The following is a 71,267-nucleotide window of genomic DNA, read 5'->3' on the forward strand; positions in this document are numbered from 1 at the left end:
AATGATGGCATTTGTTTGTTTTTCTCTGACAGATTATGGGCTTTGCAATGGCGAACAAGTCTCTGATGGGATATCTAACATCAATCCGACGTGTTCTACTATGAATTGTAGATTTGTATTTGATAGATTTGTTTTGAAATGATGGTAGATTTATTATTCAATTGATGGTATGTCTATATTGAATATGTACAAATGATAATTAGATTTTAAATGATGATATCTTTGTTTTAGAATTATAGTTGTCATAAAATATTGACTCAAACATTTCATCTTTTTACCATATTTTCTAGTAATGTTATTATTCAATTCAAATTATTTTCTTTACTTTCACTATGATGTCTATCCTAAGTGAATGGAATTTTAACCAAAACACATGACTAAAGTCATTTGACATTGTGATGTTCAAGGGTTTATGTGAATAGAGTTAAATGTAACAAAATATTCACAAATAAAAATCAAAAAATTATAAGTTAAGAGATGGTTATTACAGACATAAACAAAGAAGGACATAAGATAAATATTTAAGTGAACTAATAGAACATATATGTTCTATTGAACATATATGTTCAAGGAATTTTACTTGAATTTAAATCTACCACAAAACAAACATATCTACCACAAAAGCGAAAAATCTACCAACTAGATATAACTCTACCATAAAACGGATATATCTACCATCACGTATTGATAACTTTTTCACATAAATTTACTGCCAAAGGACATAAGTCTACCAACTCATAAATTAAATCTACCTCATTGTCAATAAATCTACCGACAAAGTCAACTATGCGAGAAAGTCAACGCTTTCTTTAATAAGTCTACCAACGCGTTCGACAAGTCTGCCATTCATAACAACAAATCTACCGAAACATAATAAATCTACCTCTCATTATTAAAACTCTACCAAGATAAGTCTACCAACATTTGTAAAATCTACTAACTCTCGAATAAATCTACCATCGACCTAATAATTCTACCGACAAAATTTTTGTGTTGACCAAAATTTGATAAGTCTACCATCAAAGTCTGGTAGACTTATCAAATTTTTAGCGTTATTTTCTGTCTACGTGGCATTAAAAAAATAATGACATTTTCGTAATTAGTTTTTTTTTAACAAAGGCGAAAAAAATGTTTTGAGTATGCTAGGTTAGTTTTGTAAAAAAAAATAAAAATGCGCCAAACAAGTAATATAGATACTTTCTAAGATTAGTACAGTAATCATCCCTTCTCAATAGTTAAACTCTGTTTAGATGTCACATTAGCTGGTGAGGTTTGTTTGATACTCCTTCTTAACTGTATTTTTTGTATTTTTTTTTTGTCCTTATAAAATACTACCAAGTTGCCAACACAAAAAAAAAAAACAATTTTTTGTTTTAAAACAAATCAAACGTTGGGTGTCTATGGCGAATTTCCTCTTTTCTTCATGCTGCTGTTGTTGAAATCGCATTCGAATTCCGAATCAATTTGAATTGTAAGATTTTCATTCGCTACACTCTAATCACTGAATTTTTTTGTTCTTCTTCCCAATTTCGAATATCCGATCGCCTTTAAACTGGGAATAATATTTCTTCTTCGACGCTACCTGCTCATTCCTGCGCCGTCGATATCGAAATTAGGGTTTTTTCTTTTTTTTTTCTTTTGTCTCGCCTAGTGGGTAATTTGGGTTTGTGATAAGAAAAATGGTGTCATCGTTCATACGTGAAGGGTTTTGTATAGAATGTTAATTTCAATGAATATATGCGGAAAGCTTATAACTTTCGCCAAAAGGTTTGATCTTACCTCAAAATATGATCTTTAGTGTATTTCAGCGAATTCAATTGGAGAAAATTTCTCCCTTTTTTGCAGAAGGTTAGAGTTGATATTGACTTTGCATTGAATGTTAATTTCAATGGATATATGGGGAAAGTTAATCACTTTCGCCAAAAACTTTGATCTTTACCTCAAAATATGACCCTAATATATTTCCGGCGAATTTGATTGAAGAAAGTTTTTCTCTTTTTTCGCAGAAGCTTGGAGTTGATATTGACTTTATTGGTGGTGCATGAAGCTATTTCTTATAAGTTAATAGAAATTGGGAAAGATTTGGGATCAATATATATATATTTACTATAAGGTGGAGCTACGAAATGTTGCGTTTGAGTAGTATTGGATTCGATATCTCAAGAAGTTTCATTCATCTTGCTGAGTGGCATCCTTTGGAATAACGAAGCTTCTCGGGCTTTGAAGCCCTCTTTTTTGCAGAGTAAGATTTGTGGTTGCTTTTAGTTTTAATCTTTAGGGAAGTAGATTTTCTCTCGAATCAGGTTTGTGATTATGGCTTCAATGTTTCTTACAGGTTTTCGGAATTCCTAGCTTTTCAACATACTAGAGATTTCATTTTTGTTTTGGAGTAGATAATGTTTCGTGATAGCTTCTCATTTGCCCAAGCGATGGGTTGCTTTGGGTGCTTTGGTTGCTCTGAGAGATCAAGACAATCACTAAAACCATACGATGATGATGATACGTATTCCAATGATGGTGATGTAACCAGCTATGCTGGAGGAGATGAAGAAGAAGAAGAAATAGATGAAGAAGAAGAAGAGAAAGTAGTAGAGCAGCAGAGCCGTTCCAAACGTTCTGAGGAAATTTTGAAATATAAACTACAAAATGGACTAATCTGCAGGCGGTTTCTAGTGAAGGAAACTAATAAACTTATACGGGGAGAGGTATGCGACATTTTTCCCATGTCCCCAAAGAAACTTAAATCCTCCTTTATATGGTATAGTGTGTGAATACCGAATATATTTCGTATTTGGTTTCCAGGATGAAGATGGAAACAAGACAGTTAATGAGTTTGTTCGTCAGCGTAAAATTGGATCTGGAAGCTATGGGAAAGTAGTAAGTGTGAAAAAACGTCTTTTCAAAGCTTATATATGTTCTTTTAGGCGAATGCTAAACACTTATATCTTGGCTTTCTTAAACTTATTTCCTTATGGATAGGTAGTAAATAAAGAAACTAGTTTCCTATGCATGGATAAAAGTGAACAAAAATGGGTTATAGAATCCATAACGTTGTTGTTTGTATGTATAACAGGTTCTATATCAAAGCACTGTCGATGGAAAGGATTATGCTATTAAGGTATACTCACCACTTGTGAGCTTAACTTTGTATTGCTGGTCTTCTGTGACACTGTTCACTGAAGATCACCACGACACAGATTATAGAAATATTTCTTTAGTTGATCACATAATGCAACTAAATTTTTTGGACATGTGGTGATTATATATTTGGATTTCCAGGCTTTTCACAAATCACATTTGTTAAGGCTACGGGTTGCACCTTCAGAAACTGCTATGGGAGATGTTCTTCGTGAGGTATCTCATATATTTCTTTTTATTTATCTTAACAACACCCAACTTGGAGGTAATTTCCCATGTTGCCTTTTTTCAGATTCATGCCAAAAAGACTTGTGTAACGGGTTCCATGTTTTTGTATCTCATCATTATAGGTTATGATAATGAAAATCCTGGAGCATCCTAATATAGTTAACCTCATTGAGGTTATTGATGACCCTGAGACTGATCATTTTTACATGGGTATGTCTTTCCCCTCTTTTGTTTGTCACTTCAATTCTTTCTCTTTAGGGGAAATTTCTTTCATCTGATTCTGTGTTGTTGCGTCTTGTCTATAGTTCTTGAATATGTTGATGGGAAATGGGCTTATGATGCTTCTGGACCACCGGGTGCTCTCGGAGAGAATACTGCTAGAAAGTACTTGCGGGATGTAGTTGCTGGCCTCATGTACCTTCATTCTCATGTACGATCTTCACTCTCTAACGCTTCTTCATCCAACACTTTCGTTTTATCCGATAAGAGACATGATTATCGCCTTGTTTACAGAATGTAATTCACGGCGACATTAAACCGGACAATTTGCTGGTTACTAGTACCGGGACAGTGAAGATAGGAGATTTCAGTGTAAGCCAAGTATTCAAGGTACTGAGAATCCCATCTTTGGTCTTTGTCAAACATCAGCATTAGTATCTTCAAATCTGTAAACATGATACGTTATGGTGCAGGATGATGATGATCAACTACGTAGATCTCCTGGGACTCCTGTCTTCACTGCCCCAGAATGTTGTTTAGGTATAACATACAGTGGCAGAGCTGCAGACACATGGGCAGTGGGAGTTACTTTGCATTGTATGATATTAGGACAGTACCCGTTTCTTGGTGATACACTTCAGGATACTTATGACAAGGTTTCCTTCTCTCTCTCTCTGCTGCTTTTGTTTACAGATTTTGAATAAAGCAAGCTGTCTTAAATCTTGTTTTCTTACGAATAATGCAAGATTGTTCACAACCCGTTGATAATACCGGAAGGACTGAATCCTCAGCTCAAGGACTTGATCACAGGTCTACTTTGCAAAGGTGAGTTCTTATCAGTTTGCTATGAGTTTGAAGTTGAAATAAAAGTTAGGCCTTTTTGTGAATAACGTGGCTCAAAGCTGCTCACTTGTGTTAGACCCAAACAAGAGGATGACGTTGAAAGCTGTGGCGGAGCATCCATGGGTCACTGGAGAAGATGGGGTTGTCCCGGAGTACTTTTGTTGGTGCAAACGCAAAGCTCAAGAAGAAGAAGCACATAATGGGATTGAAATGGTAGCTGAGATTGCAGATTCTTAACCAAAGACCAGTTTACGTGAAAACTTGGCAAACATATCGTTTTGTCTGTTCAAATCCCTTTAGGCGGGTCGAAGCGATTGCGTTTATGTTGTATGTAAGAGAGTTCCTTAGAGAGACTTCTCTTGATTGTTATTTGTTTTTCCTCTTTTGTTGTTTTTACTTTTCTTTCTTTTTGGTTATATTTTTTTTTTCTATATATAAAGATAACCTGTTTGCCTGTTTGGGTCATTGGGTGGAAAACAACAATATGACGTTTATTATAAATCTCTTTTGGGATGGGCTAAATTTTAGAGTACATGGACTAGTAGTTAAATTTTATCATATAATAGTAGTTTGACAAATTTTATCATATTAATAGTAGTTTGATATGATTTTTATTTGATTGTTTGAAAATATAATAATAGTTTGGATTCATTTGTTTTTTATTTTTGAGTATATTTGTTTGTTAGATTTTCTTACATTTTAATGTTGGAAGATATGATCGTAAAAACAATATAGAATAGAAGAGAGTAAATAAAAATATAGTAGTATCCAAATAATCTTATTTTATATATAAAAGTTGTTCAACTTTCTCCATATAATTGACACATTAATATTGAAGAGGTTGACACCTGTCTTTAAATTTTAATTAATAAAATTTAGTATTAAATTTTAAAACACTTAAAGAATATGAAAAGTTTGTTTTATTAACTGACTCTTAATTAAAATTTATATTAATGTTAAACAACAATTTATGTTATAACTAATTAAAAATATTGATAGATATATATTTAATTTTTATATAATTGTAGATTACTTAATAATATTTAGATTACTTAATAATATTCAAGATGTATTTTAAATTAATTTTTTAAATTATTTATAATAAAATACTGACCAGTAACAAATGAAATGATGATTATATTAATTTTATTTTTTTAATTAATTGATTATCAATTAATATTTCTGTAAATGTTAAACAAAAATTTATGTTATAACTAATTAAAAACATTGAATGATATTTATTAATCTTAATATAATTTTAAATTATTAAATAATATTCAATATGTATTAATATTTTATAATTTTTTAGAATAAAATATTAACAAGTAAGTAAGTAACAAGTGATGATTATATTAATTTTTATAAAAATATAAAAAAAGTTTGAAAATTTTGAAAAGAAAAATCTGCACGTAATGTGCGGGTATTCACCTAGTTTAGTTTAAATAGTTTTAAGACCTTTTGATCATTGTTCTATGTATTTTAGACCTAATTTTTTGAAGGTTTGTATGAATTTATTCGATTTGATCATTGTTTTATGTGTTTTAAACATTACAAATACCATCATTCCATTAGTTAGATACATATATATATATATATATTTTTTTTTTTTTTTTAATTTTTTTGTTAGACTTTTTAAAAAAAATTTTTTTTTGTTTTGAAACGACATTCCATTAATTTTTAAAAGTTTCCATTTTTTGTTTCTTTTAACATTTTTGTTAGAATTTTTTTTTAAATTTCAGAAATATAAGAAATGGTAAACACTCAGAATTAAGAAATATAGATTCTATTTTTTTTATAAAAAAAACATTTTTGTTAATTTTTTTAAAATTTTGGTTATATACAATTTTAAAAACGGTTTGATTGACTATGCAATTAAACATTAAACCATATTTAGACCAGTTTTTTTAAAAGTTTTTTTTACACATAATCAGATAATGACACGTTTTTAAAATTTTAAAATGACACATAAATTGCAAAATAGGGTTAAACGGTCTGTTTATAGCCGAAATTCATTTTTGAGCTGACATGTAAGCGAAAAGCTCTGAAACTCGTTGTAAAACATTTTTTAAAATTTTTTTCTAAATTTCAGTTTTATATAATTTCAAAAACGACATTCTATAGCTTTTTAAAGAGATTCTATTTTTTGTTTCTTTTAACATTCTAAATTTTGGAAACATAATAAATAATAAACACTAAGAGATATCATATTTTATTTTAAAAAAAAAACTTTTTTTTAATTTTTTCTAAATTTTGGTCTTATGTAATTTTAAAAACGGTTTGGTTAACTATGAAATTAAGCATTAAACCATATCAATTTAAACTGGTTCGTTTTAAGGTTTTTTTTACACATCATCAATAAGGAACCAATTAAAAATGGCACGTAATTGCTTTTTGCAGCCGAAACTTATGTTGGAGCTGACACGTAAGCGAAGAACTGTGAAACTTGTTATGAGTGCGATACGTAAGCAAATCTCTACGCAAATAAGTATATAGATTTGTAAAATATCATGGATTTTGAACTAATGTGAAGGACCAAGGAGTCTTTGTGCCATTGTTGATCTGTAAGTTTTACATGTATTTCATTAGAATTAAATATTTGTCTACGAGACAAAGCTGGAGCGGGTTTCTTTGTAGTGAATTGCTCTTAAGTTTTTCAATCTCTGTGAATCTTTTTGAATTTAGGTCTATTGATTATGAATTATCGCTTAGGTGTTCAAAAATTTAGGTTACTAGTTTGATTTGCGGTGTGGCAAAGATATTTTCTCTGTCATTTTCATAATTGAGTAGCATTTCACCGGATTTAAAAAAAAAAGTCTCTTCATTTAGGGTTTAGTTTTTTTTTTTGGGTAGTAGTAGTTAGGTGTTAGTTTTTTTAATTTCTTGTTAGTTTTTTTAATTTCTTCGGCAGATAATTTCACTAGATTTTTCACATTTTCCTTAACAATTGATCTATTTCATCAATAGACTTAATTTTATAGACTTGTATTAATGGTTGCATGATTTTTGTGTTGTTTCTCTAAAATAATTTTATTTTCCGCCGGCTTTTATTTCAAAAAACTATTATTTTCCTCGATTTTTATTTTCGAAAAAATTTTGTTTTTTACCGATTTGGGTTCTAAATGTCAATTAACAAAAAATTACGTTTTTTACTTAAAGATGATACAAAGAAAAAACAATCAAACAAAAAAAGTGATTTTTAAATAAATTATTTTATTGCGCAAGATTATTTATACTATTTCACAGTTACATATTCCACAAAATTGAAACCAATGAGAGCGATGGTATGTTTAAAATTTCTAATAATAAAATAAAAATCTCAAGCTAATGTGAGAGGTCTAGAAAGACGAAAAATGACCAAAATCTAACTGAACTAAATTTTGTGGGCTAAAAAACAAAATTGTACTAAAATACGGGGCTAATTCCCATCTGAATGATATAAACATTTGAATTACCTATCTTTAACTTATAACATCATGCCAAAACCTATCTTGACAATCTAACTGTTAGTCAACACTCACAGAATGTTGAAATGACCGACATGTCACTATTCCAATGTGGCAACAGTAAAAAAAAACGTCATCTTTTAACTATTTTTAGGATAATTCTCACATAAATAAAACGGCGTCGTTTTGATTTAATTGGGGGAAATAAAAATCCCAAATCGATTTAGGGTTCTTGACTTGTCTTCTTCGTCGATAATGGTTTTAAAGGGAGCTCTAATGGAATGTCAAAGAAGAGGGTTCCCTAAGAGATGTAGGTGCAGAGAAGCTGTCCTTATGAAGACGTCTGGTATTGCTAAAAATCCTGGAAGGCTGTTTCATGCGTGCCCATATGGAAATGAAGGAGTAAGTATACTCATTTTCGGAGCATTGATATATGTTTGGATGGAGTGTTTGTTGTCCATTGAGTTATGTTTGTATATGTGATAGGATAATTGGTATCATACGTTCAAATGGACTGATACATGTATGGTTAAAGAGCTTGAGGACTTGATAGACAAAGTCGGGAACATTGAAGAAACTTCAATGACATTGCAGAAGGGCTTTAATGTTTGTGAGTCTGAGATTGACACATTGGCTATGGAGACGTGTATGTGTGAGGCTGTGGTTGAAAAAGAGGTGGGAGATCTCACATTGGAGCTCTGTAGCTTGAATAATCTTGTCTGATTTTGCTTTTGTGATGTGGTTGGTCTAGTGTGAGATGTGGATGTTCTATTTGCTTTTTCCTTTGTGATCTTGTTGTAATGTGAGTCTACATAAGTGTTTGAGATAAGCTACTAGTGTCTTAGTCTTTCAATCTAATGTTTATGTTTGGAATAATGTTTTGTGTCGTAAATTTGTTGTTAAAACTGAATGATTAGAAAATGGATTTTGATCAAGCAAAATACGGATCAAACACAACATAGAAGCAAGAGTATCTAAAGCTTCATACAAGCAAAATTTTCTGAGCATAAGGGTTACAAAAAACAGTTGCAAAACAAGGGGCTAAACTTAAAAAAAAATCATATCATAACATCAAACAAAATTCAGTTTAAACCATGACAAAAAACAGAGAAACAAAGTCATGATTTAGGTTCTAATCAGCTGCCTCTTATGCTCCATCCTTTGTGCTCCACAACATCATCATTTCTTCCATCTTCCCAACACAAAAAAAATAACAAGGTTGCTAATACTATTCTATACTGTATTAGTATTCACTTAAACGATGGCCCCTTAAACGATCACACAACTTATCTAGTCTTGAGTTGGTTGAGTTAGAGTTGGTCCTTCTCCAAATGATAGAGTCATTTACTCGTATCCATCTTGTTCTGTCTCTGTAGCCTCATTTCCATCTTCTCCCTGGCTCTTCTTTCTGGCATTTGATCTCTTACTTGCTTTTTTGCCATTATCCACTACCATATTCTGACATTTTGTTACATTATGGCTATCTTCACCACAACAACCACAATGCATGATCTTTTTCTCTCTAGATGCTTTCTTCTTTAATGGAGACTCATGCCTTGCCTTCTTCCTTTTCGGCTTTGGCTTTCTTCCAACTTTGTTCTCAATTTTTTCAACTAAACTTGGTGGTGGCAGCACCTTTGATTTTGATTTTTCCTCAAATAACAGACCGTTGAGAGGATTGATAGAATTGATTAACAGACTATAGATTTGTTGCTGCCAGGAATTCAGAAACCAATGGAAGATGGGATCCTCATGATTCAGTTTCCTTTCAGCGATGACACGTAGGGCATGATGGCAAGGAAGACCACTCATGTCTCATCTACTACACGCACATGCCCTTAGTCTCATGTTAACACTTTAACTTACACCAGACTCACACACCTCATCTCTTGCATTTTTTCTGGGAATCATCACACAATACTTGAGTTTCTTCTACTCAGCCTCTATCCACTGTAATGCCATTACCATGAATCTTCTTTGATGATTCACTGCTTCCTTCATCCTCTTTGGCTTTGGCTTTCTTCCAATTTTGTTCTCACTTTTTTCAACTAAACTTGGTGGTGGCAGCACCTTTGATCTTGCTTTTCCTCAAAATAACAGACCGTTGATAGGATTGATATGATTGATTAATAGACTATAGATTTGTTGCTGCCAGGAATTCAAAAACCTATGGGAGATGGGATCCTCATGATTCAGTTTCCTTTCAATGATGACACGTAGACGGCAATGAATACCACTCATGTCCCATCTACTACACGCACATGCCCTTAGTCTCATGTTAACACTTTAGTTTACACCAGATTCATACACTTCATTTCTTGCATTTTCTCTGGGAATCATCACACAATACTTGAGTTTCTTCTACTCAGCCTCTATCCATTGTACTGCCCTAATCATGAATCTTCTTTGATGATTCACTGCTTCCTTCATCCTCTGGTCTATATGAACCATAGTCTTCATGAGGACAGCTTCTTCACACCTACATCTTTTAGGGGACCCTCTTCTTTGACATTCTATTAGAGCTTCCTTTAAAACCACTATCGAAGAGACAAATTCGTGAACCCTAAATTGATTTGGAACTTTTATTTTTATCCAAATCAAAACGACATTGTTTTGTTTAGGTGAAAATTGTTCTAAAAATAGTTAAAACGATGATGTTTTTTGTACAGTTACCACATCAAAATTGACATATTGGCTACATCAGCATTCTGTGAGTATTAACTAACGGTCAAATGGTCAGAATAGATTTTGACACGATGTTAAAAGTTTAGATAGATAATTCAAATATTTATATTATCGAGTTTTTGGTCCAAGAAAATTTAGTTCAACTAGATTTTGATACTTTTCTTATGTACAGTAAATTACCCAAATTTTGGCATCACTAGATGAATACCCGCGTGTACACGCGGGTGTTTTGTTTGTTTTATATACATTTTAAATTTCTATTTTTCAACAAAATTAACCTATTTTATTTTTGATAAAGAAAATATTATCCAAATTTGTAAAAATATAGTCATTAAATGTGATTTTTTTGTTTTAATATAATTTATTAATAGACATTTTTTTATAAGTTTAATCTAATTTTTTGTATTTGGTAATATGAATATCATATGAACTCGTAAAAATGTAGTCATTATTTTTTGTAGATGTAATATTTTTTATTTTTGCACCTAACCAAATATATCTTCATTATTATTTTTCTCAACCTGTCTTTTTGTTTGTTAGTTAATTTTTAATGATAAAAATATGTATTTTGTAAGACAAATTTAATATCTTTGCCAAATCGTATTTTGCTTTCTGCCCGAGGACTTCAAGTCTCAACTCTTTGTCCTGGTGGTAGGGTTGTCATCGGTGGATATGCCTTTATACAAAGAAAATGGATCAATGTCTATGTAAACAAAACCAGAATGAATTCAATACAAGGAATATAATACAGTTTTTAAAAACCAATAAATCAAAGAGGAGGCGAAGAATAAAAAATTTTACCTATTGACTTGTGGAATTTTGAGTCGATATTAGAAAGCATTGGAGATTGTTTGAGATTCTATCTTTCCAATTTCCAAAATAAAATTAATTTGCAGTTTATTATGAACCATAAATTGATATGTACTTCTCTTTCGGTTTTTGTGTTCAATTAAAAACCAAATTAGTATAATTTAATTGTTTAATTTTCTCATAATTTTTTTTAATCTAATGTGTCAAAAAAATGAATGCTGATATGTCAATCTTGTGAAACTCAACTGAGTTTTTATATAATAGATTCGTTTTCCCAAATAAATGACCAAGTGCAATAACTCTATAATAAAATGCATTAATACTTTCCAAATTATTAAATCAGAAATATAATTGTAGTTTCGAACTAACTACAAATAATAAGATTTCGGTAATCAATCAGCCACGAAAACAACTGCAAAAAATCATACGGACTTTTTTCAAACAAATATATCAATAAATGTTTTTCGAAATTCGAAAAGTAACAAAAAAAATTAAATCAAGCTATATCCTCGCCGGATCTCTCTCTCTTTACAGCATCTCTCTGGCGGCGTAACCGTACCGAGATCTGCGAATATTCTCCTGCCGTCTCTTGTACACAAATCCGGCCAATCCAACCACACAAACCGCCGCGATCGTTCCAAACGCGACCCCAGCCTTCTTCCCGCCGCTCATTCCACCGCCTCCCGATGATTTTTCCTCTTCGACACCGGTAATATCGCTGTGGTTCAAATCGCTAGCTTCTTGCGACGGAGACGGAGATGGAGAAGATGAAGGAGACGCATGATCATCCGGCAACGGCGGAGATAGCGATGGAGAATCTGACGGAGAAGGAGATGGAGATGGGGAGTGTTCTGTTTCTGGTTGCGGAAGAGAAGAGTATGCGATCGGAGACTCTGCTGGTGAAGGGGATCCAAATTCCGGCGTAGGCGCGTGGATTGGAGGCGAATCTGTAGCGTCGGTTGATAGATCCGGCGCCGGAGCCGGTGAGACTTTAGTCGAAATCTCGCCGGAGACGAGTACCAGCATTAGCAGAGACGAAATGGTTATGATTCCGAGCTTCATTTTCGAATTTCAAATTATGTTTCTCTCTCAGATCTTGATGAGTGAAGTAAGAGACGAATAAGAAGAGATCTGAGAAGATGATGATAATAAACAAAAATAGTTAGTTTTAGAGTGAGAATGTGAAATGCAATATTACGATCGCTAGATTTGCGGCTACGAAAAGCGTACAACTAATAGAATTTTGCCACGTAGGATACGTATGGAAACAGAGAAGGAAGCGAAACACTGGATCTGGTCATTGCGTGAAATCGGCACGTGGGTTTCACGTGAAGAGCTGACCCTCACGTTATCTATGGAGTATATTAAACAAAGATTACTTTGTAAGAGAATTAAGCAATCAAGTTGTGAGATTAAATATATGTAACTAACATCGTTTTTTGGCGTTAAAACAAATCAGGTAAAGAGAAAAAAAAAGTAATACAGAACGTTTCTTCGCATTTCCTAATCAGACTTCTTAAAAATATAATAAAATCACTTTGTGTTTCTACAAAATTGTAACAACATGTAGCTATACGCAGATATACACACACACAGAGGAAAAAATAAAGGGTTGAGGTTTTCTTGCTGTCCAAGAACCAATCAAAAGTGTTCAAACTTGGATCCCTAGATAACAGCTACTTCAAGGAATTATGGGAGGCTTAATATGAAATCCGATCTGGTTGAAACTTGGTGGAATGTTTCGTGACACTACTGAATTGAGAAGCAACGGTGGGATTGCGAAGTTAGTGGTCAGTTTGTCATTTCTTCACGTTCTCCTGAGCAAATTTAGCATAATACCTCACAAGATATAGCGTTTGGATGTTTAAACTAGCTCTCGATTTGAGCTGATATTAAGCATGAAGTTTTGGATTCATACACTACAAGAAATCACCCATTTCACAACGACCATATTCGTCGTTAAATCATTGTGAAATGAGGTTTGCGACGATTTAACGACGAATGCCAGTTCGTCGTATATTGATCGTCGTAACTGGTAATTCGTCGTAAAATCGTCTTTAATTAGCGAGAAACAAATAATCGTCGTTAAATCGTCGAGAAGCATTCATCGTAACTTCGTTGTAAATGTAACGACGATTGAACGACGAAAAGCTTTTGTCGGCAATTCGTTGCAAATTCGTGGCAGAAGAATCGTCCTTAAGTCGTCGTTACTCTAGATTCGTCCCTAATTCGTCGTAAACATTTCGTCCCGAATTCGTCGTAATTTACAACGATTTAAGGACGAATGTTTATTTATTTTTTAAACCCAAATTTTTTTGAAATAATAATTAAAAATAAATATGAAAATAAAATTATTTTAATTAAAACAAAACAAAATATTTTTATTACAACAAAAAAAAATCATATTTAAGCATCATAATCAATTTCGAAATCTCCAAAATCGTCCGCAAGATTAGTAACCGGAGCATGTGATTGATCTTCTCCACCATTTGTAGATGCTCCTTGAGTACCCGCAGCATGTGTCGCTCCACCACTTGTAGATGCTCCTTGAGTACCTGCAGCTTGTGTCGCCACTCTTCGTGCCACCAATCTTGCCTCCTTTTCCGCTGCACGTTTTTGACGTTTTGCTCGCAAGGCATTTGCAACATCTGGGATTGAGAGGGCAATGATATCGAAGATGGAGTCATACTCCAAAAGCTCCTCCTGAACTTCCTGGTGATATGCGCTTTGAGACTCCTCTAAAGTTGCAATCTTGGCCCGTAGAACGACTGGATCATCTTCTGGTCCTCGGCGGCGTGGTGCGGATGACGAAGCACTCGGGACGTCTCTAATAGATTCCATCCCTATAACTTTTCCCTTCTTTTTCGGAGCGACCTACATTTCATCTGACGGATGAGTAATCTTTCCATCTGTCTGCAAATGATCTGCATGCCATCTCATCGCTGCCGCTGTTCTTTCAGAATGATACATTCGTTTCAACCTATCAGTTATAGGAAGGTACCACATACGCTGGAATGGTACTTTGCTGCGACTACTTCCTTGCGGCTTATATCTAGGCTTATGACAAAATCGACATTCCTCCAACTTATCATCATCTTTCCAAAATAGCATGCAATTGTCAACACAGACATCTATCATCTCAGAAAGCAATCCTAGACTATAAATAAGTTTCTGGATCTCATAGTAAGTTCCAGCTGCTAAATTGTCTGCCGGCAAATACTCTTTAATCAGGTCAGCCCAATCATCCATGCAAGTCTCAGCTAAGTTATGATCAGTTTTAATAGTCATCATTCTAGCTGCCAGTGATAATTTAGATTGTCCTTCTTTGCATCCATTGTAAAGTGGCTGATTAGCAGCACCTAACATATCATAAAATTTTTTTGCATCTGCATTGGGTTCCTCATCATGGACAGGTGCAAATGTGTTTGTGGTTTCGTGAAATGCATCTGTAACCATGTCTTGAATTCTATCATGATCAAACCTTTGCTGCTCTGCATGATAATATTCATCTTGATGCAAATTATTTGACGAGTCTTCAAAATTTGAAGCTTGATAATTGCTATTACTACTACCTGCACTTTCTCCATGCCCTTCTCCATGATGGTACCATATAAAGTAATGTGGCATAAATCCTCTATTTAATATATGCGACCACACTTTCACGATTGTGATAAATTTTCTATTCATGCATTTAGGACAAGGACAATACATCATACGACTGGCAATCGTTCTTGGGAGTTTTCCTGCCTCATGCATGAATCCCTCAACCCCCTCACTGAATTCTTTTGTCAACGATCCCGTTGAATCAATACGATTGTACATCCATTTCCGAATTTCATATATGGACGACATTTCGTATATATATTTAATATTCACTACCAAGTGAATATTTTTAAATTTTATACTTGTTCCCAATTAAGTGATCAATTCAATCACTCTTATTTAGGAGCATTGTGATTTTTTTTTGGGTTATGGGAGGCCCTATATATAGATTTTTATTCTGCTTACCATCGAATTAACAACGTTATTTAACAACGAATTAACGACGAAATGTAGTTTAGCGACGAATTAACAACGAAAATGAGAATCGGGTTTATTCGTCGTTAAGTCGTCCCTAAGTTACGACGATTTAACGACGATTCTTATAATCGTCGCCAGATCGTCGTTACTGCACGACGATGTAACGTCGAATTCTTTTCGTCACCAATTAACGACGATTTGGCGACGATTATAAGAATCGTCGTGCTTTCGTTGTTAATTCGAAGGGAATTTGCGACGATTCTTAATCGTCGTAAAAAATCGTTGCTAATCGTATACTTTCTTGTAGTGATAGAGGCATAGAGTTATGTCCTAGACTAAGGAGATCCTGTATGGAGAGAATTTATGTTGAAGTTGAGACAGCAAATATGTTCACGGGAGAAGGAGTAGATGACACAAACTATTTATTCCTTATACATTATTAAGGTCCCTCTAGCTTTCCATATACAATCCGTGAGTCAACTTGATATTGGTTTGATGTGATGCTAGCTACTATATCACATATATCCATTATTCTTGTATTTTGGATTTTTGCTTCAATGCTCGGAGAGCTGAGCAAATTCTTGCATCAGCGCTCGTAGATTACTTCATTTACTTCAGTGCTTTAATTAATTAGTATATTTTATTCTTTGTTCACCATTGCTAGACTTCAGGTATAGAGTTCTTTGCTTTACAAAACTGTGAATAAGAAAACTCTATTTCATCTTGTTTACACATGAAGCAATAAAGAAAGCTAGTTGCTTAGACATAGTTTTTGAATGCAGTTACTGTGATGTAACTTTGTCTAATTGTTCACCCACTATAAGTTCCTCGGATTTTGATAGCCTTTAGGTTGGCTAATTAATGTGGAGTTGTCTCAGCTTTGTCTAGTTGCTAGATTTCTTGTCTATTTTTGTAGAGTTTTGATCCGATTCTAAAGATTTATGAATCTATATCGCAGGTAAATTCTAAACGTAATTGAAGAAGACAATACGCAAGATTGTTTACCCAGAGTTCACCAATATGGCTACGTCTCCGGGGAGGGAACGGGATCCCTCAATATCCACTATCGACTTCGATTACAGAGCTATGCATAAGGTGCTTACAGCTTTGTTATAAAGATCAAGCACTCAAAAGGAATCAAGGCGAAGACGATGATCGGACCGGAATCTACCACTGGTGAACGCCTACTCCGTCATAAGCTTCGATCACACTCTCTCTATCTTTTCTTCTGCTTTCTCTCTCTATAACTGTCTCACTCTCTTGCTTTCTTGTTACAACTTCAGCTCGGGAAGATGACGACTTAAGTCAACTTAACCACACTCTTGGGCCTGACAATTATTGAAGCCAAATATCCCTGAATGAGACGCGGCCTTGGAACATAAGCCCACTAAGGTGTTTGACTGAACCAGTACTAGACTTCACAAACTCCACCTTTCAGACTCAACACCGAAGACTCCGCCGAACCCTAATACTCCTAACCTCTCGATAGTGAACCTCCGACTGTAACAGATGACAGCCTCCCATGGGATCGCCGACGGACTCTGCGACTCCGGCACATGAATCTGACTTAAGGTAACCCGTGAACACTCAAGTAACACTCTGAGATTAGCTTGAGTATTCTCACCTATGATTCATCTCCTTTTGCAAAGATTGACCCTTTCGGATTTTCTTTGCACCTTTTGCAGCTTCTCCGGTGAGCAGACATTGCTCTTTCGCTGTGATTACGGCTTCAGGTAATGGCTTCAGCCCGTAATCCCTCGCACCTTATCCTGTTAACACGGATCTTTCAGAACAGCTTTCACTGACTTCATTTTTTTCATGTGAACAGAGTCTCCACCTGGAACTAGAGAGGTTGGTTCACCCCTAGTCCCTACACTCACGAGTAACTCTCTTTTCCTTCCTCATCTCCTCTTTACCAATCAGAGCCATAAGATTCTCAAGTTACTGACTTGTCTTCTTATGCGTGCGAGATCCTCTAATGGTGGAGTTACCCAGAGCCTTTATGTCACTAGACGACATTCACCAAATCACAGCAGAGCTGAAACTTTGGCCCAGGTAAGGCTTTAGTTAAGAAGTCTGCTGGATTTTTGCTAGTGTGGATCTTGTATAGTATAGCATCGTTATCTGCTACTATATCCTGAATAAAGTGATACTTTGTAGCAATGTGTTTGGTGCGCTCGTGATGCACGGAGTTCTTTGCAAGTGCCAAAGCACTCTGTGAATCACAATGTATCTTTACACCTCCTGTGTTAAGCCCTAACTCACCACAAATACCTTTCAACCAAATGGCCTCTCTCACAGCTGATGAGAGAGCCATATATTCAGCATCTGTAGTCAATAATGCCACAACTGACTGTAAATTTGATCTCCAACTGACTGAATTTCCCCAAACCTTAAACACAAACCCAGTCACTGATCTTCTCTTGTCTAAGTCTGTGGCATAATCTGAATCACAAAACCCGTTGATGACAAAACTTGTAACCTTAACAAAAGTAAGACACGCATTAGAGGCACCTGACAAATACCGAAGAATCCATTTAACTGCTGACCAATGTTCCCTGCTTGGACTTGTCATAAATCTACTGACCACACCTACAGCATAGGCTAGATCAGGTCTCGAGCCGATCATAGCATACACTAAGCTCCCAACAGCACTAGCGTATGGAATGTTTTCCATAGGCACAGCCTCTGCCTTTCTTTCTTTCTTTGACAAACTCTTAAACTTGAAATGAGGTGCTAAGGGAGTAGTCACTTGACTTGCTTCTTTCATTCCAAACGCCTTTAGAACTTTCTCAATATAGCTTTTCTGTGACAGAATAAGAATTCCCTTCTCTCTATCTCGGATAATATCCATTCCCAAAATTCGAGAAGCCTTCCCCAAATCCTTCATTTCAAATTCCCTGTTCAAGCTTTCTTTTACCCTTTTAATCTCTGACATATCTCCTGAGGCAATCAACATATCATCCACATATAACAAAAGATAAATCGCTTGATCAGTCAGTATGTTTCTCATGTACACACACGGATCATAGCGGCTCTTCTGAAACTTTTCCTTCTTCATAAAGCTATCAAACCTCAGGTTCCATTGTCTCGGGGATTGTTTCAACCAGTAAAGATACTTCCGTAGAAGACAAACTTTATTTTCATCCCCATTCTTAATAAAACCCTCTGGTTGACTCATAAGAATCCTTTCTTCTAAGTTTCCATTTAAGAACACAGTTTTGACATCCAGTTGCTCCAATTCATAATCCCTGTTGACCACAATTGATAACATGATCCTAGTGGGCACATGCTTAACCACTGGTGAAAAAATTTCATTATAATCCACACCTTCCTTTTGTGAGAATCCTTTAGCAACAAGCCTGGCCTTGAACCTTGGTTTTTCGGCTCTGATTGTGGTAGTGAGTGAGGGTTGTCAAGTTTTACCCTAAATGAAATCAATAGCCGCAAGTGCACAGTTGATCGATTGTAGTACTTAGGGATCGAATCCACAGGGAAGGAGGATCTTTTCCAGCAAAAAGCCTTTGACATAAGTATAAAGTAAGGAAGTCTAGAACCAAAACGGTTTTGTGGGGGTTTGGTAGTGTGTTTAAAATGTAAAAAATCTTAAAAGAAAGTACGGGAATTAAATAACCTAATAACTAAACTTAACGAAAATGAATAAAAACGAGTAAAACGGATATTCTAATTGCTTAAATTAAAATCTACTAAAAAGGAAAGACAATATTGAACTAAAGCTTGAAATAAAAACGGTGTAAATCTATGGGAAAGAAGGCGTTGGGGTTCAGGGAAGTTTTCTCAGGGGTACGAACGATTCAAAACATTGCTAGAGAGTAAAATTGATAAGATCTTAGCTTAAACTTTTCGAACTGGAGTCACGGACGTATGAATACGCCACTGTCGTGATCATAGACAACTATCTCTCTCAACCATGACCAGTAGGTTTCCACTCTGGCCCTGGAAGAGAAGAGATGCATTATGTTTAAGACTCGTCCTTATTCACAAATCGCCCATAGGTAGGTTTCCACTCATATGTTTGTTTTGCTCTCCCAAACTAGATCTGATACCGGATGAACACTTTCGTGTCACCAAGCATCTGGATTAGATTGTAGTTCATGACGCTACTCTCATGCAGTAAAAACGAATTCAGAAGAAAAAGTTCTAAGATTCGGCTCAAAAGCTCATGGAATCCTCATCGAACATATAGATCCCCATCGAAAATCCCTTAATCCCAACAATAAAACTACTCAGACATGATGAACGAAATCAAAAGCATAGTATTAAGAAGTAGAATAGAAACCAAAATTGAAAAAGAAAGAACAAGGGTTCAAGAGAACAAATCTCTCTCTCCCTAAAACCTAAAGCAAAAACAGTAAAAATATGAAGTAATGATAGATGATCTCGATTAGGGTTCATAAAACATGTATTTATAGTGCTCAAGACATCTCTGGACGTCACTTAGGGTTTCTCCAAATGAAGGAATCATTGTGGGCTTCAAAAATGGGCTTTTGGGCTCAGAGTTGGCTTGCCGCGGTCGGGAGTGCTGTGACCGCAGGGAATGAGTGGTTTGCCGCGGTCGGGATGCTTCTGACCGCGGGAAATGGCCTGTTGGCCGCGGGTGGAGTTGCTTGCCGGCTGGTTTACGGGACATCTTGCTATTCGCGTATCTTTTGATTGAACCGTTGGATTGCCAAGCTGTAAAGTGTGCTGGAAAGCTGATACTTCCATCTTTAAGGTCTCCAAATTTGAGCTGGATCAGACGATGAGAAGGCCTTCAATCAGGGGTGAACTTCTGACGGTTTGACTCTGAGCTGAAATCTGGTTTTCTATCCATTTTGTTAAGCTTTTCCCTAAATTACCTGAAAAGAGTCTTGAAACTACAAATACTAGAAAAACGTAATAAAAGTACTTAAAAGCAATTAAAAACATAGAAAAGTATTTCAAAACGGTCCATAAAAGTGGTCAAAATACGGTGTTATCAGGTTCGTGCATTTCCCATCTTCTGGAATCCAGACACGGTAACCCTTAACTCCAAACGGATACCCCATTAGAATTCCTTAGTCTTATCTTGAACAGTATGAACATAAGCGATGGACCCAAACCTTCGTAAATGTGTTAAATCTGGTTTGTGACCTGTCCACACTTCTTCTGGCATCTTGAATTCAATGGTAGAGCTAGGGGTCCTGTTTGTCAAATAAACAGCAGTTTGAGTTGCCTCAGCCCAGAATTCCTGACCCAAACCTGTCTCAGCCAACATACTTCTCACCTTGTCCATAATAGTCATATTCATTCTCTCGGACACACCATTTTGCTGTGGTGTGTACGTACATGTTCTATGCCTCTTAACACCAGATTGTCTGCATAATTCATCGAACTGGACATTACAAAACTCAAGTTCGTTATCAGTCCTCAAACACTTCAGTTTCTTCTCAGTATGCTTCTCAACAGCTTCTTTCCACTCCTTGAACTTAGAAAATGCCTGATCCTTAGTTCTCAAGGAATAAACCCAGACCTTCTTTGAGTAATCGTCAATGAAGCTTATGAAATACTTGCATCCTCCTAGACTTTCTGGGGTTGACGGTGACCCCCATAAATCTGAGTGCACATACTCCAGAATGTCCTTATTTGTGTGCTTGGCCTTAGGAAAACTCTGTTTATGAGATTTGCCTAATACATATCCCTCGCAAAAACTCAAATCTCCAATTTCATCCTTTGATAAGAAACCATTCTTTACCAAGACCTCCATGTTCTTTGAGCTCATATGACCAAGTCGTGAATGCCATAGACTTGTCATATCCTTCTTAGAAGTGGAGAGGTTTGCTTCGGCATTGGTCACTTGTCCTTGGAGATAATACAGCCCTTTATTGTATTTCCCGGTGATTACCTTTTGACCATTTTTATAGAAGGTAACTTCGTAGTCTTTACTTTCATACTTGCATCCAGCTTTTTTCAAGCATACCGTAGGAGATAAGATTTCTGCTCATGTCAGGCATGTACCGAACATCTGTTAGGATTACCGTAGTACCATCTGGGTTTTGGATTCTAACTTTTCCAATTCCCTTTACCTCACTGTGTGTGTTGTTTGCCATTAATACTTTTCCACCGTTGACTTCTTTCAGGTCAAATAATACTTCCTTGTGTGGGGTTATGTGAAAAGTGCAACCGGAATCCATTACCCATGCATTTTTGGAGTCCTGCAAACTCACCGTGAGGACCAGAGGTTGCTTCCCCTCTGTTGCAACGTTTGCCGAAGAATCTCCATTCTTCTTCTGGCCTTTACTCGGGCATTCTCTTTTCCAATGCCCCTCTTTCCCACAGATGAAACAGGTAGTGCCTTTGTACTTGTTTTTGGACTTTGATCTGCCTTTACCATTCTTGTATTCTGCACGTTTTTCATATCTCCCTCTGGATTCGACGTACAGCCCTTCTGATGAAGACTTTCCCTTACCTAGGAGTCCCTTTTGCCTGAGCTCTGCCTCTTTGGAGTGAGCTGCAATAACCACTTCCTCTACGGTAAGAGTTTGTCCATCTCAAATTTCCCTTGAGTTGGCTCCATCCTTACCAGAATGATCTTTTCTTGCAGGTTGAACTTTGAGAGTCTCCGAACAACGAGCTTTTCATCAACGAGTACCAACAGATCAGGAGGAGAAAACTTCTACAACAAAACCTTCCGATCTGACTTTCTCCCAGAGTAAGATAAGTTCCGATATCACTTCCTCTAATATCAATAGATATTCTTCGCTATCTAGAACCTGGATAGCTCTGATACCACTTGTAGTGTTTTGATCCGATTCTAAAGATCTATGAATCTATCTCGCAGGTGAATTCTAAACGTAATTGAAGAAGACAATACGCAAGATTGTTTACCCAGAGTTCACCAATATGGCTACGTCTCTGGGGAGGGAACGGGATCCCTCAATATCCACTATCGACTTCGATTACAGAGTTATGCACAAGGTGCTTACAGCTTTGTTATAAAGATCAAGCACTCAAAAGGAATCAAGGCGAAGACGATGATCGGACCGGAATCTACCACCGGTGAACGCCTACTCCGTCGTAAGCTCCGATCACTCTCTCTCTCTATCTTTTCCTCTGCTTTCTCTCTCTATAACTGTCTCACTCTCTTGCTTTCTTGTTACAGCTTCAGCTCGGGAAGATGACGACTTAAGTCAACTTAACCATACTCTTGGGCCTGACAATTACTGAAGCCCAATATCCCTGAATGAGACGCGGCCTTGGAACATAAGCCCACTAAGGTGTTTGACTGAACCAGTAGACTTCACAATTTTCTAGAAGCAATTGATATTCGTTTCGATGTGATATTTTTTTTTGGGAGTTGATTATTATTGAAGGTGTGTGAAGGAATATTGTCCCACATCGGAAGTTGAGATGGGATTACACTAATATATAAAAGACTTGGGTTAATCCACTTATTGTCAGTTGGTTTTGATTGGAAGCTCATTCTCAGATCCAATCCGAACACACGCAGCCAGGCCCATTCTCTACCTAAATATTAAATCCGACCTTAAAAAAATTATTAGTCGTGATCATTTTACTACTTCGACCCAACTCAAAAATTTGTCTGGCCTATCGTACCTAAAATTAATCTTAAATTGGAATTTTTCGAGATGAATGGATAGAAGAACCATCATTTCGAGGGGGCGTGTGAAGAAATATTGTCCTAAATCAAATCGTTTCTAAAACTTTATAAAATCAACATTTAAAAAAAAAATCTAACAAAAAGTATTAAAAAATATCTATATATTTAATTAATAGAACATCGTTAAAAAAAGGATATCAATGGAAAGTCACTAATTATTACAATATATTGGTTAGTGTTTACGATTTCTTATGTTTATAGGATTTTCGATTTCTTATGATTTAGTATAAATATCAACCATTTTCTCTAATAAAATCGATATTTAGTCAAATATAACGAAAATGTAAAAATCAATAAATGAAATTCTTAATGGAATGACAGTATTTGTGATGTCTAGATTAGGGTTTTCGACTTTAAATATTTTAGTACATATTCCACGCGCAGAAAATATGAAGGCAGACAACCCAGCACGAAGTGCACGGATCTACCCTCAAGATATTGTATATGTAAACTCGGTACCACCAGTTTGGATTTCTGAACCGTTCTAGGTATCTAGGCAGTCGACAAAAAAAAAAGTATATATATGTACGATTTCTCTCTAATTCTCTCACACCCTTCTAAATTGTTTAACTCTTTCCTTCTTTTCCGAATAAGTTCGTACGATACTTCAAAAAACTACGTCTAAAATAAAAAGAACAGTCATTAAAACATTTCAAAATTATTTAAACTAAATTATTTGAATATTAATATGTTTTTATCTAGTCTCTTTTACACTGTTTTTCCGGTCATGTTTTCAAACATTAAAATGTAAAGAAATCTAACAAACAAATATACTCAATAATATAGAATAAAAAAACAAATGAATCCAAACTACTATTTCAAACAACCAAATAAAAAAAATTATATCAGTCCACGCAAGGCGTGGACAAATCCACTAGTCTTCTTATATACTAATAAAAGTTGAAGCTAATATGCTTCTAAGAATGTCCATATGGGATTTAAAAGGGTAATTTTATTGGTCCACATCAACATTCAAAATTAAAGAAAGTTTACAATTATAATATTATTGCTGAAAAAAGGAAATTAAGAAAGTTTACAAATTTTAATATTATTAATGAATAAAAAAATTCTGTATAAATTTTTTATTGGTCCAACTCAATTGATAATAAAAAGTTTCTAAATTTTATTATTGTTTTTCTAAAATTATTAACGATAAAAAATTATATAAAAAATTATATTAATAATAAAAACTAAAATAAATAATATTAAAATAGGAAATTTTAAATTTAAATTAGATGTATACACACGCATATTTAGAGACTCTTACATTAGGATCCATTTTTTGTCACATAACTATAATAATTTTCAAGTTTTTTTCCTGTATGTGCAGCCATTTCAAAAAAAAAAAAAAGAGTTATGTACACTAAAAAATGAGTCATTACAACGTAAAAGAACCAACATGACTAAACTATATGTTTAAGTATTAGCTAAATTACAAAGAATATATTAAAAGGAGATATAAACAAAACCACTACAAGCCATTTTAATATTAAAAGAGACTGTAAAATCTCCAAAGCCTAGTCACCGAATTTGAGAAGAATGATAAATTACAATCAATTCGAGAAACATGTCAAGTGATTGATACTTGACACTTTTAAAAAAAGAAACACTGAAAATAGAGAAAGAAGTTCCGTCATTAAGACGAAGGAAACTGAAGTATCCGAGGAATATTTTTGATATAATATAGCATATGATGGGGTTTTAACAACCTAACATTAACCACAAAAGTAACAATTAGCTGACCAAACAGCATCCGAATATATTCAGTAAGCCTCAAAATAAGAAGGAGAGATCAAAATCACTTGTCGCAACGGGCCTCGTGTGAGATATTCCAGCTTTGATTTCTAAATCTATTATTGATCAAATTTAAAGCTATATGCCTTTAAAAATGTCCACATATGATTTTAAAATTCAATTCTATTGGTCCACATCAATAACTAAAATTAAGAAAATTTCCAAATTTTAAAATTATATTGTTAACAAAAAAAAGACGTTGAAGCTATATATGTCTCTAAGGACATCCACATAAGATTTAAAAGGTCCATTTTATTAGTCCACATCAATAACTAAGATAAAAGAAAGTTTCTAAATTATAAAATTATATTGTTAATACAAAATAATATAGGAAAAATTGTTAATTAAAATTATTTTATCATTAATAACAGTTAAAGCTATATTATTTTAAATTCGACGTAAAATTTCGATGGTATTTACATGTTTTCTTGTAGTGTCCACATCAGTATTTAAAAATTCAATTTTATTTGTATATATCAAAACTGTAAATTAAATAAAGTTTCCTAATTCTAATATTATGATTAAGAAAATAAATAAAATAAATAACTAAATCTCTATTAAACAAAAAAAACCAACATGATATTAAAATGTATGCTATCACTGTTTAAGTTACAAATTTAATTTATTATCTATCAAAAAATATATGCTACTTATATTGATATACTTGATCTTAAAGTTTTTTTCACGTTGAATTTTAAATAACTAATATTTATGATTTAATATTCATCTAATTTTTTTCATATAAGCAAAACATATTTTCACATAATCTCATGTAATATATTATGTGGAAAATGATAGAAAATTACATTTTGTATATTCAACTTGGAATTGCAATAGAATAATGTGGAAGTTCTTAGTTTTGAGTTGTTCAATTTGTTATTTTATTTTTCTAAATTTTTATGTATTAAATTGTTTACTTATAATTAGAAGAAATGAGAATGAATATGATGAACTGAATATAATTATACAAAAATTATTAAAATGAATAAATATGATATATTTATTGAAAAAAAACAGATATAACAAGAATAAACATGATGAAAAATTTTTCATTCTTATTAGAAGAGATGATGTATAATCATTGAAAAATTATTCAAAAGTTTACATAACTAATTGAAAAAAAATAATTTAATTCACAACAAAAAAATTCACAAACTTTGTGTGATTTGATTCATTATTTCATTTCATATTTAACTATTGTTTTGGTTTCAAATTTAAAATTGTTATTAATCTCAAAAAAAACTTTTTTATTTATTAGTTTGTTTTTAAAATTAATAAATAAAAAATTGTATTGGTTAAACAAGAGAAAAAAAACATTAAACTTTAAATTTTATTTTCTTTTATTGTTTTAAAAGAACAAATATATAATTGGAATAAAAGTGAAAATGATGAACAAAAATTATCTTCTTGATTTAAAGAAGTTAATGTATAATATTTTATCATTATGTCAATACTATGTTTAAAAGTATTATTTGATTAATTTGTAAGAAAATTTAGTTGGTTCGGATATATTAACTAATAAGTGTTTGATCAAATAATATGTTTTTGAAATATGATATAGTGTATACAAATTTGAAACAAAACCGTTAAAACCTAACAATTTACATAAAATTATTAGATTAACACCATAATATTTGTAATATATTATTAAAACACTAATCTATAAAATTTATATCTTAATAATTAAATTGATTGTATATAAATTTTATCAACAAAATATCCACGCGTAGCATGGATGCAAAGTCTAGTTACTAATAAAAGTTGAAGCTAAATGCATCTAAGAGTGTCTACATAGGATTAAAAAGTGCAATTCTATTGTTTCAGATCAATATTCAAAATTAAGAAAGTTTCTCAAATTAATATTATTTTAAATCAAAAATATATAAAAGAAATAATAAAATTATGTATTAAATTTCCATTAACAACAAAAAACTAAGATAATATCAAATTAAGAATATTTCTTAACCAAAATACAAATTTACTTAGATAAAAAATAATATCCAATCAATTAAGGAAGGAAAGTAAATTTTAAAATTGTTTTTCCGTTTTCTTATAAAACTGATATAAAAAGAATGAAATTGAAGATGGTGAAAAATATTATTTTCTTTTATTAGAGAAGAATCATATACTAAATTTTTTGTGTCAATACTATTTTTATTAAATAGTCATTATTGTTTTTAGTTATTTTTTAGTATACTAACTTACAAGTATTAGAAGAATTTAAAAATATTTATAGAAGTTGAAATTATAAAATAAATTAAAATAGTATTTACTATAACATAAAAAGAACACATATATTAATATGTGGAGATAATTGGTGGTTTAAACATAATTTAAGGGTGATAATAAGTTTGTGAAATCTATTTTAATATATCAAAAATTAATTTAGTAGTTTATTAAAGAGTAATTAAATGCTATCAAGTATAACTTGTACTCAATAAAATAGTAAAATAAAGAGAATTTTTTTGTCTTTCTTGGTTTTTAATAAAAAATCATCTAGAAGTTATCACACACAATATGTTACTCGATAAAAAGTTTGGTATTTACCAATTTAAGATAAAATTGACTAAAATTTATATTGAATTCATCGATCTTTGTGATTTGAAATTAGTTTTAAATTTTATTTTATATTTATTTACTGAAATTATATGTTACCAAAAATTTGTGTTTATTAGTTTATTTTTTAATTTAAAATAAATCAAAAATTTGTATTGACTAAATTAGTTGAAAAAAGAAAATAACTTTTAATTTTATCATTTTTCATTAAAAAAAACATACATAACAAGGATGCAACTGATGAAAAACACTTATTTTCTTGACTAATAAGTGATGTATGGTACTTTCTCTTAGTTTTAATACTAACTAAGTACTAGTTAATTAGTTTGTTACATTTTAGGTTGATTTTGGTATACCAAATATTAAACGTTCAATAAAATAATATGTTTTTAAATGACACATATATAAATACAAACAAGATCGTTGAAACCTCAAAATCTATATATAAATTTTAAAATTAAAACTCAATTAATTATGATAAATTTTATTACAATAAATTAACATCTAAATAAATATAACTGCTTAAAAAACTACCCACTCGTAGCGTGGATGCAAAATCTAGTTGGTAGGAAAGATTCATAGGAAATTAGTAGAAAATAAAGAAAAGTGGTAGAAAAAAATTGTTGGAAAATGGTAGGAGTTAGTCCATAGAAACTAGAAACGTGGTAGGAACAGTTTCGTAGGAAAATGGAAGGAGTAATTCGTAGGAAATAGGTAGGTAATGTTTCGTAAGAAATTGAAAGGAAAATGGTGGTAGTTTGGTAAGTATTTTCTTACAAATATCCTACCAATATTTCTGACAAAAATTTTCTAGCAACATTTTCGTAGAAATTTTCTTACTATTTTTCTACTTTTTAAATTTCAGACGGACGATAACTTACGAATAAAGTTCGTAGGAATTTGGTAAGAAAAAAGATTATCTTACAATTTTTTAACAATATTTTTCATAGGTTTTCAGGTTTTTTTCTTGTAGTAGTGGATCCATGAAAATCTGATCCCCATAAGAAAAACAAACTATGATATTTGGAACAAACATTTAGGAAAACGAAACTTGAACATAATTTGGATGTCGTGAGAGAACCGAGTATCACAGCTCTTTAAAGCTACATTTGGAAGTTCGGACGCCTGGAAAAATGAAGCATTTTATGTGGCAAGCTTTATCAGGATCTATTGCTACTTGCCAAATCCTAACCTACAGGCATATGAGAACGGATAAGAGTTGTCCCTGCTGTGGGAATCCTGAAAAATCTATTAACCATCTTTTGTTTTTATGTCCCTCGGTTTTACAAGTCTGGGCGTTATCGGACTTTATTTAGGCATGATAGGTCCTCAAAAAGATATTTATCCTTGGATCTTGTGGTATATTTGAAAAGATAAGAACGACAAGATATTCAACGGGAAAATTTTCCTGATATATACTTTGATCCACGCCAAGGTTGAAGCTGAAAGTTGGAAGATTGCAAACCAACCGGAAGAAGAAGAGGAGGGAGCAGACGAGGCTTTGCTGACTCCTTTGCTCCTGATTTCTCTACCTGATGCCCAGAGGTTCCCAATTTGTCAGGTTGATGCATCTTGGATAGGCAACGGCCTGGTTAGTGGGTTCGGGTGGAGTCTGAATGAGGAGAGGGGTGGTGAGACTTTTGGCCTTCAGGGCTATCGTAGAAGCTTATCAGCCCTTTATGCCGAATTGGAGAGCCTTTTATGGGCTATATCTTGCATAAAAGATAGACAAATTTTATCCGTACACTTTCAGACCGATTGCTCGGATCTGGTAAGCATGTTTGAATCTCCATCGGATTGGCCATCTTTCTTATCAGAGTTGGAAGCCTTCTGCATCCTTCGAGAAAGCTTCTTGGATTTCACTCTCTCCCATATCCCAGAAGTTCAAATGTCCGAGCGGATAGTCTTGCAAAAGGAGCTCGAGCAAGAGGCGGTATTCTCTTCCAAATCATTCATACCGAGCCAGCTGAGAACGGTTCCCGGACCAATTTCTTAACTGGCCAAATGTGATGTAATAGTTGGGTTGTTGAAAAAAAAAATTTGGAACAAACACATTGTTGAATCTCCTCATATTTTGTTATGACAAATTAAAAAATAACCAACAATATATATATATATATATGGCTGATTTTTTCATATGCACGTGGATTCGAAACTCAAAAGATGAATGCTTAGACGAAGTATCTTTTAAATAAATAAATATAAAATAAAAATAAAAAGAATGCAATCGAGATATTTTAGTGTTTAAGTCATAAAAAAAATCACATTGCAAAGTCTTTTTGCTATAGAAAGAGGGGTGCATGCTCAATGAACCATCTCAGAGTGAGGAGAACAAATACACCACAATCACTCCTTTCTAAAGTGTAAGAAGTGGCAGTATTTACCATGTTAAATTTTTCAAGGGACGTGTAGAAAAATGTAGAGAAGAAGTGGCAATCACTTATAGAAATCAAAGCTTGCTGATGGTCCTTGCATGACTGTGGTTTAGTGGTAAAAAAGACTGTGTGGGATATTACACTAATTTACCTAGATCGGATTCCCTTTAGAAACAAAAATACATTTGTGTAGGAAGTCTGAGCTTGGGCTTAAGGCCCAGGCAGTTAACATGGTAGTCAGTAACAGGTAATATAGCTATCTGGCATTAGTTGGAAAACATTTCAAACTCGAGATAGATAGTGTGGTAACCCGCTGAATCTCATAGATCTCTTGGTCTGTTGACTCTAGTATGTTTGGAACTCATAGTATTTGTTGAACCGTTGAACTAGAAAATCAGTCCAGTAACACTTTAGTGTGTTTCTACCAGGACTAACCAGATCAGCCGATGATAGTTATCATTCATCCGAAAGACAATTAGCATCTTTAAGGTAAAGATAAACAAGTGATGGATCTTCTAAGCTTTTTGAGTCTTAGCCACATGCATTAGCTTCTTCTCGACATCTAGGGGTTATCCAGTCCATGTCCCTGGCTTCAACTCATCTCCACATCTAGGAGTTTTCTAGACTCGACCACAGACTTCATCTTCTTCTCAACCTCTAGGGATTAATTCCCAAGTCCTAAGTCTCACTCCCAAGCTTCAGCTTCTTCTCGACATCAGGCTTTAACTTCTTCTTGACATCTAGGGATTCTCCAGTTCCAGTTCCAGTCCCAAGCTGCAGCTTCTTCTCCACATCCTTTGGTGCCATTGCTGGGATTGAATTATCTTCATTATTTTTCAGAATCATCATTTGCAACAGCAGCTCTAACTCCCTAGATATATAGATCAACGCTCCTCACAGTGTATATATCGTTCATTGCAACCCAACATATCACCGTTTTCACAACATCATTGTCATCAGCTAACATCCTTTTATCTTACGCGTCTACTGTAGAGGAAAACATATTATATAATGTATCTATACTCTCGCTATAAAACCTTATGTGATAACCATCTTACCCACGCTGACACCAAACTCGTCTCAAACTATATAGGTGTTCACACCCAGATTACTACAAGTCTATAGAGGAAGATGAATATATTTTCTTGAAGATATGTTACATATTGTACAACAGTATATATATATATACATATATATACAGGCTAATAGAAGAAGATCTTTATACAGAAATACAGATGATATTCTAACTCTAAGACAAGGTGTTAGATACAATATCAGTATCCATCTTCGTGTAGCCTTATACATCATAAATTCTGAAACTAAGATTTATTCCACTAGGGATTTGAAGGATTTTGGTTGAAATTAGGAACCTAAATCAAACTCTAACATTAACATAAACACTAACATAATTCGGCTTCTGAGTCTAAAAAACCTACCTCTAAAGTTCCAAATTATGATTTAGGGACTTGAAATTTCAAGTATATCTTAAGACTTGTGCAGCAAAACTAAGGAAACAAATCTTAAACAAAACCTATGATAACTGAACTTATACTCAAAGTCTCAAACAGTCAAACTTATATTAATTAACCTATAAGATCATGTACATCAAAGGTTCAAGGGGGGTTTTGGCACAAAAACATAGGCAAAGTGAAATAAATAAAAAAGAAAAAATTATATTTTCTTGTGAACATGTCTCTTAGCGAAGGATTTTATGAACCTCATTCTAAGAGGTTTGTAAGACATGTGTAGGTTGCTAATTTGTTTGTTCTCAAATATTAAACTTGGTATGTGCTAACACATCCATCTTTTGAGTCCCAGCGTTTTTTTTTAAGAATCTGTGAACCAGGTTCACTAATGGAGACATAAAATTCACACTGATTCTTCCCTGTACATATATCCTAAAAAATTATTTTTATATTTTTATAAACCCCAAAGAGGAGTTCACCAATGTACATGCTCTAACATTTTTAGGTGTTGATTGGTTCACCTCCTATCATCCGCAAACACTGCATTTGCGGTTGGTAGCGGTTAGTGGCGTTATATAATAATCATAGAAATCGCTGCAAACCGTTCGGTATTGTTTTGTACCGCTGAAATTCAAAAGTTGCTTCCCACAAGCGTTTGCGGTTGGGGGCAGTAGCGGTTAGGTTAATAATATAAAAAATTATGCTAGAAAAAAAATGAAAAATCACGTTAAAAACAATTTAAAACCCTACTAATTGTCTCCTATATATATATATATATAAACTCTAACCTATCACTTTTTCTATCAAGTTCTAGTCTCTAATCATGACTTCCATACCAGTTGAAGAAAGTCTAGACACAAGTATAAGTGCTATAATACTTTGGTTTAAGTGTCACTTTTTTGTTCTCTTTTCCAATTTATTAAATTACTATAAACAATTTTGGGTGATATTCCCAGCAATTGAAATAAAATATATTATTATAAAATTTATTAGTTTTTATGAATAATTATTTAGTATAATTTTTATTATTAATTATTTTAAACTAGTAATTTTGATATTTAGCATAATAATATAGTTTTTATGTTGTTTTATAATTAGATATGATGTTTATTTGATACTTTTATATTTAACCGCTAAAATATCCGCTGATTCGCTAGTCAAAAATGTCCTGCAAACGGATCCGCTTTACAAAGTTTAGCCAATTGCTCAAAACTGTAATCGTCCGCTTCTGTAAACTCTTATATTCGCAATCGCAACTGCTGCGTTTAAACCAATCAGACTCTTAGACTTTAGTATTTTTTAGGAATTTACTAAAATGAAACAACTTAGGAATATATATAACTTACCAAGCCTTTTAACAAAAAAAAAGGGAGATATTTTACTAAAAGTTTAAATTTGATAATAATATTAATATATCACTGGACCATTGTGATAATTAGACGGCCATTATATCGTCAACACATGGTAGGTCTATGTAGCTTTGCCTTTCTTCTGTAATAGAGGCTCGAATTTTGTTTTGTTAACAGATACGTTATTACTGTCGTTAACAGTAAATATATTAAAACGTTATCAATCTTTAAAAAAAAAAAAAAAAACTATTGTAGATAGGTTGTTGTTAAGTGCATTTGCCCAAAAAGAAAGAAAATGTAGATTCGTTCCAAAATAAACAGAAACACAAAAAACAATTCTTCCACTTAAAATCTAAAAAAAAAATGCGACATCCATGATTACGTAAATTTCCTAAGTTAACAAATAGAGAAAAAGTGGGTCTCTTATCTAATTACAACTGAAACATTTATAAAAGCAGAGAGGCTCCTCCAAAGTCCAAACAAACAAACCAAATTCAAAACTAAAACAAAAACAAACTTCTATCTTCTTCTTCTTCTTCACCATCAATGGCGACGGGAAAAACGTATTACCCACGGCCAAGTCATCGATTCCTTCCCACAGATCGATCTCACCAAGTCGCTGTCACCGATTCAGGATTCGAGTTCGATGAGTCCGATCTATACTCCGATTCGCATGATTTTCGTAGTAAACTCTTTAAATCCGGTCGAATCGGAATCAAACAATGCGGTAGATCGTCTCTGGTTACCGTAACAACCGCGAAGGTAGGGTCACTTCCGATGAACGTACCGGACCAGTCGAAGAATTGTCACAGACGCCGGACAAGCATCGAAATCGATGAGGATGGTTTAATAGACGGAGGAGATCGGTTAGACGGAGGAAGATTTCCGCCACATGAGTATCTGGCGAGGACGAGAATTGCTTCGTTCTCGGTGCATGAAGGAGTTGGGAGGACATTGAAAGGGAGAGATCTGAGTAGGGTTAGAAATGCAATTTTTAAGAAGACTGGGGTTTTGGATTAATATCTGAAAACTATAAGGTTCTTTTTGGGGTTAGGTTTAATTCTCTATTACAGTTTTATAAATAACTGTTATGCTGAAAAAAAAAAAAAAAAAACTGTTAAAAAGTGGCATAGATATTTCGAGAAATGCCCTCTTCTTTTTTTTTATTGTAATTTCGGAATATTGCAAAGCTTTGACGTTGATGAGATATTTTGGGAAATTTTTTGTGCCGGCTAATTAAATTCTTAAGCAGGAAGTTGATTGTTTGGTTTAAATTGTACATCAAAAATTCAAATTGGAAAATTCGTGCATTACAAATTTTGTAGGGTCAGAAACGAATAATATAGGAAATAAGGGTAAATAGTTTAGTTATTGGTGGGGTTTTTGGGTTGGATGTGGGTGGGATTGGTTAGTAAAGCAGAGGAAGTGGTTACAATTACATGAAAGTGACATATTTTTCTGAAGAATTATTCTCATATAACAAATAAAATATTTTAGCGTTTTCATGTTAAAACAAAATTGGACCGACTTCGAGAAAATAATAATTAAAATTGTACAAAATATCGTATTTCATTAACTAAAATTGGCTGTTTTAAGAATTTATTGTTCCTTATATCTCGACTTTTTTTTCCAAGCCAAAATTCAAGTAAAAGAGAGACTTTTTTCTCTCTCTGTTCTCTCTCTAAAATCTTTCACAGAGAAAAAGAGTGTTTTCTTTTTTTGTATTTCCGATCTAAATCGGATTTATCTTTCCAACTAGTGAATCATGTTCATATATCATCTAGTTGGATTAATAAATTTCCGTTTAACGGATTTGGTTTGTGTGTAGATCTTCTTAGATCTCATGGAAGTTCAATTATGATTCAACTTCTTCATCTTCTAGTTTCATCTGCTCATTTCAGCCGAGAGTTTTATCTCTCTAATTGTCCCCGATAAAGAAGCCTTTCATGGCAAAGGGAGACAGGTCATGAAATTTGGTGGAATAGCGGCAACTTTAAGGAGAAGAAGAATCTCTTAGAACTATAGGTCTATGAGAAGATCAAGGTGGAAGCAATCGGAAGGAGATGGAGTGGTACTGAAAACTTGTTCGGAAAATTAGCGTGCCCTTGCGGTGAAGCGCGACGACGTGATGCTCGACGGCGATGATGTTAGCAACCACTTATCTCGTTTTCAACCTAAAGCTTACACGTGTTATATTGTGGCTTATCATTATCTTTTAGTACTTTGGAAATAATGATGGGTTTGTACTGAATTTCAATAGGCTTCCGATTTCCACTTGTTGTAATTGCCCAAGCGGGCTATCAATATAAGTTTGTTGACGTCAACAAAAAAAAATTGGCTGTTTTAAGATTTCTTGTATGCATTTTTTTCCTTGTTACAACTCCATAAATATCGTTTGCATATGCATCGTCCACGAATGACTATATGCTTTAAGATATATTGACAATTTTCTCAATTTTACATATATGATTATGTGGATATTTATTGGAATTGAAATGGATTATTTTATAAGATTAGAAAATCAGAAGTTGTGGAACGGAAAAGATGTAATGGTTTTGTTGTTGGGGTTTACATAGTGAATAATTTAATAAGTTTATTTTATATATATTGCTAGAGTATCACCATTGGATGGATGATGAAACAAAATGTGTAATTGGTGAATAAACAAATTTCAGAACCTATATATCCTAGGGAGTGTCTGTTTATTCCCATAAACTAAAACAGCCAAAATGATTTGAGTTAAAAAATTTTTTTAATGATTTGATTTGAGTTATTTAAACATTAGTTCATTACTACATATCTATTTTTTTATAGAACTCAAAGGTTCAAGTTCTAAAGATTTCGGTGACAGTAGGCGATGAACGAATATTTCAACGTTCTTATGTGCATCCAAATGTGGTACCTTGTCCCACCAAATCTCATCTAACAATATTGGAGATAAATGTTTTTTTTTTGGCACAAAACGATGGTGGATTGACTGCTAAGTGCTAACCACCGGACATTAGACTTAACTTCCAGATTTGATGTGGTTTTGGCAATAGGGAGACATGTTTCGTACGAGCAAGCTGTTTCATTGAAAGTGTTTGCTGACTCTAAAGACAATAACAACAACAATAATATTCATTGTCTTTCTTTCTTGTTTGTGAATTGGTGTGATCTATCTATCATCTTCTTTGTTGTCTCTCTCAGAGAAGAGAAAGAGAGTGACCTGTTAGAATCTCACATCGGAAGTTTAAAAGGACTAACACTAGTATATAAGGGATTTGGACCTCTCCACTTATCGCCAATTTGTTTTAAGTTGGAAGTTCATGAAACTTAACATGGTATCAGAGCCTCGTTTGTTGATCCAAGAAGGGTGGCCCAAAAAAGAGTTTATTATCGGTCCTAAAGTGTGATTTGGTTCGAGATGGGCTGATAAGAGCCATCATCTCGAGGAGGCGTGTTAGAATCCCACATCGGAAGTTTATAAGGACTAACACTAGTATATAAGAGACTTGGACCTCAATTGGTTTTAAGTTGGAAGTTCAGGAAACTTAACATGACCAATTAAAATTCTGCAAAGAGTATTCCTTACTCATTTTTGGTTAAGTTAGGTGTTGTTTTGGGTCTTTACTTTGTAATTTATATATTGTTATTACATCTATTAGTTTTCCCAAGTATTCCCACTTTGCAGTTACATCTCCTTACAGGTATACTATTCGAACAAAGTAGCTTATATACAAGTATACCATGCTTGTATTGCTTCTACCAATGACCGGTTCGTTAAAATGCTTTCCTCGAGTCAATTCGAAACCATGTGATAGTCGATGTATCAATATGTTGTTCTTCTGTGAAACACGAGGTTATTCACAATGTGTATGGGTGCTAGTGTTGTCATAGAAAAAAAAAGAAAATTAGTTTTATAATGCCAATTGATTTAGAAATTGTCTCTTTAATGTTTTCTGAAAAAAAGTTGTCCTTATAATGTTTTATTGAAATTTTTTCCCATTATACCCATTATTTCGAATTTTTTAATTAATTAAATTTTTATATTAATAATATTTTATAATTAAAAAATATCAGTAGAAAAGAGATTTTACATCCTCATCCACACGTTCTTTTTCTTCTCCATCGACATCATCGATACAATCTCCTCCACCTACACAGTCTTCACCGGAAAATCAATTTCTGGTAAATACACAATCAGTCTCTCCCTGATTTCCATGAACCACAAGTTATATAGATATGTAGTATGTTTGAAGCAAAAGACACGTAAACCTAGAGAAATTCTCCTGAATCAATGGGAAGAGGAAGAAAACGATGAAGTCAAACAAAAAGAAGCAACTTCGTCAAAAACAAAGAGAGAAACGTGAAAAAAAGATTTCAAAAAAAGAAAAATCGGGAAGATAGCTAATTTTCCTAAATTTTATTAGATTTTGGTAGCAGTTGTATTCTACCAATATGTAGAACATGGTCTAATAAGTAGAAGAATTATTCTACTAGCATGTAGAACTTGGTCTAATAAGTAGAAGAACTGTTCTACATTAACGTAATACTTGGTTAAATATGTAGAATTAATGTTCTACAATAACTTAGAACCTTGTCTATTTGGTAGAAGTTTTATTTTACCAACACATAGAATATAGTCTACCCGATAGAACTTGTAATCTACCATAACGTAGAATATAAAAAGGAATGTAGAAAACGATTTCTACAAGCTGGTAGAAATTACAAAGATCTATAGAAATGAGATTCTACGTAGACTTAGAACGTAGAAGACGCGTTCTACCATGCCTAGAACGAAATTTAAAAATATTTTCTTTCCTTAAATGATATCCAAAAATATTTTCCCTTCTTATTTTGGAATGTTCGATATATATATTAAATTATTTTAATTATAATTACCATAACTGATTTAAAAGGGTAACTATGTCAAAAAGTGACAAAAAAATACTAAGGGACAATTCCTAAATCAATTAACATTATAAAACTAATTTTCAAAAAAAAAATGGTTGTGCTTGATTAATATGAAGATCTTAGAGCATGATTAACTTGGTATCTAACAGGATATCTTAAGATTTATTTTATAATTTTTTAATCAGTTGGTTTTAAAATTTTTTAGGGAACGTCTCTTATTTTGCGACCATAAGAGACCGTCTCTCCCTCCACGTAGCAATTCTTCCAAATTTAATAAGAAAAAAAAGGCTTAGAGATCCAATTAGGATATATAGCGATAATCATGGTCTTAAAGCAAATTTCGCAACCAAACTACATAAACAAGGCTTTTATACTCTACTTCAATAAAGGAAATGGAAACAATCTTATGATCAATAAACATTACATACAATACCAACTAACATACCTTACGAGTTACGAGTCATCGGCTCGAGCATTGTTGTGGGCTATTACAATGTCATCACATATACAAACACTGCTAGAAAAACGCCATCAATAATTTTAGTTAACAAGGTATGTTCATGAGCAGATTTGCAAAACCCGGCCAAAGCTTATATACTTTTAGAAAAGAATCAATGTGGCAGAGTCAGAAACTTTCTTCATTGGAGGCAAATGAGAATATATGATATTATGAGTGGGGACATTGATATTAAGCTTTAATAAATTATACCAATTTTTTAAATTCATTGGAGGCAAAAGACCCCAACTTGTTCCATGTATCTCCGCCATTATATGATTGGTTTTGGTTAAATGACTTTGAAAACTGTTGAAAACTACAAGACTCCTTTCAGATTAAATGTCGTTTTAAGGTTTTAAATTTTCATATCATTTTCATGTATTAATAAGAGATATAAAGTTATGTAATGTATAAGTAAAGATATAGATGTATAGTATAATTTTTATTAGGTTCTTTGAACGAGTGAAAAAATCCTTAAACAATATATTTATTAGAAATTTCAGATAGAATAGACTGCTCAAAAAACAATTATGATAATTGTACAATATTTCAAATGGACTCCAATTACATATAAAATTGTTTTTAAATGATTTTGGATCCTTGCTAAATACATTAATTTTTTTTGTTAGGTTATCAAAGTTCCGGTGCAAAGGCACTCCCCGCACATACTTAAATACGGTCCTGGATTATATATATCAATGTAGAAAAATTACATGTTACAGAGATAAACTCTTATCAAACGTGTTTGAAATCTGAACCCATTTTTTGTTCAGTTGATGCAAAAATATAGTTTTTGAAAAACATGGCTCCTAAATCTTAACTATGTTCAGTCTAAAGATTACGGGCCTGCTTGATAAGAACTTTTACTTTTAATTTTTACTATAGATTTTTAACTGTAAAAACTTTTGCTATTACTTAAAAAATTAAAAAAAATTGTTTGGTAATAAATAGATCTCAAAAACTGTAGAAATTAACTGCTAACTTTTAATTTACAAAATTTTAAATTTTTATTTTAAGAAATGGATTTCAAAAGAAAACAGAAAAAATTTTAAGATTTAATCAATTAAATTTAATTTGGAATTATTTATATATAAATCTATAAAATTATTTGAATAATTCTGCGAAGAGAATAAATAGATAAAGAAATTAAAAATGTATTTATTTTTGTTAAAAAATTTTCTAAAAGCTACTCGCACGTAGCTTTTAGAATTTATGACCAAAATTAAAAAGTTTGGCTTTTAAAACTTTAAAAGTAATCCATGAAATAAAATTGTATTTGGCAAAAATATGATTTTTAAAACTAAAATTGGTTTAACAGCCATAAAAGCGAACGCCCTACGTATCAGTTCAAAAACCGGTCTACACTAAACCACACCAAACCAAGCCTCTGATCTCGTGACTGAAGAATTAAACAACCGTGCAACTAGTCATAAGCAGCAAATCTAAACATTTTATTCGATGCGACAAAAACAATAATCTTAATTTTATTTTTAATTATGTCTCCCCGAGATTAGTTTTTTTTTTTCCTTCTTGGATCCTTTCTAAAAATTATGTGATTTTCTCATTTGTGCCTCTCCTTCTTCACCAGCATCAAATTAGGGTTTTTTTTCTGCGAGTTTTTGGCGAGTGCCTTAAGATTTTAGTGAATTGAGTTTGGGTTTGAGAAGAGATCTAATTAGCTCGCTTCTTCGTCATCATCGTCTGTTCTCCTACTTTCTTTCACCATGTTCTGGAAGTTGACTGCTCTCTCTGCTGCTTCTCCGGTGAGTAGGAACTTTTCTACGCATGAATTGGGATTGTTTGCGTCTTAATTTCACAGTTTTCTCTGAACTCTTCGTGTTCTAAATCGCTTGCCCCTTTCTTATCTGCTTCGTTCGTACGCGAAACTGAAGATGCTGAGAAATGTTTGAGATTTCGTTAATTTTCTGAACTGATGATGTTCGTCAGCTATAATCGTTAATTGATGATTTCTTCTCTGTGGCATGCTTGTAAATGATAATATATGGGAGTCAATTGTTTATCCCCGATATTGCGTCTGGATTTCAGATGACATTTACTGATTCAAATTCGTTGTTTTTTTTTTCCGAGAATGTTTTGTCATGTTAACTTCTTGATGCGTTTCAAGATTTTTGCTTTCGAATAGCTTAATAGTCCTCGTGATGTCTGATTTGGGTCTTCGATGTTGAATATTATGGTGGGAGACTGGGAGCTAGAATATCCGATTTTTTTTCAGTATATTTCATTTCTTGTGACGTTTTGAGGGAAATAGTATCATACGTATTTGCAATTTCTCGGAAGCTGTTTAAGTAGTTTAGAGAAGAGAGAAATCAGATAAGGAACACTGTTGTTGCAATGAATCGGCAGTTCTTATCGAGTTCTTCCTCTCGGTTTCCTTATCTCTTACTTGCGATTGACAGGTCGAATCCATATTAGACAAGGAAGATTTCACTTTGGAAGAACTCCTGGATGAGGAAGACATAATCCAAGAATGCAGAGCTTTGAACAGCCGGCTCATAAATTTGTAATTCATTTAGGCGTTGTCCTTGTAGTTATGTGTAGATTTGTTACATCTTCGTTTGTACTATGACATGTGTCTTCTCTCTATATTAACCATTCTTGAAAAGATTGAAGAAGCCAGCAGATATTGTGCAAAAGTAGATAGAATCACTGCATACTTCCTTTTGTTATATTTTTGCAGGATAACCCTGTGTATACAATGGAAGTTTTAGTTTCTCGTAGTCGTAGAAGGGTTGCGATGTTGGCCTTTTATGCTTTTTGTTTTGTATGCTCATTTGCAGTTTGAGAGAAAGAGCCCAAGTGGAACAGTTATTACGTTTTATTGTTGAAGAATCTCCTGAAGATGCTGATAGCAAGCGTGCTTTCAAGTATGTGCATTGTGTTTTTTAGAGATAACTTACCTAACCTTTGCTGATGAACTTTTTTCCAGATGTATTGAAGGCCTGATTTGGAATATTTCTGCTGACTATTTTGAACTAAGATTGATTAACCTTAAAGCATGTTTCTCTATTAGGTTTCCTTTCATCTCCTCTGAAGTCTTGACTTGTGAGATTGATGTTATTCTTAAGACTTTAGTGGAGGAGGAGGAGGTATTGTACTACTTTCCTTCTTCCTTAATTATGATGAATGTTTTTGACTTTGATGTTCCTTTCACTGGTCTCATTTGATGATTTATTCTTCCTGTTGCAGCTGATGAACCTACTTTTCTCCTTTCTGGAGCCAAACCGTTCCCACAGCGTAATGCTTGCTGGGTATTTCAGCAAGGTAATGTTTTCGTTGTACACTTTATTTTAAAACATTAGTTCTAGTAGTTTCTAAATTTTATGCCTCCACATGTTTATTACTTACCAACAATGTATCTTATCTCTTTTGGGTATAGGTTGTCATTTGCCTCATGTTGAGGAAGACGGTCCCGCTGATGAACTATGTAAAAGTGAGTTATATTTTGATGTATTATGAAATTCTTTCAAATAGCACGGAAAGCATGCTTAGTTCTGTGTGGCCGAAAGCATATTAAGCTGGATGTTCCTTCTGTCCTTGTGATTTTATGTGCCCTATATTTCTTTTTCTTACCTATGGTTATTGATAATTATACTTGGTTGATATAAGTTACATTGTGATCGTAGGTAGAAACTCCTTGAATAGTTCAACATGTGATTTAGACGCACCTTTTCTTTGGAACTTGTTGCTTAGTGAGTTATTGTCAATCGATTGAAAAGTAGTAATTAATGTTTACAATACCATCTACAGGCCCATCAGAATGTTTTCCAGCAACTGGTTGATTTGATAGGGATTACGTCCATTATGGAGGTAAACCGTCCCTCTCCTCTTATCCTTATATTTGATCTGGTAATCACTTTTAAGCTAATGTTCATGTGATTTATCTAGGTCCTAATTCGGTTGGTTGGTGCGGATGATCATGTGTATCCCAACCACCTCGATGTGATGCAATGGTTAGCTGATAGCAATCTGCTTGAAATGATCGTGGACAAGCTAGGTCCATCAGTAAGTTTAATTATTAAAAATTGTCTCTATCTCCTTCATTTTGCTATAAAGTTTTGAATATAGGAAGCATGGGCTTTTTGAGCTACTTTGTGTTGTTCTCTTCTATGTTATAATAAAATGTGGGATCGGTTGGTTCTTCATGTGGCTAGGCTGCTAGTTTTGGAGCTACTGAAAGTCGCGTTTTCTTAGATTTATAAGATAAATAGAGGATAGATAGAGAGACTCTCCTGTGCATGAACATCTATATATTATCATCTTCTGAATGTCTCAATGGAGTGAAGAGAACCTTCGCTGTAGTGGTTATTGTTTCAGTCAAACAACAGAACTTGTAATTTCTAATATGATCAGTTCTGATGTGAAGTTGCTGACATATTTTTTCTTCGATTTCTGTTTCTATCAGAATTCTCTCGAAGTTCATGCAAATGCTGCTGAAACACTGTGCACTATTGCTCAAAATGCACCATCACCTTTGGCTACGAAACTCTCTAGTTCAAGGTTTGCAGGACGTTTTATCCTCTTAGATATGCAGAAACATATTTTGTATTCAATATAATTTCAGTGATCTTTTTGTCTTCAGTTTTGTTGCAAGGATATTTGGTCATGCTTTCGGAGATCCCCAGTGCAAATCTAGCCTTGTCCACACACTTTCGGTGTGCATTTCGTTGTTAAGCCCAAGAAGATCTCTAGTTTCTTCTCCGTTTATGTATTCATTCAGGGGCCAACAGATCTTTGAGTCTCCAATTTCTGTGAATCCGGAGACTATTGCCACCATGCTGCCTAGACTTGGTTAGTATAACACAAATGACCCGTTATGTTCTATAGATGTGAGCATATTCGTTTCGTGTTTTTCCTGCTGATGATTTTTTTTTTTTTTTTTTTTTTTTTTTTTTTTTTTAAATCTTAACACTATATTACTTCTTTTGCTGATTGCTAGGAGCCAATTCTATGTTTTTTGTTTGGTTCATCCTAACATCTGTTAACTTCTTATACTGTTCGAAGGTGACCATGCATGTTTGCACAACGATGAAAATCATGTAGTTTTATTATTTGGTTGCTGCAATCTCTCGTTTGATGTCATTCCACTTTCCTATTAGTAGCTTCTGGGGATATGCTTTCTTCTTTTTAGCCTGATGGATTTGAGCTCTCATTCTTGTTGAATGTATTAGAATATGGCTCCTTGACTTTTTGACCACGTATCTCTGTACTTTCTTTAAAGGTTTTATATCTCTGGTGTAGGTGACTTTGTCACACTTTTAAACGTGACCTCTGATGAAAAGGTTTTACCTACAACCTATGGGCAGTTGAGGCCTCCTCTTGGTAGTCATCGTCTGAAGGTCAGGTTTCATTCTGAAATTTTGGTTTTTGTTAACTGGAAGTTCTGATTATTAAATGGACCCAGCATCAGATCTTGCAATTAAACATGTACATCTCTGCCCAATTATATTCTTCTGAATTTCTTTGTGTTGCTGATGGCTTGTCTTAGATTGTGGAGTTCATTGCTGTCTTGTTGAAAACACGAAGCGAAGCTACAGGAAAAGAACTAGCCAGCTCAGGAGCTATAAGAAGAGTCCTTGATCTGTTCTTCGAGTAAATACTTCTTCCCGGATTGATGACAAATTCTTGGTTTGTTTGGTAATTCACATGTCTATTTTTTGCTTGGCTAAATCCGACTTTTCAGTTCTATTTTTTTTTTTTCTCTTATGCAGGTACCCATATAATAATGCACTGCACCATCAGGTGGAGAGTATTATAGTATCGTGTTTGGAGAGCAAAAATGAAGAGATTATTGACCATCTTCTCCGCGAGTGTGATTTGATTGGAAAAATTCTTAAAACAGAGAAACAGCCAATCCTTTCTGGTGATAACCAGGTATGAACTGTTTCGCTCATGCTTATTGTTTTGCGTACATTCTGGTAAATATTCAGAAAATAATGTCTGAAACAGTTCGCCATATACAGAAATTAATTTTCCAGTTCTGTGAAACAAAATGTGGAACACCAGATTGTGGTTTGCAAAGAAATTATGTTCTAGTTAGATTCACTTTTCTTACGGATTTGATTGATTTTGATATCATGCAGCCAACAATACCTGCTACTGGAAAGCAGGCTCCACGGGTGGGAAATATCGGCCACATCTCAAGAATTTCAAACAAACTTATTCAGCTGTCAACTAACAGTAACCTGATAAAGACTTTACTTGAGGTTCGTTTTTCAGCACTAGTAACATTTTATTGCAGCAATTATTGCAGATTTACTGAATTTTACACATATAACTGTTAAATGACTGCTCGTTGGTGTTTGTGTATATATCTATTTGCTTGCATCTGTTGTACCACTCTGTTATCTGTACTCGTGGGAGTCAACCAGCGTAAATCACTTGGATTTTTGCATACCCATCAAGATGTATCCATAATGAAATATCCCACGTCGAATCTTGTGTACAAATGTTTGCATTTTGTTTGGTAAGAACAACTTTTTGAGGCGTACCGTTTCCTTTGCTAGGAACATAACGAATGGGGCGAGTGGGAAGCTAATGTGTTGCATGATCGAAACACAGCTGAGAATGTTTATCGCTGGGTTTGCGGGTATGCCTCGTCTCAAACCTTTTAAGTCTTCCTGTCACACCTATTTATGCAATGATCAGGGGTGCAATTATTTTTGTTTTTGCAAGGTTGTCTTAGAAAAAGCATAGAGCTATCATACCTAGTACAATTAGATATGATAACTCTATGTATAATCGTTTATTTTGTTTCTTGATAATAATCACTTGGCTTCTTTCGCATGCAGACGCCCGACTGCATTACATGATAGGACTAGGGACAGTGACGATGATGAAGCTCACGACAGGGATTATGATCTTGCTGGTTTAGCTAATAACTTGAACCAGTTCAGATACAACATGCAAGAGAACAATGGTGCTGGGGAGGTAACTGTTAGTCTCTCTGATTCGTTTTTCGTAAAAATTTGGCTGAATCTAAATTTCATGTTTCTGGTTCCAGGAACATGGTTCCAATGAAAGAGACGAAGAGGTATTCATTATAAAATATATTCAATGTTTTATATTTGAAGAAAACACTGTCTAGGGTAGTCCTGACTGTAACAAATTTTCTAGGATGTCTACTTTGATGACGAATCTGCTGAAGTTGTTATATCATCTCTAAGGCTTGGTGATGAACAGGCGAAGTAAGCTTCCAAATTCGATTTATACAACTCAAATATCTGATTTAAAAGAAAGAACAAAAATAGAATTATGGCTTTTAAAACCAATTTAATTGTTTTTTCTTTTTCTTGGTGCAGCAATTTATTCACAAACTCGAACTGGTTCACGTTCCAAGGAGATGAATTGGGTGAAAACACAGGAACAGGGGAGATTCCTTCAGAGGAAGCTATGGAAGATGTAAGCTTGAATGAAACTTCCGGTGGTGGAGATGATGAAGAAGAAGAAGAAAAAGAAGACGAAGAAGAAGAAGACGGTTTGATTACAGAAACCAAGAACCCTTTCTTAGACACAGCCTCAACCTCAGAGCCAGTTTCTGTAGAAACCCTACCTGGAGATATCGAGATTGACGAAGAAGATGTGGTTTCAGATGAATTGTCACCGGAATGGGCTAAGCGTGGAGATTCTTCTTCATCAGCTGCACAGGTCAAAGATCAGGAAAACGACACGAAGATGCCTGATGTTAGAATCCCAAACGGTTCTTCATCCTCGGAAGGCGAGATTAGCCCGAGATCACCGCCTGTGCCTTCGTTGTTTGGCAAAGACGTCGAGTTCGTAGGCGTGGAGCCAGAAGGAACCGAAAGAGCGATGGAACAAGCTCTCAAGGAAGGGATAGTGGGAGAAGCAGGGCCAATGAAGAGGAACAGTGCCGCCACAGCCTCACCGGGTAAAGAGAGCTCTGATGAGAATATGCAGCAGGAGTATAACGATACTAACTACTGGAAAGTTGATCAGGAGGTGGCTGTGGTTGAATGAATGTGATGTGACGTGGCATATCGTTGTCTGAAAGCTGACGTGAAAACTGAAGTGGCACATTGATGTCTGAATGATTCCCGAGTTGAAAGGGAAGAGAAACTCAAGGAAGGTACTTGTGAATGTACAGTACTACTAAAGTCATTGTCTCTTTTTGTGTTTTGGAATATTTTCAACAAGTGAACTGATTTGTTCGTTTAGGGTTCTCTTACAAAATTTGGATGCTTTTGCTATATGTCTGTCAAGGATCTATTTTACTTACTTTGATATCACTTTTTTATTTCTTTTGGTACGTTTTGATATATTTGATTAAAATTGGGACTGTTGTTGTAAAAACTTTCGTGATGTTCTTGGGTAATAAAAACTCTGAATTTTAATGTCTGCGGATGATTTTGAAGCTTGGTAATAATTTATTTCAATTGTGTTTCATACACAGGTAAAAAAGGAAACAATAAAGAAAACACGTTAAACGTTAAAATTACTTTTCAAGGAAAAAGAAAGGAAATACAACAACAATAGATGAACGTTAAAAAGTGCTTTTAATAAGAGAATGAAAAAAAGGAAATAACTACAATGAAAAAAAGGAAAGATGGTTGCATTTACGCGTATAGTAATTAGTAATAATAAATTATTACGAAAAAACTAAAATCTAACCGTTACTCAAATTGAAATAAACCTTGTCCTATAAATACATGAACATACCCATCAAATCCTCCACAATTTAGTTTTCCACAACAATCTCTTACGTCTCTCTCTTCTTCGATTTTCTCTCTGTTTCTGTTGAATTTTTTCAGAGAATGGAAACTGCAGCAGTAAGTGTAGATGTGTTCGCAAGGGCTTTTTCTCAGGATCCATCTCTAGGGTTCTTAAGCACTGCGGTAATTTCTCTAAACCGTGAATTCGAGGAGTTTCTCGTAGACGAAAACGGTGGTAACGTCTCATCTCTCGGATCATACCCTGCTTCTAATTCTCGTCCCGACCGAGAAATCTCTCTGAAACTCCAGAATTTCACACCGAACCATATCTACAAACATCTCCAGAATCGATTTCACGATCATGTTTTGTCCCGACAAATATGTGATCGGATGGTTGTCGAAGCCGAGAAGCAAAGTCAAAGTGTTCCCTTGTCCATGGTGGTCTCTGTGAAACTGACTCAGAAAGTTTTCATCGTCGTGCCTTGTAATTCAACGACAGATTTTGAAACAGAGAGTTGTGTTATATGTTTTGAGAATCTGTCCGAGTCAGAATCGGAGACTAAACCCATATGCGAGTTACCTAATTGTCCTCATCGTTTTCATGAAGAATGTTTCTTGGAGTGGTACTTAGATCGACAAAACAATTCATGCCCTCTCTGTCGCCAATCTATTTACTAAAGTACAAGCAGAGCCGTGTCTATGTTATGGATTAGGGAACATGTTGAAGTAAAATCAAATCTCGTTTTTGCAATGTCACATTTGTATTAGTTATTACTTAAGAGTCAAAAATTGTCTTTTCCTAAAGTTGTGTCTTTTCAATTAAGAGTCAAAAATTGTCTTTTCCTAGCGTAACAAGCAGGGCCTTGTTTATGTTATGGATTGGGAAACATGTTGAAGTATGATCAAATCTCGTTATTGCATTATAGTTTTGGTTTTGTATAAGTATAGATCGAGTCAGTTTTTTGTAATGACAAGTCAGAGAATAATACAATTAAGTTTGATTACATTCATATTCTGTATTTCCTTCTTTTTCTTCATAACCGTAAAACACCAAATACAAAACACCAACAAAATTTGTATGTTGTTATTTTTTAGTGATCATGATCTTATTTTTTATCTTTTATTTTAATCAAACATTATATTATAAAATTAGGTTTTTAAAAGAAAATAACCTGAAAAAAATAAATTAAGCAAAAACTACATCGTCCAAAATCTACTACCAAATTTATTCAAAGTAAATTAAAAATTATATATTATAAATTATAATTTGAGATCATATATTGACAAGTTCATATTCAAATTTCAAAGGTAGGCTAGTTTTGGTCTGACCAGTTTTTTTATAATTTGAGATTACCTATATATTGATCAGGTTGTTGGAGGAAATCTTCATAAATAGGTTTAAGCAGTCTATTCAAGATCAAGTGATCCGGTACAGACCAGTGGGGATTGATGAGTTAGTAGACACCGCGTTGATCATAGAGGAGCAGGAGAGTCGTGATGAGAAGGAAAAGGAGTGGGAGCACCGGGATCGGTTTAAGCCAACGTTTCAGAGGGTTAAATCAGCTCCAGCGTTACACTATAGCTTTCGTTTCTCGGGATCAAACTCTCACCGATCACCCGAGAAAAGGAGTTCGGAGGGTAACTATAAAAGCAGGCCCAATGTTTCCGATAAGAAGAAGGGAGAGTGCTGGAAGTGTGGGGATAAATGGAGCCCAACGCACAAGTACAAGGGTAAGGAATTCAAGTACCTGGCGGTCAACGAAGAAGGAGAGATCGAAGGGGAGCTTGGGAATGACCTAGAGGATCAAGAGGAGGACTCGGCTAACGACGAAATGAAAGAACTCTTGGTGTTGTCCTTGCAGTCTATGTCAGGGTTGACACCAGGGAGGTCGATGAGGCTTAAAGGGGTGGTTGCAGGACAAGAGTTGATCGTGTTTATCAACTCAGGAGCAACGAGCAATTTCATTTCCTCGGAAGTGGCTAAGAGGTGTGGATTAAAGGTTCAGAAGACGCGAGGGTTCGGAGTCTCCATCGGCGATGGACAGATCATTCCAAGTGAGGGCAAGTGCAAACGAGTGCCATTGCAAATTCAAGAGGTAAACGTTCTCGCTGACTTCTTGATATTCGAACTGGGAACTACGGATTTAGTACTTGGATATGCCTGGTTGGAAACTCTGGGGGAGAAAAAGAACAACTGGAAGTGTCATACTATGATCCTAATGCACGAGGGAAGATGGGTCATGCTGGTTGGGGATCCATCGTTGGTAAGGTCACAAGTTTCTTTGAACTCGATTGAGAAGGTAGTGCAGGATGCGGGAGAGGCGTATCTGTTAGATTTTTTCACCTTGTTTGAAGGAGATGTCAAGGGGGCAACCTGTACACAGGATACGGAGGTCCTCAAAGTAGTAGAGAAGCATAAGGGAGTATTCCAAATGCCTGCGGATTTGCCACCACAGCGTAACAGGGAGCATGCTATTACCCTAAAAGAAGGTGCAACACCAGTCAACCTGAGACCTTATCGATACACCTTCATACAAAAGGATGAGAACGAGAAGTTAATTCGGGAAATACTACAAGCGCGGATAATACAACCGAGTATTAGTCTCTACTCGAGTCCGGTGTTATTGGTGCAAAAGAAGGATGAGGGATGGCGTTTCTGCATTGATTACAGGGTGTTGAACAAGCTTACGGTACCCAATACCAGTTATTGAGGAATTGTTGTATGAGTTTCAGAGAGCAACAATCTTCTCCAAACTGCATTTGAAGTCGCGGTATCACCAGATAAGAGTTCAGAAGGACGATGTGAAGAAGACGATCTTCAGGACACACGAGGGACATTATGAGTTCCTCGTGATGCCTTTTGGGCTTACAAACGCCCCAGCCACTTTCCAGTCAGTGATGAACAACATTTTTTGGGAGTATTTGCGGAAGTTTGTGCTCGTGTTCTTCGATGATATTCTCATCTATAGCACCAGCAAGGAGGATCACTTGAGGCATTTATAGTTGGTTCTGAAGAAGTTGAAGCAGCACCAATTCTATGCGAACAAGAAGAAGTGTGCATTTGGGAAGAAGCAAATATCGTACTTGGGCCATATCATTTCGGGTAAGGGGGTAGCAGCTGATTCAGTGAAGATAGCTGCTATGAGTGCTTAGCCTGAGCCGCAGAATATCACAGAGCTGATGGGTTTCTTGGGGCTAACGGGTTACTACCGGCGTTTTGTTCGGGATTATGGGAAAATTGCGAGACCGTTAACTGAGTTACTACAGAAGAATGAGTTCAAATGGAGCTCTCACGCGACAGAGGCTTTTCAGCAGTTGAAACAGGCAATGACTTCTTTGCCTATTCTGGCATTGCCGGATTTCAAGGCGCCTTTTACGGTGGAAACTGAAGCGTCTGGTAATGGGGTAGGGGCAGTGTTGTCTCAAGCCAACAGACTAATCGCGTTCTTCAGTCAAGGATTCACGTAGAAGGGAAAGATGAAGTCGGTGTATGAGCGTGAGTTACTTGCCATAGTCTTGGCGGTCCAGCACTGGCGCCACTACCTTGCGTGCCAACCTTTTACCATCAGGACTGACCAGAAAAGTTTGAAGCACCTGTTGGAACAAAGGTTTGTTACCAAGGAGCAGCAGAAGTAGGCAACAAAGCTGCTGGGGCTGGATTTTGTTATTGAATACAAACCGGAAAAAGAGAACAGAGTGGCGGATGCACTTTCGAGGAAGGTTAAACCCGTTCAGTTGTTGGAATTGATTTTCTCAGCACCTCTTTCGCTTGACATGGTGGCGTTGAAGGACCAAGTAAGTAGAGATGCGATGCTGCAGAAGATAGTGTCGGGGTTACAGCAAGGTTCCTCACAGGATTCACGATACACTCTAAAAGACGGTGTGTTGTACAGAGACAATTGTGTGGTGTTACCATCTGGATCTCCCTTCATTTCAATATTGTTGCAGCAGTTTCATTCTAGTAGTACTGGGGGTCATGAAGGGCAGCTGAAGACGTACAAAAGGTTAAGTAGGGAGGTCTACTGGAGGGGAATGAAAAAGGATGTGGTGTGTCATTGAGCAATGCCATACCTACCAGCAGAATAAGTACTCGACTCTCAGTCCGGCTGGTTTGCTGAACCCCTTACCTGTTCCGAAACACGTTTGGGCTGACATCACTATGGATTTTATAGAGAGATTGCCGAGGTCATTGGGGTATAACTCGATTCTTATTGTTGTTGTCAGGCTGAGCAAGTTCAGCCACTTCATCAAACTGTCTCACCCTTTTACTGCGAGGGATGTGGCGGAGAAGTTCATCTCTGAAGTGGTGCGCTTACACGGGTTCCCAGAGTCCATTGTGTCCGATCGAGAAAAGGTTTTTCTCAGTAATTTTTGGGTTGCTATGTTCAAGTCTCAAGGCACGTTCTTGCGCAGGAGCTCAGCCTACCATCCGGAGACAGATGAGCAACAGAGGTCATGAATAGGTGTCTCGAGACCTATTTACGGTGTTTTGCTGGACAAAAGTCGAAGACTTGGGCAAAATGGCTTCCTTGGGCAGAGTATTGGTACAATACCTCCCATCACTCTGCCATTGGAATGACGCCATTCAAGGCCTTGTATGGTCGAGATCCGCCGAAGCTCTTACGGTTCCAAGACACCCCGACTAACAATGCCACGGTGGAGGAGATACTTAGGGATCGGGATGCCCTGTTGGAAGAGTTGCAACCCCACATCATCCTGAAGGCTCAGCAACGCATGAAGAAGGCTGCTGATAAGCATCAACGAGACCTGGAGTTTGCTGTGGGAGATTGGGTATATGTCAAACTCTGACCGTACAAGCAGAAATCAGTAGCTGTTCATCTTAATGAGAAGCTTGCACCGCGGTTATTTAGACCCTATGAGATCTTGAAACGCATTGGACCAGCTGCACATCATTTGAGGCTCCCAACTGGTAGCTCAATCCATCCAGTATTTCATATTTCCCAGCTTAAGAAGGCGGTTCCTGCTGCGTACACAGCGCAGCCCATACCACAAGCTCTACAGGCAAACTTGGAGTGGATGGCAGAGCCTAAGGCGATCACGGCTATACGCCGCGTAATAGACGGTTCGAAGGCAGATGTGTTGGTGGAGTGAGAAGGATTGCCTGACTTCGAAGCAACATGGGAGTTAGCTGATAAGATCCATGAGCAGTTTCCTCACTTCCACCTTTAGGTGGCTCATTTACAGGGGAGTATTGATAAGCTTGGAGTACCCTTGGCATTGATGAGGAAGAAAGCCAGAGATTCGAAGAGAAGAAGCAAGTATGGGAGTCGTCAAAGTGGCTAAGCAGGAGAAGAAATATGGAAGACGAGAGGCTTTGTCTCATTTAGAGTATTTTTTTATGTTGAGTAATAATGTGAGTGATGTGTATTTTGTTGGTCAGTGTAGAGACTATTTAAGCTAAACCTTATCTTGTAAAACATTTATCTTTGATCACCTAAGATTACAGAGGCTAGGTTTGTCCTCAATGTCAAACCATTTCTCTACTCTTTCAGTGTCTTTCTTCTCTAATCTCTTTTCTATTCTTAATCATCAAGGTTAATCCATTTTAGTATTAACATTTTTCTTCAGTAAAAAACCAAAAGCTTAATCCTCGGTTGTCCTCTCTCTCTTATATACTCCATGAATCTTCAATAGATAGAATATTTATTTTCTTATGCATATATCTTCAGCTCATTCTATCCAGTGCCGGCTCTTGGCATGTGCTAGCGGTGTTGTTGCACTGGTTCAAAATGTTTTTTGCAAATTTTAGTGAAGATTTTTGGGTCATTTTTGAAAATTTCAAAATGTTTTTGAAAAATTCTACATATTATATCTACAAAATCAAATTATTGTACAATGCCCATTTAAAGTATGAACCGGACTTATTCTATCGATATTTTTTCACCACCACGTCAGAATCTTCTTGTTCCACTCAAAATTTGCCATGTCACCACATCTACTTAGCTTCACAATACTATGTTCAAGATGCAGTTCTCTGTTGCTTTCAGAAGATAGAACACATCCATTACAGATTCAAGAAGAAAGTGTTTACTTTAGTCTCTTTAGCTCGTGTAAGCAACTTCAAACAATCAAACATTTTGTATTTTTGTTATATTATCGATTTTCATCATAATTATACCCCATTCATGGGTTTCGATATTTAACTCTTGGGCCCATGGATCACAAGCCCATTTCAGAATCTCAGAACTATTGGTTAAAACAGAATTATAGAAAAGTAGACCTCTCTTAGCTTTATATGTTCGAAAGTCTCTCGAAACTCGAATAAAAAAAACATTCTTCCACAATTCAATTGGAGACGAGAAGAGAGAGAGAATCTAGAGAGAAGATGATAGAGGTGGTGCTTAACGATCGTCTGGGAAAAAAGGTGAGGGTGAAGTGCAACGAAGACGACACAATCGGAGATCTGAAGAAGCTCGTGGCGGCGCAAACCGGAACCCGACCCGAGAAGATCCGGATCCAGAAGTGGTACAACATCTACAAAGATCACATCACTCTCAAGGATTACGAGATCCACGACGGCATGGGCCTCGAGCTCTACTACAACTGATCGAAATCCTTAATGGTAAACTCCGAATTCCAAGGAATTGTTCTCGACTTTTTGAGTTAATTTAGGGAATTTTGATGATATTGGTGGATGTTTGGTGAATTTGAGATTCAAATTAGTTTTTTTTTGGCTTAATGGTATAAGATTTAAGTCTCTGTAACTAAAAATTTGAAGGAATTATTGGGAATTTAGGGTTTAGGGTTGATGATTTATGTGAATGATTTGACTTTGAGATTGCTTTTTTTTTGTTGTTAAAATTAAGTGTCTATATAACTTCAAATTTGAAGGATTTTTTGAGAATTTAGGGGTCTTGGGTTGATGATATGGTGAATGATTGGAATTTGAGATGCAAGATTCTTTTTTGTTAATGGTATATGATATAAGTGTCTATGTAACTCCAGATTTGAGGAAATTATTGGGAATTTAGGGTTTCGGGTTGATGATTTAGGTGACTGATTTGAATTTGAGATGCAATATATATATTTTTTTTTTGTTAATGGTATAAGAAGTAAGTGTCTATGTAACGTCAGATTTGAAGGATTTTTTGAGAATTTAGGGGTTTTGGGTAGCTTAATTAGGTGAATGCTTGAATTTGAGATGCAAGATTGTTCTCTTTGTGATTGATATTGTTTCTTTTTTCTTGAATTGTTTGGTTGGATTTGCAGGTGTTTAATATGAATTTGAGGAGTAAGGATTAAAGAATGGAAGAAGTGTTTGACTCGATTCTGCATGAGTTTTATTCAATAATGATTTAACAATTACGAAAAATTCATATTAAAAAATGTAAAATAAAACATAGTTTGTATCTTACTCTTATCTGATGCTATGATACTAGTTCAAATCGAAATGCAGAATGTATTGATATATTCACAAGAGAAAACAATAAAAAAATATATCTGTTTTTCGGAATAACGTGAAATGGAACCTAAAAGTGTCCCAAGACAGAGTAAATCCTTATTTACTAGTACAAGTCTGATACGAATCTCAATTTCTGAAAACCCTCAAAACCAAAGCTAGTTCCTCTCCCATTTGATTTCCATAAACTTCCGATGAACATTTGAGTGGAGGATTGATTTGAAACCGGGACTTGAAGGAGGATAGTTCCCGCACCTTTTGGACTTACTCAATAAGGGTGTGTGTTTCTCATCCCGCTTTGTAAACAACTTTTTTTTATAGCGTCAACTTCATAATCATACAAATAAGCCGCGCGCTCTTGAAGCACTGTCTTTTTCATCTATGTCCCTTGTTTCTTGGCCATTTTGGTGCAAAATTCTGTACTCTTGTCATGTGTTGTCTCTTAGTTTGTCTTCAAACTCTTGGTAATCTTCAAGCTAAAACACATTAAAGAACAAACTTTTAGTCTTATACTTTTACTCACACTCAAAAACAAAAAGAATGACTTGAACTGCTGAAATGAAACTCACTAGTGAATTTGAATCTTCTATCAGATTATCAACCGAATTAGTGGAGTTTGTTCCAGTTCTGTGAAAGGGATCTCAAGTTTCGGCATTGCAGCTTCGAGATCTTCTTCTTCATGTACAACGACATCCTTGTGTGCCATCTTTGGTTGATGCATGTTAATAAGTCACCATATTGCGACATGTATTGTTGTTAATTTGGATAGTGAAATGTATTAAAATAATACGTAATATAAACTTTTTAATTTTTAATTAATTTAATAAACAATTGTTGTTTAAAAAAAACAATAAAAATATGAACCAATCAGATTGAATCCATGAATCATTCTACTACGTTCAGATTATAACATGATAAAGCATGACCAAATAAATAACTTTACGTGCTAGAGCATGAGGTGAAGCGATCATTATAAAACATGACATCAAACTTATCTGAGACATTGGAGAGATCGATAACCATGCCGAAAGATTGGAGACTACGTCTTAAAGAACAGCGATCTAAAATCTCCTTATTGGAATAAACCAAAGTTGGATACGTTAAAAACATACGAGATGATATATCTACTAGGGTTTTGTTCAGTAGTTAAGGCTTCATGTTAATAACATATTGTGAATATTTTTGACCAAAAAAAAACATATTGTGAATAATAAGAAAGAGAATATTATTGTGTGTCTCACTCCATTACCAATATATAATATATAATATATATGTTTACAAATGTTTGGAGAATACAAGTTAAACTTTGACATTGAGCTTGCTTGGCGTAGGTTGTAGAGACGGTTTAACCAGTTTTAAAACTTTTTTTTGCTAAATAAACTTTTTTTTTTAATATCAAAGTCCTAAAAGTCAGATTTTTCTCTTTGATTTTTTTTTTTTACAATTCTTTTTGGTTATAGATCCTAAAAGCTACGTAAGAGGAGTTTTTACACAAAAAATTAACAAAAATAAATACATGTTGTGAAAACTTAGAAACTTTATTAATCACTGGAATGTATATATAGAGTACATAGGGAATCTAGGTTAAGTACAATGCCCTGATGGGCCTAATGGGCCGGTATAAGAGTCCATATACGATATGTGTTATAACACTCCCCCTTGGACGAGTGAACCGGGTCAGCTACTCAATCGGGATCTCGATAATGCGCTGGGGAATGTTGCCTCATTAAAACCTTACGAGGAAAAACCCAGTGGGACAAAACCATGGTGAAGGAAAAAGAGTACAACACGCATTACTCCCCCTGATTGTAGCATCACTGCAGATCTCTAAGTCTATACATTCCTATCTGTTTGACGAGCTTCCGGTGTGTTGAAGTAGGCAATGATTTGGTGAAGAGGTCAGCTGAATTCTCACTGGATCGGACCTGCTGAACGCTGAGAGTGCCGTCCTTCTGCCAGTCTGAGGTTGAGAAGAACTTCGGTAGAATGTGCTTCGTCCGATCTCCTTTGATATATCCTTCCTTGAGCTGAGCTATGCATGCCGCATTGTCTTCATACATCACCGTGGGCTGTGTGTCTTCGTCCATACCACAATCTCTGCGGATGTGCTGAGTCATGGAGCGCAGCCAGACGCATTCCCTACTAGCCTCATGAATGGCTAGGATTTCAGCATGGTTTGATGAAGTGGCAGTGAGTGTCTGCTTCATTGATCTCCAAGAGATGGCTGTTCCTCCATGCGTAAAAACGTAGCCAGTTTGAGACTTGGCAGTGTGCGGATCTGATAGATATCCTGCATCGGCGAAGCCGACTAACCCATCTTTATTTTGGTTAGTATAGAAGAGTCCTAAGTCTTGAGTACCTCGAAGGTATCTTAGGAGATGTTTTATACCGTTCCAGTGCCTCTAAGTTGGAGATGAACTATATCGAGCGAGGAGGTTCACGGCGAAACATATGTCTGGTCTAGTGTGACTAGCCAGGTACATTAACGCTCCTACAGCACTGAGGTATGGCTTTTCAGGACCAAGGATTTCTTCATCATCCTTTTTGGGACCAAGAAGGTCATCACTTAAGCTTCTAACTACCATTGGGCTGGTCAATGGGTGAGCTTGGTCCATATTAAATCGCTTGAGTACCTTTTCGATATAAGCCGATTGATGCACAAGGATTCCTCCTTTGATGTACTCAAGTTGTAATCCCAAACAGTACTTTGTTTTGCCTAGGTCTTTCATTTCGAATTCTGCTTTTAAGCAGTCGACTGTTTGGGAGATCTCACCAGATGTTCCGAGGATGTTTAGATCATCCACGTATACTGCTATGATTACAAATCCTTTGTTTGAGTACTTCTTGATGAAGATGCATGGACTGATGGGGTCATTTTTGTAGCCTTCTTTGATGAGGTAATCGCTGAGGCGGTTGTACCACATACGCCCACTTTGTTTCAGTCCATACAAGGATTTGTTCAGCCTGATGCAGTATTGATCTCGAGATGCATTTTTGTCTTTTAGTTCAATGCCATCTGGGAGTCTCATATATATTTCGTTGTCCAGGGGCCCATAAAGATATGCGGTTACAACATCCATTAACCGCAGATCAAGATTTTCTCTTATGGCCAGACTTATGAGGAATCGGAATGTTGTTGCATCCACCACTGGAGAATAAGTCTCCTCATAATCGATTCCGGGTCTCTGTGAGAATCCTTGTGCTACAAGCCGTGCTTTGTATCGAACGACTTCACCGAGTTCGTTCCTTTTGCGCACAAAGACCCATTTGTGGCCCACTGGCTTGATGTGTGATGGGGTCCGGATGATCGGACCGAACACGTTTCTGAGTTTGAGACTCTTTAACTCCACGTTTATGGCTTCTTTCCATTTTAGCCAATCTGTTCGATGTGTACACTGTGTTATTGACGTGGGTTCTAGATCCTCTTGCGTGAGCGCAACATCAAGTGCTACTTTGTATGCAAAGAGTGCATTTAAGTCGACTTCTTTTCGATTCCATTGTATTCCAGACATATTGTAATTGATGGAGATCTCATTGTTATCTTCTGAACCTGGAGATTCGGCGTCCCGAACTTCCATTGAGGGTTCATTAGATTGAGTCTCAGCCGCGGCTATGTCTGATATTGCAGGAATCCCGGTTTCGGTTATTGCACCTTTCTTTGATTTCCGAGTATTCTTATCTTTGGAACCGAGAGGTCTGCCCCGTTTGAGACGTGGTGCAGACTCTGTAGCAACTTGGGTCTGTCCCGTTGGGACAGCTATTCGTACTGGTGCATTACAAGCTGGGATGTACGATTTGGTTACTTTGGTCGGGTCAGCAAAGGAATCTGGCAATTGATTAGCTAGCTTTTGATAATGAATAATCTTTTGGATCTCTGAATCACATTCTAGAGTCCGAGGATCTTGCCAATTTAATGATGTTTGATTCCATGAAAGATCTTTGACCAGCTTGTTTGTCTCACCACCTAAAGAGGGATATACCGATTCATCGAATTGGCAATCCGCATTCTGGCCTTGAAGAGATCTCCAGTGGTTGGCTCGAGATATCTTATGATGGTGGGAGAGTCAAAACCAACATATATTCCCATCCTTCTTTGAGGTCCCATTTTGGTTCGATGTGGTGGAGCAATGGGTACATATACTGAACACCCAAATGTTTTGAGATGGGAGATGTCTGGCTCATGACCCGAGAGTAGTTGGGATGGGGAATATTTGTGTTCACTAGATGGCCGGATGCGTATGAGTTCAGCAGCATGTAATACTGCATGTCCCCATGCTGAGGCCGGGAGCTTTGATCTCATGAGTAATGGTCGGGCTATCCATTGAATGCGTTTAATGAATGATTCAGCCAATCCATTTTGAGTATGGACATGTGCTACAGGATGTTCCACGGTTACCCCCATGGCCATACAGTAGTCATTAAACGCTTGTGAGGTAAATTCACCAGCATTGTCAAGGCGGATAGTCTTTAGTGGGAAGTCAGGGAAATGGGCCCGCAATTTTATGATTTGGGCCAAGAACCTAGCGAAGGCTTGGTTCCGAGAGGACAAGAGACAAACATATGACCAACGGGTCGATGCGTCTATAAGGACCATGAAGTACCGGAATGGTCCGGAAGATGGATGTATAGGTCCACAGATATCGCCCTGGATTCTTTCTAGGAAATGAAGTGTTTGTTTAGAGATTTTAACTGGTGAAGGCCGAGTGATCAATTTGCCTTGAGAACAAGCTGTGCACATGAGATGTTGAGGATAAGCTCGGTTTTCTTTGAGGGTATGCCCTTGAGAGTTTTGAATTAGTTTACACATCATATTTGCACCGGGATGACCGAGCCGGTCGTGCCAAATAGTATAATCAGTAAACCGGGCTTTGAGAGTGGTATTAGCTTCAATCATACTGACTTTAGCATGGTAAAGTCCAGTAGAGAGCGCGGGTATGGTTTCGAGGATTTGTTTATGGCCGTCTACGGTTTTAGTGACTAGGAGGGATTCTTTGTTCCCTTGACCTTGAGTTTCTATGTGGAAACCATTCTGTCTTATATCCTTGAAGCTCAGAAGATTTCTCTTCGAACTAGGAGAATATAGAGCATCTGGTATTTCAAGTTGTGTGCCATTTGATAGCAACACATAGGCATGGCCATATCCTTCGATAAGGTTTGAGGGACCCGCGATGGTGCTAATATTTGCGGTTTGATAGGTTAGGTTTATGAAGTAACTTTTGTTTCTTAAGATAGTGTGGCTGGATCCACTATCTACGACTATGGTTTCCATTTGCTGGTGTGCTTTTCCACCTTTGGATTTCTGACAGGCTAATGAAACTGGGAGCTAATAGACCTCAGTTAGCCGCTACAAATTCCAAGGATTGATCACCAAAACTGGAGAAGCTGCTGGTTGAAGAAGGAAAAACTCGGATCTGGTTTTTTTTTTTTCGGTTGATCGTCGTGTACTGTAAGTGTGCGTGAGGGCGCGTCCGACGTTGGATCGACAAACGGTTTTCACCAGTAGATTCGTCTCGTCGAGGGCTTCGATTTGATATGTAGATCGTCTTCTGGTTCCTCACGGTTTGGAAGATATGCGTCTTTTAAGTTTCGACTTGCTTTTAGGGTTTTGGTGGTGGCCGGATTTATTAGGGTTTTTCGCTCAGAGAGTCTTATCGTGCTGATAACGTGTTGTGAAAACTTAGAAACTTTATTAATCACTGGAATGTATATATAGAGTACATAAGGAATCTATGTTAAGTACAATGCCCTGATGGGCCTAATGGACCGGTATAAGAGTCCATATACGATATGTGTTATAACAATACATTTATTTTCTGTTTATTTTTTCCCCAAATCATTCAAATGACTTTATACATTTATATAGAAGTAATTATGAACAAATTTAATTGATTAAATCTTATCTTTTTCAGATTTCTTTTGAGATCCATTTCTCTAAAACAAATTTTAATTTAAAAAATTATTTGTAATTTAAAACATAACAATTAATTTCTACAGCTTTTATTACCAAATAATTTTTGAAAACATAATAATAACAGTACAGTTTTTAAAGCCAGAAGTTGTTAAAGCCAAAAGTGTACAAAAAAAATTAAAAATAAAAGTGGTTACCAAGCAGACTCATTATAACCCACTTTACTACAAATTTATTTTTTAATACTAATTATTCATAACAATTAAAGTGTCCTATTTGAAAAAAGGGATATTATTCAAACAAGCATGAACTGTATGTTTACATAGAATATGACAAAAAAAAAAAATATAGAATATATATGGCGTTTTTGGGGCATTCTATTTGATTGTATTGTAAATCAATCATCTGTCTTTGGGAATCCGACATTACTCCTCTCATATATACTAATTGATGTATTTGAGATGCATTTTCTGTAGCTGCCGAAAAAGCCATCATATGGACTGGATTGAAAGTTTCTGTCTTCCTAAAATTCCATAATTTCTATTAACAATTCCCCAATTTTGCATTAATTATTTTACAGTTTAAATATATTTGTCGCCTTTTTACGATTATGCAGTGTTACCAATTGGAGTCATTGAATACAAAAAGTGAGCTATATTATATAGTTTCCAACAGAAATCAAGCAAATAATAAATATACAAGTACCATAAAGCAATTAGAACAAAAACTACAAATAGATATCAAATGTAAACCGATAGGAAAAACTCGGTAGACTCTAGATACCAAATTAAATTTTACATATATTAAATATATCAACATATAGTCGCTATATTATCACTAAATAAAACAAAAATATGTTGTTTATGTGTAAAACTCTTATATCATTCGAATAATTTTTATTTAGCGATGGATTTACTATACATGTGTTTTCATTTAGTGTTATTAATTTATTTATTTATTTCCATAAAAATAGTCAAAGACAAAGTCTTATATCACTCGAATAATTTTTCTACCAAATTTACTATATCCCAGATTAAATAGTACATATAATCCGTCGTATATACTTAACTTTAGACCTAACTTACTAGGTAATAAATCTCTAGTCAAATTTTCAGTTTTTCATTTCTAGTCAAAATTTCAAGAAGAATAAGTTGATTCAACGTATCCGTTTTCTTTAGCTAGGATTTTTTTTTTTTGACATGAATTTATATCACTAATTAGCTATATAAAGACCTATTAGCTAGATCTCAACGAAATTCATCAAATCCATAACAGAAGAAAATATATACAACACGTTATACAAACAAACGAATACTTAAAACAAATGGAGAAGTCCCGATCTTTAATTGTTGTTAGTACCATCGCAATAATTTTGTCGATGGTCATTACAGGTATATATATATATATATATATATACATACATATATTGTTTTACACAATACATTTCTTTCTATCTAATCTTTATTATTTTGCAGAACAAACAAACGCGATCAATACAGATGTCATATGTATTGGACAAATTAAGATATGTGATCAGAATTGTGAGGGACTGTGCAAGGCACAAGATTATAGTATCTCGTTTTGTAAACCATCTGACCAACCTGGAACTGATATGAATTGTTGTTGTGCAAAGAAGCAAATCTTTGAACAAAAGCTCAATTGAATAACTAAACTGTTTTTGGCTTAGTTTATTTTGTATGATCAACAAGTAAGAATTTTTTTAAAGAAATATTTTTAAAAAGTTATACGGTATCGTTTTTCTTCTATTCACCATATGCACTACAATAGAATTTTGTCTCACAATGTTTAAAACAGAAGCACATTTAGTACTTGCTTCCAAACACCCCTAATTTTTTTAAGTATTTAAAAATAATTTTAATAATTATTTATATTTAATTTCGAAAATTAGTTATTAATTTAAATATTTTTAGAGTTCCTTAAATATAGGTAATTTAGATTTGATTTGATTTGATTAAAAATAATAAATCAGATATTAATTTAGATTTGATTTAAAGATTCTAATTTAAATAATTTTTATACTATTAAACATTTTTATCAAAAATATCTAAAATTTTTGAAAACAAATAATTCACATATGATAAATAATGGTCATATTTGAAATATAAAACATTTATAATTTATAATGATGTAAATGATATGATATTTATGTTGCTTATATAATATATTTACGATTATAATTTATTTACAAATTAATAATAAAATAATAGGTAAAATTCAAATGTATAGTTTAAATATTAAAAATATATTTTTTAAAATTTATAGAACTAAAATTATATATAAAAATCGGGTTAAAAATATTTTAGTAACTAAAATCACTAATTTTGAATTATACATGTATATCAAAAATATATTTTTCATACAAAATAAAAACAGAAAAAATTAAAAATTATTGCATACACTCTATAATGTGGTTTGAAAAACCAGTTGTACACTCCCTTCGTTGATTAAATTTTAGAAAACTATAATGCTAAATAATACTTTTAATACATCTCAAACTTTTAACAAATATTTATATTATACGGTAATATAAACGGAAAAGTTAGAATTATGTTTTTATAATAGTTCATTTTGAATTAATATTAGCGGACGGTTTAATATTATATTTTTATAATTATAATTAATTTTAATACTATAGAAATATATCTAAACACAAAAATCAATATTTTCACTTATTAAAAAATATATTTATAAAAATAATTATATCTAAAATCAAAAATACAAATTATATTACAAAATTTGTTAAACAATAAAAAATATTCTCGTACAATACACGAGGTTAGAATCTAGTTTTAATTAAAATAACATACAACGAAGGAATACATCGGTGAAATACACAAACCCAACAAAGATCAAAATCTTTTTGGAAACTAAGCCGGCAAGTAAAAAAATACCCCCAGAGACAAAGCCCCAAGCTGGTGAGACAAACCAAGGGAAGAAATCCCTAAACAAAAGCTAACAAAAAACCACAGTTACATCAAAAATCTGCTCACCGACACTTTTCCAAGAACCAAAAACGAATAGGATATGAACGCCTATAAAGATCTTTGATTCTTCTTGTCCTCTCTAGGAATGAATAGTCTTGGAAAGTTGAAAATTTGGGCTTGCAAAGAATGGCAGGGCAGAACTTCAAACGAAGCATACAGAACCCAGATGTCGGGGCGGTGGAGTCGAAACAAAATACGACATGATCCGGTAAAGAGCAACCCAAAACAAGCAGATCTCACCAAGATCTGAAAGTTTAGAACGAGTGGAAGAGACTTCAACAAAGCCGCTTTAACGACAAAAAACTCTTACCTGATTTGAATGTGTGGGGTTGTTTGATTAAAGCCATGGGAGCCATCAGAGAGAAAAGACAAAGACGAACCGCAGAAAAGAGAAAGCTTAACATCTAAATACACCAAAAAGAAGCAAAAAGGAAGCATAAAAAACTAGCCAAACCGATGTCATGGCTTTGGAAGCCCAGCGACATCGTCCGTAAACAAGATCTGGATCTGGGCGACGAAGAAGAAGAGAAAAGATGGAGGATATTTTTAAAGAGAGAAAAAAGGGTGAAGCTTTTTTGCTATGATCCTAGTTCAAATCTTCATTTACAAGAGAAAACATTAAAAATTTATATACAAGTTTTGAAAAAAAAAATAGATGTTGTGAAATAGTTATCGAGAGAGGAAATTGGTGTGTCTTATTCTAAAGATAAAAGAAGTATATATAGTGTTACAAAGACTATGTATCACTTCAAGTTTCCGATGTAGAACAAACACAATATTAGTAATGGGCCTTATAATGGGCATCCATATTAATATTCATAATACTCCTCCTGATGACCGTTCTAACAATATTATAGTAAAACGTTTAAGATGCTGCCTCATTAAAAAACTTACTAGGAAAACTCTGTGGAAAAAACCATAAATAAAGGAAAAGGAGTGCAACACGCATTTACTCCCCCTCATGTGTACCTCCGTCTAGGTTTTTGAGACGTCGTAATCCAATAAGTTGAACTAACTTCTTGAAAGTAGCAGTTGGAAGCGCCTTGGTAAATAAATCCGCCAAAATATCGCTCGAGCGGATCTATAGAACACGAAGATCCTCATTCTTCTGCAAATCATGCGTAAAGAAGAATGTCGGTAGAATGTGCTTTGTTCTATCTCCTTTGATATATCCTTCCTTAAGTTGAGTGATGCAAGCAGCATTGTCTTCATAAATAATTGTTGGAGCTTCTTTTCCTTTTGATAAACCACAATCTTCTCGAATATGTTGAATGACGGACCTTAACCATATACACTCTCGACTGGCTTCATGAATAGCTAAAATCTCAGCATGGTTAGAAGAAGTGGCTGTAATGGTTTGCTACGCTAAGCAATAGTGTACCACCACATGTGAATACATATCCTATCTGTGATTCTGGCATTACGGGGATCAGATAAATATCCGGTATCTGCAAAACCAATCAAATCTCTTTTGGATGGGTTAGAGAAAAATAAAACCATATCTTTCGTTCCTTTGAGGTAACGAAATAGATGTTTAATCCCATTCCGGTGTCTTTGAGTTGGACATGAGCTAAACCTTGCAAATAAATTTACTGCAAAGGATATGTCAGGTATTGTATGACTAGAAAAGTACAACAATGCCCCTACTACACTTAAATATGATACTTCAGAACCAAGTACTTCTTCATCGTCTCCTCTAGGAAGAAAGAGGTCCTTTAACACATCAAGTGATATACGACCATAGGGCTACTCAAGGGATGTCCATCATCCATATAAAATCTTTTAAGCACCTTTCTGTATGTCTTTTGATGCACTAGGATTCCATCCTTTAGAAGCTCAATTTGCAATCCCAAGCATAATTTCATTTTCCTGAGATCTTTCATCTCAAATTCTTTCTTCAGATATTCCACTGTCTGATAAATCTCTACATGAGTTCCAATGATGTTTAAATAATCAACTGCAATTATCGAGTGTCCCAGATGATCCATCTTGATATTTCTCTTTGTTTTTGATGATCTTAATAATCTCTTTAGTCGTGATAAACTTTCATATTTACATTCCTTTTAGGTTACTATATCATTTGCGTGTTCTTGTTGCCTCGTTAAAACCTTGTCTTGGAAAAACCCAGTGGGATAAAAACCATGATAAGGAAAAAGAGTACAACCACACAGATCATCATATTTCTCCCTCTGGAAGCATCTTCTTCAAGATATGCATTCCAATCATATATCATCTTTTAGGGAATTGATATAAGCACAACCTTGGTTAATACACTCGTATCCTTATCAAACTTTCTCAGGTTAATGTACTTCTAGTCCATAACATCCTTTCGCATAGAAGATATTTTCTTCTTCCATTTGGACTTTATGCCAAATTCTTTTACATACAATCTTTTACATATTCATATTGTACATATTTGTACATATGACTTATTCATGCTCTTCTTGTAAAAGCTATCATGTTGGCTTTTTTTCTTGCTATACCAAAGCACATCTTTCAATCATGAAAGAGATCAACAACTTTCTCAAATATTTTTTTAAGTGTGGTACTCCAAGACCAGCTATGCATGAACATTTTGTATGTGAAATCCTACAAGGATCTTTGAGACAATATCTCTTTATTTAGTTTAAAATTTGGAGAACCTCAAGACAAACTTGTCATTCCAAAGTTTCTTCTTCCAAATTTCGACTTCCGATAACTCTTCAAGAGTTTTGATTATGTCCAAACCAAAGATTCCATTGATCCATAATCTTTTGATACATAAACATGGGTATATTGATTATCTTATAATTTCCACTTTAAAAGTATACCTCATGACGCATATTTGCTTTAATTCAATCCAATAGCCAGTGTTCTCGAGAACATCATTTTGAAATCATTAATCATTATATTTGCTTTTGGCAATTTGATTTCCTTTTAGGACTAAATCAAGTCTTTTTTTTCATCTTAGACTGATAAAGGATCTATAAAATAGTTGCATCCACCACAAGAAAGTATATATTTTCATGTATCACTTTCATTCATCTTTCGTATAAAGATCCACTTATGTCTCATAGGTTTTACACTTTCAAGTGTACAGACTACTGGTCCAAATATTTCTCTACAAGAGATTTAATCTTTGCCTTTACGGCCTTTATCATAATTGGCCAATCATCATTTTTACGTGTTTTCAATACATCTTTTGTACCGCGGTTACGGATCCTCATTTCTCATCATCAACTGCTTTATTGCATGCAAAATATTATCGACGTCGTTTTGCTTTTGATTCCATTCATTCCAGACATGACTCAATTAGTTGAAATCTCTTATCATTACTAGGTACCTAGATTTCTTTTTTTTTTTCTCATGTCTATATCTCTTCTAGAGAATCCTTCCTCGACCTTGCCATTTTATATATGCTCCTTTTTCTTTTCGAGGATTCTAATCTTTGGAATCAGTAGGTTTATCATGCTTCATGCGATCTTAAGCCTCTGTAGCAGTTGATATTATCCCCCTGGGATATCAATATTAATTGGAGCACAGCTGTTATCACATAATCAGGGTCAGGTAATGCTTCTAGCATCAAATTTGCTTAACTTTGCAAATAAATTATCGTTCAAACTTTTTAGTTCACATTCTTTCTGAGGATCAAGATAATTTCTTTCACTGATTTTCCAGCTGTTTGTTTCTCCCCCTTTCCTTAATTGTTGGAAAGACTGAGTCACTGAAATTATAGTTTGTAGTTCTAATCTTATCCCTTATTTGATGGCTTAATACATTTACTAATCAAGGGAGATTCATATCCAACATATATACCTCTTTTGAGGTCCCATCTTAAATCAATGTGGTGGAGCAACATTATCCAAAAATTTTAGATGGGAAACATCTGGTATCTGACCAAAACCCAATCGTGGGGAGGACTCAAAATTATTCGTTGGCATAATGCGAATCAATATGGTTTTACTCTTAATCAATTAACCAAATACTTTCACAAAGATACATAGTGGGTGATCAATCCAAAATATCTCTTTGTGTATGTACCAGAAAATTAACATATCCAAATTTATTGGAGAGTGAAAACCAAATACATAAGAATCTTCTGGATCTTTTTCGCATTGTTATTTAACTGTAATGGCTTAACCATTTATGCCAAAACAGTGAGATTTTCAGTAAACTTCTTGTTTACTAGACCCATTTCTATCTCATATACTAGTATAGTATAATTCAATAGAGAATACAAGTAGTTTCTCTAAATTGATTTTACTGCCTTGGATAATAGTCATGATGTGAAGATGTTAAACTTTTTCTTCACTCATTGTCTCAACTTGATAAATTTTAAAATCCTTTGGATTTTCTTTACATATGATTTATGGAACATGAGTGTGAACATGATCTTCTGGATGTTCCACTTACTATGAACTGTGAGATCTGCAATTCTCCCCCTCGAGATGATGACACAACATATCCGTTCATCTCGAATTGAATCCCACTCTAGGATCAACAACATACCCAACTTGGGTTTTGTATTATATCTTAGATCCTTTTGACCTTTGAGAATTAGGAGAGTATAATCCATTAATGATTCCAAATCATTTTCATAGGCAATCATATCTGCTCTTCGGGAGCTTCCAAAAATTTATACAATCTCATCTTGTACTCACACTAGTTTATTTTATCATCATATGATAGACATATCTCTTGTATGTTACCATCTCTATTTTCTCACTTCTAGTGTTAAAAGAAACTCTTTGGCCTCAACCTTGACCTTGACCATATCCATATCCATATCCACATTTATGTCTGCAACCACTTCCACAGCTACATTTGGCCTATATCAATCATGTGGTCTTTTCTTTCTCAATATAAGATGTCACATTCACTTCAGAGAATGAACTGTCTCAAATTAGAAGTATATCCTGATTTTTTTCTTTCTAACTCATTATGTTGCTCAGCCTCTTTTAGAGAAAATATCCAAATGTTGAACACTTATCAAAGTGTAGAGTACCATGTCTCCAGGACAACATCTCATTTTCTAAATGGTAGAGTATGTCTTTTAACAACTCTGCATCAACGATATTATCTTCACATAATATATGAACATAGCTGAGTCACACTCATAATATACAGACTTCAAGTCATGTAATTTTAGATTCAACCAATCATAATGAGTGTAATATCATATTCTTGTGATTATATTTTTCTTTTAGATTTCTCTAAAGAACTTGTGGATATTGTTTTGATCATATTATTGATCACATTCTTGGTCAAGTACTCGATCTTAAAATCATTCAAGAGGCAATGGCACATATATAAATATAGTCATGAAGATATAATCAAAGAACAAACAAGGACATTATCAAAATCATAATAGATATTCATATTCTTCGAAGTCATAGAAAAATAACTCAATTAATCACTTATCACTAGTTCATTTATAATCGTATAAAATTTTAACTAATGAATCCAGGATAAACTATTCATTGCAAAATTTGGATGATATCATGTTTGTACAAAACTCGTTTTAAAATCTTCATCCAATCAAACCCATGGTACAATAAAACTGTATAATTCAGGGTATAAAATGACTCCATAACAAATTCATTTTAAACAATATTCTTTAATGAAAGAAGATATTATGCAAACTTCATGATAAAATTATGTACTGATATCAGAAAATCTTTTTAAATCTTAGGTAAAACAGTTTTCTAATACAATAAAAATTGTATGAGTTGCTACGGTTTACCAAACCAAAATAGAGTAACATGACTCAACACTATAAGTGGTCGTACACATGACATAAAACAATCATTATATTATTTGCGAAGTAAATCGAGCTGTGGTTCAATGCACAGATTGAGATGTCGTTTTGATTAATGAATTTCGAGCATTCTGATTGGTCAGTGTTTGTTATAATTTGATTAGTTTAAATTGATTGGTTTTAACGATTTTTGGTAATTTTTAATTTTTATAAAAACTTTTATTGAGATCGTTAATGGATTTGCATTGAATCTGAATATAGGCGGCCCAAAGTTTTATTTGAAAATCCGAGTGCAAACTAATATAAACAAAACAACTTCGTAATCAACGAACAAAATATTCTGGCACAATTGGTTAGGAGATCTTTCCTGTTATACATATATCACGGGTTTTAATTCTTTGTCGTGTAAATTTTGAAAATGTAAATTTTTATTTATATAATATTTTTGTTTTTATATAATTTTATCGGATTCAACTTTTAATAATTAAAATTGGGAATATTCCTTATTTATTCAATATTTTTTATATATTTGAGGGTATGAGAATATAACATTATTTGGTCCGTTGTAATCCGAAAAAGATGTTTTCTTTATCGTAAAATGACAAATTGTTTGTTTATGTCAATATGAGATCCTTTCTACCTTTATCGGTTGGTTTTATTAATAAAAACAATGTTAATTTTGATCTTATAGAAATATTCACATGGAGGGTTGTATTTATCGTAAAATGGCAACATTGTTTGTTTATGTCAATATGAGATCCTTTCTGCCTTTATCGGTTTATTTTATTAATAAAAAATGTTAATTTTGATCTAATATAAATATTCTGATGGAGGGTTGTATTTATCCGTATCACTCAATAATATACATATTCGTCTAAACTCTAGGTTATTCCTATGTATAAATTGGTTTGTGAGCTTTGTACGTTTTGTCATCAAATTTTCTAGGGTTTTGAAGCTCTTCATGATGTTTGTTCACTTGCATTCAATCCTAACAATGTGTTCTTCTGACTACAGCTTTGCTCATCCATCTAAAGTTATGATTTCTTGGGAAGCTTCGTCTGCATCAACATGTATATATGTTTTAAACCCACAGGTTCACTAATGATGTGTATACTCTTTATTATACTAAATGTTTTTTTAATACGATGATCAGGTTCCGTGAACCCTGATCTTGCTGACGGTTATTCGTCTTCATTTGATGAAACTTGCGATCTCTTGAGTCCGATTATGGATGAAAACGGAATATCGGGTTATCGTTACGTAACTCCTTACGTTTTCACCGACATATCTAAAAAGAAAGGTTATTGTTTGTCTCCATCGTATTTAATTTCTTCTCATACGTTTTAAAATTTGTGTTTTGTTCTAGGTTACCCATGTCAGCTGCTCATGGATTCTGGTATTAAATCTTGGGTTTTGCGGTCGTACAATCCTATAATTGAAGGTTTGATGAGCTAACTTTTATTTTCACAATTAGTACTTTTTGAGATAATATTTTTATGATAAAGTTTAATATTTTACTGCTTTACGTAGATCGTGGTTATGCGATTTGTATATCCGTTTCTGATCAAAAGATCTTAAGTAGAAAAGGTAATTCTGAATACCCTGATGCTTTAATTTTTGTCGTTGTATTATTAATCTTTGGCCTAATTATTATTATTAATTTTTTATGCATGCATGTTATTATCTTAGTTTGTGGACGTGGACGTTCGAAAAAACACTCTCCTTACACCTTTGATTGGGATTTTCAGAGAAATGCTTGGTTTCTAAACAATGGATCCGGCGATGTTAATTGTATATATAAATACTAAACCATAGTATATCTGTTTTTATTTATCCATGATTGATGTTACGCTATTATGTATTGATAAACTTTTGTTTTAATTGTGTAGTGGTTGGTGATTCTGATGATACCCATTCTGAAGATACTGAGGTATTGTCTGGTCGTGGAACTGATGAAGATTTAGGTTTCGAGGATTATATGGATTCTGATTATGGATCACATGATGATACTGTTGACAAAGATCAAACAGATGATTATGATTCTGATGATGATTTTATCGACGATGATGAATATTTTGATGGCTCTGATGGCTCGAGTGATCATTCATGGGATGATAGTGGAGATGATGAAAATAATGGTGATTCGTCTGATGGTGATAGTGATGATGATGATGATGGTATTAGATTGGATGATGAGACCATAAATGGTGATGGTGTAGATGATCATCCTAACGTCGATTCGTCTGAAATACTCATCACGAGAGACGTTTGTGTCTCCGGTTGCCGAGGTCCCACTTGGACTTATACTGTTCCGCTTAGTTCGATGTGTTTTGGAGGATGTGTCTCGCGTTTAAGACCTTCGAAAGTTCAGTGTACAATCTTTGTTAAGGTCTTACAGACGTGGACGCATGAGCTAATTTCAAAACGTTCTTCTTTTGAGGTTATATCGTCAGATGAACAGGTGGTTGGTTTATGTAAAGAAATATTTGTGTTTTTAACATATTTATAAAAGCATTCGTTTGTTCTTATATA

General features: G+C 34.5%; 8 protein-coding genes and 2 long non-coding RNA genes across 12 annotated transcripts; 9 read left to right on the forward strand and 1 right to left on the reverse strand.

Annotated features, from left to right (window-relative positions):
* The first annotated feature begins 1,363 nt into the window (after positions 1-1,363).
* Positions 1,364-4,883, forward strand: LOC18013527 (serine/threonine-protein kinase GRIK1). Of its 3 annotated transcripts, none has more exons than XM_006418993.2 (12): positions 1,364-1,471; positions 2,007-2,242; positions 2,336-2,705; positions 2,803-2,877; positions 3,074-3,118; positions 3,280-3,354; positions 3,489-3,576; positions 3,672-3,796; positions 3,880-3,975; positions 4,059-4,241; positions 4,332-4,410; positions 4,505-4,883. In XM_006418993.2, exons 3-12 carry the CDS (start codon positions 2,397-2,399, stop codon positions 4,663-4,665), a joined length of 1,236 nt encoding a protein of 411 aa, XP_006419056.1. In that variant the 5' UTR covers positions 1,364-1,471; positions 2,007-2,242; positions 2,336-2,396; the 3' UTR covers positions 4,666-4,883. The 3 variants fall into 3 exon arrangements, with proteins under 3 accessions (XP_006419056.1, XP_024009665.1, XP_024009666.1); XM_024153897.1 differs by lacking the exon at positions 1,364-1,471 and adding an exon at positions 1,536-1,848; XM_024153898.1 differs by lacking the exon at positions 1,364-1,471 and adding an exon at positions 1,621-1,767.
* Positions 4,884-8,126: 3,243 nt separating this feature from the next.
* On the forward strand, positions 8,127-8,594 carry LOC18013529 (uncharacterized protein At4g04775). The gene is made up of 2 exons (XM_006418995.2): positions 8,127-8,273; positions 8,358-8,594. Exons 1-2 carry the CDS (start codon positions 8,127-8,129, stop codon positions 8,592-8,594), a joined length of 384 nt encoding a protein of 127 aa, XP_006419058.2.
* A 3,071-nt stretch (positions 8,595-11,665) lies between these two features.
* On the reverse strand, positions 11,666-12,609 carry LOC18013536 (classical arabinogalactan protein 3). Its single transcript, XM_024153860.1, has one exon. The coding sequence runs from the start codon at positions 12,426-12,428 to the stop codon at positions 11,895-11,897; it is 534 nt and encodes a 177-aa protein (XP_024009628.1). The 5' UTR covers positions 12,429-12,609; the 3' UTR covers positions 11,666-11,894.
* A 4,217-nt stretch (positions 12,610-16,826) lies between these two features.
* Positions 16,827-17,249, forward strand: LOC112084579. The gene is made up of 3 exons (XR_002898244.1): positions 16,827-16,958; positions 17,072-17,119; positions 17,215-17,249. It is a non-coding gene; the product is annotated as an uncharacterized LOC112084579 (long non-coding RNA).
* Positions 17,250-17,366: 117 nt separating this feature from the next.
* LOC112084661 lies at positions 17,367-21,852 on the forward strand. Its single transcript, XR_002898328.1, has 3 exons — positions 17,367-17,441; positions 21,506-21,713; positions 21,809-21,852. It is a non-coding gene; the product is annotated as an uncharacterized LOC112084661 (long non-coding RNA).
* An 11,173-nt stretch (positions 21,853-33,025) lies between these two features.
* On the forward strand, positions 33,026-33,700 carry LOC18013537. Its single transcript, XM_006418997.2, has one exon. It carries the CDS (start codon positions 33,133-33,135, stop codon positions 33,604-33,606), a length of 474 nt encoding a protein of 157 aa, XP_006419060.1. The 5' UTR covers positions 33,026-33,132; the 3' UTR covers positions 33,607-33,700.
* A 5,811-nt stretch (positions 33,701-39,511) lies between these two features.
* LOC18013582 (serine/threonine-protein phosphatase 6 regulatory subunit 3) lies at positions 39,512-46,351 on the forward strand. Its single transcript, XM_006418999.2, has 19 exons — positions 39,512-39,741; positions 40,396-40,499; positions 40,777-40,863; positions 41,010-41,085; positions 41,186-41,260; positions 41,376-41,429; positions 41,747-41,806; positions 41,885-42,001; positions 42,402-42,496; positions 42,579-42,787; positions 43,238-43,335; positions 43,485-43,588; positions 43,708-43,870; positions 44,080-44,202; positions 44,503-44,585; positions 44,788-44,926; positions 45,000-45,029; positions 45,113-45,183; positions 45,298-46,351. The coding sequence occupies exons 1-19, from the start codon at positions 39,703-39,705 to the stop codon at positions 45,971-45,973; spliced, it is 2,403 nt and encodes an 800-aa protein (XP_006419062.1). The 5' UTR covers positions 39,512-39,702; the 3' UTR covers positions 45,974-46,351.
* A 416-nt stretch (positions 46,352-46,767) lies between these two features.
* Positions 46,768-47,343, forward strand: LOC18013583 (uncharacterized RING finger protein YBR062C). Its single transcript, XM_006419000.1, has one exon. It carries the CDS (start codon positions 46,768-46,770, stop codon positions 47,341-47,343), a length of 576 nt encoding a protein of 191 aa, XP_006419063.1.
* A 210-nt stretch (positions 47,344-47,553) lies between these two features.
* LOC112084503 lies at positions 47,554-51,124 on the forward strand. Its single transcript, XM_024153652.1, has 7 exons — positions 47,554-47,561; positions 48,035-49,355; positions 49,399-49,560; positions 49,635-49,745; positions 49,819-50,062; positions 50,423-50,669; positions 50,890-51,124. Exons 1-7 carry the CDS (start codon positions 47,554-47,556, stop codon positions 51,122-51,124), a joined length of 2,328 nt encoding a protein of 775 aa, XP_024009420.1.
* A 1,812-nt stretch (positions 51,125-52,936) lies between these two features.
* LOC18013588 (ubiquitin-like protein 5) lies at positions 52,937-54,139 on the forward strand. Its single transcript, XM_006419001.2, has 2 exons — positions 52,937-53,248; positions 53,896-54,139. Exon 1 carries the CDS (start codon positions 53,012-53,014, stop codon positions 53,231-53,233), a length of 222 nt encoding a protein of 73 aa, XP_006419064.1. The 5' UTR covers positions 52,937-53,011; the 3' UTR covers positions 53,234-53,248; positions 53,896-54,139.
* The last annotated feature ends 17,128 nt before the right edge of the window (positions 54,140-71,267 follow it).

The sequence above is a fragment of the Eutrema salsugineum genome, unplaced genomic scaffold (assembly GCF_000478725.1).
Source record: "Eutrema salsugineum unplaced genomic scaffold, Eutsalg1_0 scaffold_4, whole genome shotgun sequence".
In the NCBI taxonomy this organism is placed as follows: domain Eukaryota; kingdom Viridiplantae; phylum Streptophyta; class Magnoliopsida; order Brassicales; family Brassicaceae; genus Eutrema; species Eutrema salsugineum.

Coding starts and splice junctions, on each gene's coding strand:
- LOC18013527 (XM_006418993.2), top strand. CDS start 2,397: ATGTTTCGTGATAGCTTCTCATTTGCCCAAGCGATGGGTTGCTTTGGG. Junction 3,797..3,879: donor TCATGTACCTTCATTCTCAT/GTACGATCTTCA, acceptor CCTTGTTTACAG/AATGTAATTCACGGCGACAT. Junction 4,242..4,331: donor TTCAGGATACTTATGACAAG/GTTTCCTTCTCT, acceptor GAATAATGCAAG/ATTGTTCACAACCCGTTGAT.
- LOC18013529 (XM_006418995.2), top strand. CDS start 8,127: ATGGTTTTAAAGGGAGCTCTAATGGAATGTCAAAGAAGAGGGTTCCCT. Junction 8,274..8,357: donor GCCCATATGGAAATGAAGGA/GTAAGTATACTC, acceptor TATATGTGATAG/GATAATTGGTATCATACGTT.
- LOC18013536 (XM_024153860.1), bottom strand. CDS start 12,428: ATGAAGCTCGGAATCATAACCATTTCGTCTCTGCTAATGCTGGTACTC.
- LOC18013537 (XM_006418997.2), top strand. CDS start 33,133: ATGGCGACGGGAAAAACGTATTACCCACGGCCAAGTCATCGATTCCTT.
- LOC18013582 (XM_006418999.2), top strand. CDS start 39,703: ATGTTCTGGAAGTTGACTGCTCTCTCTGCTGCTTCTCCG. Junction 39,742..40,395: donor CTCTCTCTGCTGCTTCTCCG/GTGAGTAGGAAC, acceptor TGCGATTGACAG/GTCGAATCCATATTAGACAA. Junction 43,336..43,484: donor TTGGTAGTCATCGTCTGAAG/GTCAGGTTTCAT, acceptor GGCTTGTCTTAG/ATTGTGGAGTTCATTGCTGT.
- LOC18013583 (XM_006419000.1), top strand. CDS start 46,768: ATGGAAACTGCAGCAGTAAGTGTAGATGTGTTCGCAAGGGCTTTTTCT.
- LOC112084503 (XM_024153652.1), top strand. Junction 49,356..49,398: donor GGGTGTTGAACAAGCTTACG/GTACCCAATACC, acceptor TATGAGTTTCAG/AGAGCAACAATCTTCTCCAA. Junction 49,561..49,634: donor CCCCAGCCACTTTCCAGTCA/GTGATGAACAAC, acceptor TCTCATCTATAG/CACCAGCAAGGAGGATCACT.
- LOC18013588 (XM_006419001.2), top strand. CDS start 53,012: ATGATAGAGGTGGTGCTTAACGATCGTCTGGGAAAAAAGGTGAGGGTG.